General features: G+C 43.4%; 3 protein-coding genes across 4 annotated transcripts; 2 read left to right on the top strand and 1 right to left on the bottom strand.

Moving 5' to 3' along the window:
* Positions 1 to 18,452: 18,452 nt before the first annotated feature.
* Positions 18,453 to 45,676, top strand: wrap73 (WD repeat containing, antisense to TP73). Its single transcript, XM_056274823.1, has 13 exons — positions 18,453 to 18,506; positions 22,184 to 22,281; positions 22,503 to 22,655; positions 26,030 to 26,146; positions 39,263 to 39,335; positions 40,078 to 40,181; positions 40,899 to 40,985; positions 41,205 to 41,339; positions 42,513 to 42,590; positions 42,792 to 42,894; positions 43,305 to 43,430; positions 44,394 to 44,585; positions 45,058 to 45,676. The coding sequence occupies exons 2-13, from the start codon at positions 22,213 to 22,215 to the stop codon at positions 45,168 to 45,170; spliced, it is 1,350 nt and encodes a 449-aa protein (XP_056130798.1). The 5' UTR covers positions 18,453 to 18,506; positions 22,184 to 22,212; the 3' UTR covers positions 45,171 to 45,676.
* Positions 45,677 to 49,069: 3,393 nt separating this feature from the next.
* On the bottom strand, positions 49,070 to 55,899 carry tprg1l (tumor protein p63 regulated 1-like). Its single transcript, XM_056274183.1, has 6 exons — positions 55,566 to 55,899; positions 55,132 to 55,223; positions 54,017 to 54,067; positions 53,810 to 53,935; positions 53,092 to 53,245; positions 49,070 to 51,301 (listed from the first exon to the last, which is right to left on the bottom strand). Exons 1-6 carry the CDS (start codon positions 55,791 to 55,793, stop codon positions 51,107 to 51,109), a joined length of 846 nt encoding a protein of 281 aa, XP_056130158.1. The 5' UTR covers positions 55,794 to 55,899; the 3' UTR covers positions 49,070 to 51,106.
* A 7,060-nt stretch (positions 55,900 to 62,959) lies between these two features.
* LOC130108401 (uncharacterized) lies at positions 62,960 to 65,945 on the top strand. Of its 2 annotated transcripts, none has more exons than XM_056275312.1 (5): positions 62,960 to 63,225; positions 63,385 to 63,456; positions 64,184 to 64,267; positions 64,654 to 64,785; positions 65,400 to 65,945. In XM_056275312.1, the coding sequence occupies exons 1-5, from the start codon at positions 62,961 to 62,963 to the stop codon at positions 65,681 to 65,683; spliced, it is 837 nt and encodes a 278-aa protein (XP_056131287.1). In that variant the 5' UTR covers position 62,960; the 3' UTR covers positions 65,684 to 65,945. The 2 variants fall into 2 exon arrangements, with proteins under 2 accessions (XP_056131287.1, XP_056131288.1); XM_056275313.1 differs by having other exon boundaries at positions 65,582 to 65,651.
* The last annotated feature ends 6,144 nt before the right edge of the window (positions 65,946 to 72,089 follow it).

The following is a 72,089-nucleotide window of genomic DNA, read 5'->3' as shown; positions in this document are numbered from 1 at the left end:
GAATCAATAGAGCATTAAATCAGGAGCCTGGCTTCTGAAGAGAGGTGCACTTCACTCACACTGTCAATATTCCTTTGGGTCAGAGTGAAACAGATTATAGTCATCTGATTACATCCCCTCCAGTAATTTCTTATCAAATGGACCTTCAAAAAAAATTGTAACATGGTCAGTATCCTTACATGCAATCTACTACTACTACTCCAATATCCATCCATTATCCAAACTGCTTATGCCACTCAGGGTCCGGGGATGCTGGAGCCTACCCCAGCAGTCATTGAGTGGCAGGCGGGGAGACATGGCCGATACACCTGACCTACACTACCGTTCAAAAGTTTGGGATCACCCAAACAATTTTGTGTTTTCCATGAAAAGTCACACTTATTCACCACCATATGTTGTGAAATGAATAGAAAATAGAGTCAAGACATTGACAAGGTTAGAAATAATGATTTGTATTTGAAATAAGATTTTTTTTACATCAAACTTTGCTTTCGTCAAAGAATCCTCCATTTGCAGCAATTACAGCATTGCAGACCTTTGGCATTCTAGCTGTTAATTTGTTGAGGTAATCTGGAGAAATTGCACCCCACGCTTCCAGAAGCAGCTCCCACAAGTTGGATTGGTTGGATGGGCACTTCTTTGAGCAGATTGAGTTTCCGGAGCATCACATTTGTGGGGTCAATTAAACGCTCAAAATGGCCAGAAAAAGAGAACTTTCATCTGAAACTCGACAGTCTATTCTTGTTCTTAGAAATGAAGGCTATTCCATGCGAGAAATTGCTAAGAAATTGAAGATTTCCTACACCGGTGTGTACTACTCCCTTCAGAGGACAGCACAAACAGGCTCTAACCAGAGTAGAAAAAGAAGTGGGAGGCCGCGTTGCACAACTGAGCAAGAAAATAAGTACATTAGAGTCTCTGGTTTGAGAAACAGACGCCTCACAGGTCCCCAACTGGCATCTTCATTAAATAGTACCGGTTAGAGTCAATTTCTTAGCAATTTCTCGCATGGAATAGCCTTCATTTCTAAGAACAAGAATAGACTGTCGAGTTTCAGATGAAAGTTCTCTTTTTCTGGCCATTTTGAGCGTTTAATTGACCCCACAAATGTGATGCTCCAGAAACTCAATCTGCTCAAAGAAGTGCCCATCCAACCAATCCAACTTGTGGGAGCTGCTTCTGGAAGCGTGGGGTGCAATTTCTCCAGATTACCTCAACAAATTAACAGCTAGAATGCCAAAGGTCTGCAATGCTGTAATTGCTGCAAATGGAGGATTCTTTGACAAAAGCAAAGTTTGATGTAAAAAAAATCTTATTTCAAATACAAATCATTATTTCTAACCTTGTCAATGTCTTGACTCTATTTTCTATTCATTTCACAACATATGGTGGTGAATAAGTGTGACTTTTCATGGAAAACACAAAATTGTTTGGGTGATCCCAAACTTTTGAACGGTAGTGTACATAAAACCGACTTGACTTGACTTGACTTGACTTGGCTTGACTTGGCTTGACTTGACTACATGTCTTTGGACTGTGGGAGGAAACCGGTGCACCCAGAGGAAACCCATGCAGACACAAGGAGAACATGCAAACTCCACACAGAGGATGACACGGGATGACCCTCAAGGTTGGACTACCCCACAATACGGTAACCATTTAAAATTTGCTGATGCTCAATTCAGTTCTCTATCACCTCCACAATGAACGACTCATTTATGAACCTTGACAGGATATTTCCAAAAAAAAAACAATTTTTTTTGAGCAAGATAATAAAAACACGTTCTAAGATGTCCTTTTAGGTATTTAAAGTAGTTTACCTTCCCCAGGAATTCCAAAACAAATGAAAGCAGGATTCTTCATCGGTTTGGACGTTACAACAATTTCCCATATGGTAGAACGAAGACACTTGTGCATCCACATTTTTGCAGTCTTTTTTTTCATGAATAAATCCCTGCGCTTCATAATCTGAACATGCTGCTGACTGAAAGTTCCATTGGAAATAGATTTCCTAACCAGCAGACGCATGCTTTTGTATTCCCATTTATATCGTACAACCTGCAAATAATCGGCGAATTCAATTAATTGTATGCTAGGCCTACATGGTCTACATGGTCAGTCCAGTCAGTCATCTCTCACCAACAATGAGATCCTCCTTTTTTTTTTTTAATCCCGTTTTTCCACTGTGACAGCTATGCTGTGACAGCTATACTCGTTCAGTACATTTCCTTCGGAGATGGATTGGTTTGGGAGCTGTTCAAATATTTCATTCGTGAGTTACTGACACTGTATGTTCACAGGACTACAAGGCCTTTAACACAGTGTTCTGTATGAAAGTCCTGGCATGAATTCAATTATTCATTACTCCACTGCACCCCTAATTAACTTATCAAAGCCTGGAACCATAGTGCACTCTGTTCTATTCTATTTTTTTGTTCTCACACGCTATATAAATTAATCACACAAATGTGTTTCCCACCCCTCAGTGTACTCTCAATTCAGTATTTACAACTTCTAATTCTAGGCGCTAATATTTTTTTAAAAACTACAATTACCTTGAGCTGCGCCATACAGCTTAATACAAATCAGCACTATGGTTGTAGTTTTTCCAGTTTGCAAACTAGGGTCGTAAATAGTTGTAAAGGTTCGTAAAAAGATATATCTACAGAATATATCAAATATCTCCTGCAGCCAAAACATGAATCACACTTCATTTAGGTGGTTTATTTGGGGGGGGGGAAAAAGTATAAAATCGTTGACTTATTTAGGATATTTTAGCGAGTATTGTAGAAACGCGTTTTGGGGTTGTGTTCAATGTAACTCCCGCCAACATGTAATGCCTTCGAAGCGTAATTAAGGAGCTTTAGGCCTATATGTATTTTTATTATTATTGTAGCGAATTCGGGGGGAAATTTCAGGAACTACCGCGGCCGGGACGCGAACCCGTATCGCCCGCACCGCGGGAGACATCGCTAACCGCTCGACTAAAGGGTCAGACCCGCCAGTCAGTGGCGAGTGTGTGAGTGTGGATTATTCATGTGTGTTTATTCCTGTGGTGTCTAGGCTATGGTAAGTGACATGTTGAGACAACCTTAAAGGGCTAGTCCACCATTTTAATATAAGTTACTCGGTGACACATTGAGGTGTCTAGACCATGTTAGATTGCCTTAAAGGGGTCATATGCCATATTTGAGCGCCTTAAAGGGGTAGTCAACCTTTTTAGTTGGAGTTACCAGATGACACTGTAAGACATTTAGAGCCTTTAGAACACACTTTAAACACATAAAAAGCGAAGTTAACATACTTCAATAGTTTATTGGATACCGAGTTGTGTAGAGAACTCAGGAGCGCTGTCCTTGACAGTTAAAAAGGATAGATAGCGCTACATAAATGGAGGCGCCGCTGGGATAAACACACATGAATAATCCACACTCACACAGGTACATAGAATTATATATACAAATGTATTATGAGTACTAATTATTAGAATGAATGAAAGTGATAAGCCTCAATGGCTAACAAGCATCTGCATTCAGATATACACAACTTAATCAGACTAACACATTAGCATACAGCTCAATAACCCTATAACTAAGCCGGCAATAAAATAAAAGAAAGTCAACCCCCAGTTGCAGGCCTGTTTCTTTATCGGGTACGTTGGGACCCTAAACAGCCCTCTTCGCTCCCCTGGGAAGCCTGCACATCCAACTTGTACTCACAAAGAATGCTCCTCTTCGTCTCGCGCTTCCCGCCGCAGCGCAGCAGCGAACGTCAGGCAGGCAGCCATCCTAGCTAACTGGCTAGTTAGCCGTTAGCACCATCTCACGGTCGAACCGGGCGGTCGCCTCGGCAGCCCAACACGGCAACAGACGACTCCTTCTGCGTTCCTCGATGGTCGCATGAACCCACCACTACACTGTACTGATAACGTTACTTCGCTAAACTAGAAGACGGCCCGACTCACTGTGGGGAGAGCCCCTCACCGCATCCAGTCATTCGCGCGTCTTGCTGTGCTAACAACGGACACCGACTGGCTAGCTCGCTCCGTAACGTCGCTGGGTCCACATATGGGACTGACGAGTAGTCAGTTTGGCTCCCCAGTTCACACAAACCGTTCCTGGGATGGGTCTCGGTCAGACACCCGCACACATCACTGTTCACTAAACTTCAATTACATTTCTCTCACCGCAAAATAGCATATAACAACTCGACATCACACTGCTCCGTTTGGCTCACACAAGGGAAGAGAGACCTCCTTCTCCCCGTCCAGTCTGCTCGTGCTGACGTTTTCCGCTGCCCTCTCAACCAATCACATTCAAGGTAAGGTATTCTCTCCACAGCCAACCAATCACAACAATGGTAAGTTTCAACACGAAAGTAAATGCATTTCACATTGGTAAACAACTGTTTTGCAGAACAATATCAACAATATAATATATTGTGGTGACCCACATCTATATAACTAGAGACATTCACCTAAGAGGTCAGATAATGCACTTCCGCTTCCGGTACACAGTTCAGTGTCGTTGTCGAACGTATGACATGCAAAGTTGGAGCTAGTAAACTACCTCGACTACGTCTTCTCTCACGTCTCCTGACTCGTTGTTTTCTAACTCCACATTGGTGACCCCGACGTGATCGAACTACTAATACGAGTATGTCTGACAACGACGACGCCGGTGCTAACAACATGGCTATTGCTAACGCTAGCATTTACACCGCTACTGTGAAGCTACCCGACTTTTGGCAGCATAATCCACGGCCGTGGTTTCAACATGTGGAAGCCCAGTTCCAGCTGAGAGGGATAACGCAGGATGCAACGCAGTACTTCCACGTAGTGGCGGCGTTAGACGCATCGACAACGGCGCGAGCAATGACACTGTTGGAAGCTCCGCCAGCTGCTGGCAAGTACGATGCTATAAAGACATTCCTCCTGAAACTATTTGAACTGTCGGAGCTGGAGAAGGCAGACCGTTTACTGTCCCCGAATGGCCTCGGCGACGGCAAACCGTCTGAGTTAATGGAAAAAATGCTGTCTGTGCTGGGATCGGCTGATCCGGCCTTTCTTTTCACACACATTTTTCTGAGGCAGCTCCCCGCACCTGTACGCACAGCACTGGCCAGTTCTCCTCTCGCCGCCTCCAAGGACTACCGTTCTCTGGCTGCTGAAGCAGACAGGGTTTTCCTGGCCAACTGGCAACAGTTTGTGCATGCCCTGCTACCCCACCAGACCGCCCCACCACCACCTGTGTACGACTATATGGACACCGCGGCTGCGGTGACAGCCCGCCGCCAACCGGACGACGGGCTCTGTTATTACCATGCCAGGTTTGGGGCAAAAGCAAAACGGTGTCGCAAACCCTGCAGTTACAGGGCTCAGGGAAACGCCAAGGCCGGCGCTCGTTAACGGCTATGGGCGCCGGCCGTGACTGCAAGCTGTTGTTCATCAGAGACTCCTTGTCGGGCCGGCGGCTGCTGGTTGACTCTGGCGCTCAACGCAGCATACTACCAGCACAAGCTGTGGACACGATGACCGACAGTCACGGCCCCCAGATGGACGCCGCCAACGGCACGTCCATTCGGACGTACGGTATCAGACATGTGGACGTGTGTTTTGGCGGCCGACGTTTCGGCTGGGACTTTGTAATGGCTGCTGTATCCACCCCGCTCCTAGGTGCGGATTTCCTCTGTGCTTTCAACCTGCTGGTGGATGTTAAAAACTGTCGCGTTATTGATGCCGTCTCTTTTGCGTCATACCCCTGCACGCTTGGGGGCGCTGGAGCGCTGTGCCTCGCTAACACACTCTCCACCGGGGATCCATTCCAACACCACCCTCCTCTGTGACATCTCCACCGGTCCCCCGCGCCCCCTGGTGCCTACTTCCTGGCGGCGCCGAGTTTTCGACACCGTCCACGGCCTTTCCCACCCGGGAGTGAAGGCCTCGACCAAGCTGTTGAGCGTCAAGTTTGTTTGGCCTGGGCTCCGTAAGGATGTTAGAGCCTGGGCCGGCTCGTGTGTGGCGTGCCAACGCGCCAAGGTGCACCGCCTACCAAGGCCCCTTTGGCGCCGTTTGTGGTTCCAGAGAGGCGGTTTGACCACGTCAATGTTGACCTGGTGGGTCCCCTGCCCCCCTCCCGTGGTTATACGTTCCTCCTCACTATTGTGGACAGGGCCACCAGGTGGCCAGAGGCTATTCCCTTGTCCTCCACGACGGCAGCAGAGGTAGCACGGGCGTTCATCGGCTGCTGGGTGGCCCGTTTCGGCACGCCGGGTGACATCACGAGCGACCGGGGCTCCCAGTTTACCTCGGAGCTCTGGACGGCGGTCGCTGAGCACCTGGGGATGAAGATCCACCGCACTACGGCGTACAACCCGCAGAGCAACGGACTTTGTGAGCGGTTCCATCGGGACATGAAAGCCGCTCTGCGGGCAAGCCTCACTGGCTGCGACTGGATGGACCGGCTCCCGTGGGTCATGCTCGGCCTGCGTTCGGCCCCGAAGGAAGACCTCCAGACCTCCTCCGCTGAGCTGGTGTATGGCCAGCCCCTGCGAGTTCCGGGGGAGTTTCTTCCGGATGCTACGGCTCCCTGGTCGGCCGCCTCTCACCTCAGTGCGTCCCGGAGCGCTGCCGGTGCCTTCGCTCCCGTTCCGATGTCTCAACACTGCCTCCCCCGGTCCTACGTCCCCAAGGATCTGCCATCGGCGAGGTACGTCTTCATTAGGCACGACAGCCATCGGTCCCCGCTGCAGCCCCCATACGACGGGCCCTTCCGCGTCCTGGAGGCGGGGGATAAGAACTTTGTGGTGGACATGGGGGGCAGGCCGGAGCGGGTCGCTATAGACCGTCTCAAGCCCGCTCACTTGGACATTGGGGAGCCAATGCAATTGGCCCTAGCCCCGCGGCGGGGACGCCCTCCTAGGTCGGCCCCGGCACCTGCCTCTGTTCCTGCTTCGGCCCCGCCTATGGCCCGGGTTTCGGCCCCATCTGTTTCCCCTCCTGTGAAGCGCAGACGTTATGGCCGCAGGGTCCGCCCCCCGACTCGTCACTTGTTTTCCCCGTGACTTTGCACTATGTCACTGACTGTTCTGTTGTAGAGTCTATTTTTATGTTCATGACTTGCGCTTTTGCTGTTTTGCATTGTTTTGTGTAGGTGAATTCTGGGGGGGCCTGTGTGGTGACCCACATCTATATAACTAGAGACATTCACCTAAGAGGTCAGATAATGCACTTCCGCTTCCGGTACACAGTTCAGTGTCGTTGTCGAACGTATGACATGCAAAGTTGGAGTTAGTAAACTACCTCGACTACGTCTACTCTCACGTCTCCTGTCTCGTTGTTTTCTAACTCCACAATATTCATATTCAAAAGGTATACAAAATAACAAACATAGGCCAAACTCTTATCTAATAGTGCAATGTAATATATCTAAGGCCTATAATTTAACCACAGGGTTACATATCGGTCATTGTGCATGCCAATGGTTACTGATTGGTTGTGTTGTTTTTCGTTTCGGGGGTTGAGAATGAGTTTTGTCAAAAGACGACATTCGGTTGTGAGTTCTGCAAGTGTGATCCCTATAGCGGTGAACGCTACAGTATGTGTTATTTTAATTAAATACAGGCACATATACTTTACGTTGCCTTTTTAGTTATTACCAATTACACTTTGCGCCTCCATGTGTGCTGCCATTGTTGTATGACGTCAGACAAATGTTTCTCCATGAAGTCGGGGTGGATGGATTTGCATCAAGTTCACAAGTAGGAGCAACGATTTTGAGGGGCGTTCCATTGCACTTTTTCTAGTCTCCACTTTCGACTTGTCTGGAATGTAGCAATAGGCCAAAAAATAAAATAAAAAAATACTGTAACGTGCATGGATAAGAAGACACGTTGGCCGCTAGCTGGCGGGTCTGACCCTTTAATCGAGCGGTTAACGATGTCTCCTGCGGTGCGGGCGATACGGGTTCGCCTCCCGGCCGCGGCAGTTCCTGTGGTTGCGTTGTCCCCCGAATTTCCTACATTGGTGTCAGAAGTGGGATGGAGCGATCGGAAGCGTATGCGCCCTGAGGCGTGAAGGAGCTGATATGCTTAAGCGCGGGGACGCGCTTCTCGAAGGAGGGGGGTAGTGTAACGTGCATGGATAAGGAGACACGTTGGCCGCTGGCTGGCGGGTCTAACCCATTAGTCGAGCGGTTAGCGGTGTCTCTTGCGGTGCGGGCGACACGGGTTCGCCTCCCGGCCGCGACAGTTCCTGTGGTTGCGTTGTCCCCCGAATTCGCTACAATACTGCGCCTGCGGGTGCGCTCCATTGAATAGGCTTGTTTTGCAACCTCTACAAACTGGGTTAGGGGATTGCATAACTTACTCCATAAGAATGTACAATTTTTATGCAATTTCTTTACATTGAATGGAAGCTTCACAGTAGATCGGGTGCACTACAAATTTCCACAAAGGCGGGCCTAAATACGTGTAAACTACTAATAAGACACATCAGTCCCTAGCTAACGAGTCTGACCCTTTAGCCGAGCGGTTAGTGATGTCGCCTTGTGGTGCAGTACACCCCGTATCGAATCCCGCACCGGGCAAGAAAATAATCGGTTACATACGTTTCTTGAATATTAAACCATTTACACTGGAGTTGAATTAAGTTATGGGTTGCTGAAGCGTCATGTGATGTAGTTTGAAAGGTACAGGCTACCGATTCCTGCATGCGTGACAAACCCCGGATAGGCCCCTCCTCGCGGTATTGACCGGACTTCACTTGTGGAGTTGGCGTAACCTGGGCAGCGCTCAGCTCGCTAAAGCCTAACGGGACCGCGGACTGGCGGTTATAAAAATCCCACACATCCCTGGCTCGTAAGTGCTTAACAAGTGGGCAGTCCGGACTCCCAATCCGACCATCCCTTGGGTGCAACCTGTGGCGGATCCCATCGTCTTCACTCTTGTGTTGCCATGGAACTAGATCCTACCAGGCCAAGCAGTGTGGACCAGCGTCGCGACCTGATCACCACTTTAATCAAAGCACACACCTTAATCTCTTGGAATGGATCCTCAGACACGAGAGACGACGACGAATTAAGTTATACAACGTTACAGTTGCGCAGTGTTTAGCGCGGTCGCCTCACAGCAAGAAGGTCCTGGGTTCGAACCCCTGGGTTGCCCAACCTTGGGGATTATCCCGGGTCGTCATTTGTGTGGAATTTGCATGTTCGCTCCGTGTTTGCGTGGGTTCCCTCCGGGTGCTCCGGTTTCCTTCCATAGTCCAAAGACATGTAGGTCAGGTCAATTGGCCATACTAAATTGATACCTAGGTGTCGGCCATGTGATGGACTGGCGGCCTGTCCAGGGTGTCTCCACGCCTGCCGCCCAATGACTGCTGGGGTAGGCTCCAGTATCCCGCTACCCGAATTCGGATAGGCGGCTTGGACAATGGACGGATGGATGTTACAAGTGGTTGGTCGATTAATCGAACACATTCGTAGCCCATTTTAGATATTTGTCAGCGTCAACCAGCCTCCAGCATGCACCGCTTCATCCGTCTGCCCAAAAAAGAATATTGCGTGAGTAGAATATTTTAATCTGCTGTAATTGTGCCTCACTGTAGCCAAGTCCTAAAGCATATAATTTATTGCAACCTATTTCATTGTCGCTATAATGCGGTCTCGCCCCATATCAGTCAGCACAAAAGGGACTGTGCTCTGCTTGGCTCATGCGCAGCAGAGAACATTTGGCTATGGTCTTGTGACGTCTATTTCAGACATTGTGGGAGTTCTATAAAGGCAATTGGACTACCCTGCATGTTGAAAAATTACGGTAAAAGGGTATCCAGTGCGTTAAAAGGTAACGCTAAGGGAAGGGGATCCTTGAACAATCGTCAGTATGTTGACGAGTTGAGAGTGAGAACGTGTTGTGATTGTTTTTCAAGTATACCAAAAGAGTGGGAACAATCTCCCCTAAATAATGTATAAGTTAACTGCCACAAAAGTATTATAGCCAATTCCACGGCCGACTGCGCTAACCAGTCAACTAAAGGGTCTGACCCGTTAGCCAAGGGCTAGCGAGTCTACACATCCGTGCTCGTTACACTACCCCTCTCCTTCGGGAAGGGCGGGCGTAAAAAAAAAACCGTCCCGAGGACATTACAGGGACGTTAGGGAAAGTCCTCTAGACGTTACGGGGACGTTATTGTTGGAACGTCTCTAGGACAATAGGTACAGGGACGCTAGGGGAAAGGTCTTCTAGACGTCCCCGAGACGTTATTGCAACGTTAAAAAAACGTCCCGAGGACATTACAGGGACGGGAAGTCCCCTAGACGTCACGGGGACGTTATTGTCGGACGTTCATGGAATGTCTAGAGGACATTACAGGGACACAGACGCTAGGGGAAAGTCTGCTAGACGTCCCCGTGACGTAATGAAAACCCTACACATGACATTTACCGGAGGTTTGGAGAGGACCTTTAGGGGACGTGCTGGGGACGTTTATCGCTTGCTGGGTTACTTCTAGACCGAAAATCTCTGACATGGCAAACCTCGGGATGTGTTAAAGTACTAAGTAATATGTCCAATTATCATGACTATGACACATGGAACAATAAACACAACTTGTCATCCAACAAAATGTATCGCTTGAGTGAATGTCCTTCGCATGATTGAAAACAGCTTTTGGGGTGTAACTCCGCGAGCGTGTGACGTATCCATGCGGGTTTTTGTCACGGTTCTGGCGAGTGTTGCGTGCTGTATGTGATGACGCAGCTAGGCATATCACACTTGTATGGGTTCGAAGAAAATCCGTGTAACTTTAATCCCTTGTTACTTTTGACCCGGTTCTCCCTACCTAATAACATTCTGCCGTATACTTTGATTATGTGAGACACGACCTCTTGTTGCTGCAGTACCTGCGGTTTGCCCTGGTGTAAAATATGAAAATCAATATTTGGTGCAAAATGTTTTGATGTCCTTATCTTCTTGATTAGTGCCATCTCTAACAAGCATTGTTAAAGGGGGTTTCCGGGTAATTCCAGGTGCTCGTCTCTCTCTCTCTCTCTCTCTCTCTCTCTCTCTCTCTCTCTCTCTCTCTCTCTCTCTCTCTCTCTCTCTCTCTCTCTCACACACACACACACACACACACACACACAAGCTCACAGGTGTGCTGGGTCTTAATACCTTGACTTACTCCGCAACAAGTCAAAACACAGCAAAAACCTCCACTGCCCCTGTATGAGTACTCACATGTTTGCGGGTGCAAATGCTTTTTTTTCTTTTTTTGTGTCTGCGTAAAATGTTTAAGCATCCCATTCCGACAACATCTAACGTCCCCTATGGGCAGCCATCCTGGTAGCTGTCACTCAGAGCCTATCTTTAAGGGCTCAAAATATTTACCGACCCAGATAAGCCAGCCACAACAACCCTCACTTGTCAAGATGATTGAAACACAATAGGGATAATGACGGGGCTTAATGACCTATGTTCACTGTTAATTCACTGCCGTTCCTTTGAAACGCCAAGGTCAATTCTAACTCATGTAGCAGCCCTTGCTTGCTGTTTGTCAAGTAGTTTTGTTGGGTAAGTACACCAGGACCGAAAAAAAACAAGGGTTTACCTTATTTACCTTTCAAAAAATTTGCCCAGCATGGTATCAAATATGAATTGGCGCATTCCTAGGCCAAGCCAAACATGTTACCCAGAGGTGATGATGAGCTGAGAGAGGGAAAACCAGAATGGGACAAGTTGTGGCGTGATCTGTGCTGACGCTGCCCCCTGCTGGAAAATGTACACTATCTGTTGCAGCGTTTTGTGCCATTCGTTGTGTTGATGCAAAAGATCAAGATTAAAGTAACATTTTATGAAACTCATATGTAAATGCCGAATGCACGCGTTAACATGTTGTTGAATATTCATAAGAATTTATTCTCACCGTCAGAGAGAAAATATAATCAAAATACCGGTGGCCATTGGGTCATAAGGTCTACGTACTTACCATTGGAAAGTGCAACAAATAATGTTAGTATTTCAGTTATTGTCTCTCCGATATCATTAACAGTCTCGTTCAGAATCCCATTCACACCTATTTTACACAATAGCCGCTCACAATACAGGACGAGGCACCTGTATGTGTTAAACATTATTTAATGTCATCGTGAAGTAGTTGCTTTTTTATATTTGAGAATCCAGCGCTTCTACTTCAAGTTGTGATTTTCCTTCTCATTCATTCTCATTCCACTGTCAAATCATGATGACTTGCTGCTCTTTCCGAAAGTTTACCTTTGTATGCAAACAGAGGATCAGTCAACCAAAAGCCAAGGCCAAGTTCATTAACATATGGTAAGACTTGTAGGTCTACATTGACTAACGCAAGCTGTCTTAGCTCCAATGTTAACTGTTACCCAATCTGACACCAACTTTAAACCAGAAATACAATGGTAAATGGTAATAAGTACAAAAAAAAGAAAGACATCATGTCAACTTACTGTGCCACAACAACGTGTAGGTTCACTCATGCACAGCATCTTAGTGCTCCGGCAAAATGGAATGGGGTATTCTTGGATGCCTCCTTGAACTGGCTGTCTTGCAGGACTTTAACAGTTGGAGTGGTCGGGAAAACTCAAAACTGGCATCTGTCAGGGGTCACCACTCTAAACTGGGACTGAGAGAGTGCACAGCTAGCTAACCGTTCTTTATAGAAGCACATGATGGAAGGATGTGGTAAAAGTCTTGCCTCTGTTCTCCTCCACCTGCCTTGCCTGACTCACTGGGCCTCCTCAACTAGCCCTGCTGCATCTAACAACAAATCTCAGCCCCGCCCATTCTCCCTTTCAACACTATTTATTAACCAGCCAGGCAGGCTCAGACTTGCCAACCAATAGATTAGATCTTACCGATATTCCAGATCAAAAGGAGAGGGCAGTGCCTTAATGTGTGTTTGTGGATATGTGTGTGTGTGTGTGTGGGGGGGGGGGTCATGTTTTTTTCCAAATATAGTACTTGGAATTCAAAGATGGGTAAGGCAAGCAACCACAGAAGACAAGACACACACACACACACACACACACACACACACACACATGCTTACTTATACAGGTGCGTACACCTGGAAACTTGGATACATCTCAATTGTTTACACCCACTTTCACATTCACGAATACACACACCCCCCCCACACACACACATATATATGTGTGTGTGTGTGTGTGTGTGTGTGTGTGTGTGTGTGTGTGTGTGTGTGTGTGTGTGTGTGTGTGTGTGTGTGTGTGTATTTAAACACATATATCAACACGGATACAGGAAAAAAGATTGGGTCGGACCCTCGCTCCTCATTAGTTGAGCACTCACAACACCATTAACGGTTTTGAAAAAAAACACTATAAATATATATATGTATATATGTATATATATGTATATATGTGTATATGTGTATATATTTATATATGTATATATTTATATATATATATATATTTATATTTATATGTACACACACACACACACTTTGCCCTACAGATGGCTCTGCATTGGAGCAGTGCAGGGCCCCTGGCTTGGTGTTTAATTAGGGTTTGTATGACCCCAACCTCAGTCCCCACAGGCCAGTCAGCAGGGGACAGACCGGGAGGAGGGAAAAAGCTGTTGAGGAGAGGGAAACTACATGGGGAGGGAAGCTCTTCGACACTGGAGGGAAAAAAGGTGACCAGCTTCCTCATGCAGACAGAATGGGAATTGAATGTGAGCGAGATATGTGTTTGTTATGAAAGGTTATTCATCACACCAGAGATTCTAACAAAGACCAAAAAGAGTGTAGTAGCATCCTTAGAGTAGCCAAAATAAGTTAAAGATCTTTGGCAAAAACGTGACTGAAATTAATCAAATGTAACTTAACTGAACGGGAGTGGAATGATTTAGATGTTGTGCCTGACATTGAGTTTTAAAGTCCACAGCATCTGAGACCATGTATTGTTTTTGCTCCCTACTGGCCAAAGATTGAGTCACGTCATTGCTTTGTCTCATGAGTCTTATTCTGTCTATCTCCCTAGATGCAATACCGTCTCAATGAAACAAAATATATAGATCAATAAAATAAATCATCTTAATGCCTCCTATTGTTCCTACCATAACGTTATCGTTTATGTCCCTCATGTGGTAGACATCCATGCAGACCTCTGTGGCACTGCGGTGGCTCCCTGGGGTGCTGGTGGAGGCCACCGGCCGCTCTCCAGGCTGGCTGCCCGGGGGGAGCTCAAAGTAGGTGCTGTCCGGCTCCCTATGTAGAGATGACACCACAGGTTATGACGCTGACTTGCTTGGCTTAGGAACAAGGATAGGCTCTTCCAAGTCGTTTATAGGCCAATTAATTGTTTGTATCACACGAGGAATTTCACCGCACCGAAGGATGAAGGCAGCTAGAAAATTTTCATTTTGGAGGACAATTTGATGGAGGGAAGCAATGATTTAATAACTTTTCGGGAAAAAAATTGTCAGATTTCAGTTTTTGGGAATTATCGTTTTTCTGAGAACATTCTGCAAACATCCGCAATGGTGCTGCAAAGTGTCACTTATTCTTACCCCCCCCCAAAAAAAACAAAAAAAATGATGTGCATTAGTTAAAATAAAACTGCAAATACATTTGGTGAATACATGAGCACTGTACATCAAATGGAGACACAAAGCATAATGTAGTGTTGGAAAGGTGCTGTAGACTCACAAGGAACTCCACAGGTGCTCCAGAGTGCCTCCTTCATCAATGGTAGTGGACTGGGACATCTTAGTGGATGGGTACTCTGGTGAAGGGTAGATCACTCTGTATAACACACACACACACACACACACACACACACACACACACACACACACACACACACACACACACACACACACACACACACACACACACACACACATACTCATCACAATTGACATTAACCGACGAAACTGTTGTATGCCTATACTTGTTGGCTTTACTGTTGATTAGGTTGTGAATAGGGACGATTAATTGAGGATCTTTTAAAAAAATCAATACGCAATGGAGGATATGCAATTCAAACACACACATTTACATGTACACAGGCACACATCCATCCAGGTGTGATCACACCAGTTTTGACCCATGGGCTGGCACAGAGGAGTCTGGAGGCCTGGGCGTGCAGGAACATGTCTAGCTCATCATCCTGACACCCCAAGAGGGACACTTGGCATGTGGCACCAAACGCCCACTTCCTCCCACCCAGCCTCTCACACAGCCTCTCTGTCTCTTTTCCACAACAGCACACACAGCCTACAGCAGCGAGACTCTATAGCCTACTGTACCAACGTAATTATAGATAAGTACTAAAACAATATGGCTTACATGCCTGCAGATTTCAAGCATGAGTCAGTCCCACGTCACAACTAATTTGTTTACTCTGCTTTTCTAAAGCAAGAGAAATCTATTTTTCTTAACCCGTATTGATTAAAAACTCCCCCTTATGACAGAAAGTTGATTGGGATACAAGAGTAGATTATTGATTTTGAGTCATCTTGCCTTTTTTTTGTTACTTTGCCAAAGTTGGCAACTAGAGCAGATAATGTAAGAGGAAGGATATTGCAGATATTTAGACAAAATTAATCTGTCGACTGCCATGCAAAATAATCCTGGTGGGGGTTCAACATTTTTACTAATTTAATTCACCAAATTTGACTTCTGTGGTTGAATATGCCTGTCGTAAATGTAGACCCACAGGGCTTACATTGATGTGTCAGACCATTATAGTCGTGTCTTGTCAAAACATTTCAAATAAGTTCAGTTTGAGCAAATCAAACAGAAAATCAAATAGACTACAGGCCTACCGCGTAAAGCTGATTAAAGGATCTGCCAAGTGTCCTCAGAGTATCCACATTGTTAGGCTATAAAAATAACATAAGCATTCACAATGAAGCGCAGGCTTGGACCTTGTCGTGCTAATTCACACTTTGTTCATGGTTGCGCACCACAGCAGCGTCATATCTCCTTAGTAACCCCATTGTAGGGCTGCAAAACCAAAACTGTGGCAAAGGTGCATGGGTTTAAAAAGGCACGGGGCACACAGCAAATCATAACGGCCTAGAGGACAAGCAGCATGTGGAAAGAAATCCCAAGTCTAATTAAAAAACAAATGATCTTTTTTTATGAAATGGCGATGACACTATGACCTAAAATGGCTTTGTCCGTTTAAGCGCGTCTATGGCCAACCGTACCATTATTACCTCTAAATAACGCTGAGTGGATCGTTTCGTTTTCGTCTGCTATGAATCGATTGAAGATAGAAGCAAAGTAAATATCTGAGGTGGCGTCATGAGAGCTCGGGGGTGGGGGTTGTTTGTTGTTCTACTCTTTATGCGGGAGTGCTGCTGATATTTCTAATAACAATAATAATACAAGCCGGTGACCTACAGTTATGTACAGTCTTTGTGTGATCCAAATATCAGGTGAATCAGAGTATAACACGTTCCACTCGCTGGGCCGCTGCAGCCGCTCGTGCTGTAGTCGTGTGGTGTGCATGAAGAAATCAGGTTCCCGCTATTCCCGGGGCGGCTCCCGCCCCCCGAGCCGCCTCGACTGTACCGCAACTGGGAGGAGATTCACCTGTACACAACCAACGTTTTCACTTAGCCTGCTCACTGTTCACCTGGGGAGGGACCACTAGGTTATATGTCGAGATGCTGTGTGGCAAACTAACTCCACTAACACGTTTTTAAGAAGACAGGTGAACCATCATCTTCAACAAGGGTGAAACGTGAGAACATAGCCCGTCAGGGACGATAAAACAGTAAAGCATAATAATAATAAAAAAAACAACCCCCCCCCAGATTAGAATCGAAATGTCGTGGAAATGATGCTTTGATGATTTCAATTCACCTGTCTTTGTTGTAGTCCCCAGTCACAGCGCCCATGACAACGCCGACACACAGCCCTCCCACGGGCCGCTTCCTCTACTACTAACAAATCCCATTAAGAAGATTAAATTAACGATTTTAATTTTTTCTTAATATTATTTTACTTGGACTCCATGCCCCGTAGGACTCCTGACACGTCGGCGAATTCTTAGGTTTACAGATCGCAGAATTTTGTCGTATATCTAGACTTTGTATCACACGGCAGCGTATTTTCTAAACCAGCATTTGTTGATTAGTTCGCAGGCTGCGAAGAATCAAACGTCAGAACCATCTCCATTATGAGAAATTTATTTGTAAGCAAACAAATAATCATGTCCAATCGTAGGGTACTCTTTGATAAAAAAAGGATCTAAATGTATTTTAAGCCCTTTATTTTCATTTGCATATTAAAACGCAGACCTATAGAACAATGCCGTTACCGTGATTAAGTAGCAGCAAAGTTGGTTTTGCTAGATAATTCCCGGAAACATGTTTTATACGTATGAGCTATAATTGATATATGTGCAAGGCAACAGGCCTACAAATACCTTGATTTCTTTTTGTAAGGGGAGACAACCGACTAACGCCAAGACACTTCTTTTTCTATGTGTCTAAGTAATCGTTGTTTTTATTTTAAATGTTGGGTTTTGACAGCCTCATTGGCAACATTTACAGAACAATGACTGTCGATGTAAATGGTGAAGAAAAACAAAAACCATGACATCATCTAAAAACCTAGACCATAAATCGTTTAGCATCACAACGCGTTTTCACATAAAGGGGAAAAAACTTACCAGAGGATTGCTGTTATCCCAGGGAAAATGTCCAAGAGTTAAATTAGGCACAGCACTTGTCCTTTTATAATCTGTCATGCCATAAGAATGACCCTCCATACAATAAATAAATAAATAATAATCGACCGAATTCAGAAGTTTTGATAGCAGCTTTTGGGAATTATTGACTTTTCGAAGAAAAGTGTTTGAACTGGAAATGAGAGGGGTTGGGGTTCTGGGTTGGGGATAAGAGTTGCTTGCTACTCGGAAGTGTGAGCCTTGCAGAGAGATGAGGCGGCGCGCGGGACAGCAGAGAGAGAGATGAGGTGGCGCGCGGGAGATGCAGGAGGCGGTAGCCGCGGTTTGGGCGCACATGAGCGGGAAATGCCAAAGGTCTGATACAAGTGGGCAAGAAAACACGTATACTGATCCTTACTTTTCGAAATAAAGATGATAAAACACAACCTATAAGTTATCCAATGGGAAAAGAATATTTCACATAATACTATATATAGGCTAAACATAGGCATTTACTATAGAAACGTAAAAGGAACAGATTTAAAATTACCAAACGTAGACATTCAAATGTAGGTCAATTCTAAACGACCAGAATAGCCTTTTAAAAACAAAACAAAACAAATAAACCAGAAACAACCGTTACCTCTTTATCAATGGGTTAAAAAAAAGAAGTCACAATACACGCCGCAGAAAGAAGACATATTAAACTACATTTCCCAGCATCCCCAGCATCCCAATCTTATACTGATGCCCATTGGACAGTGTTTTCTGACGCCATCCCTTCATACAAACAACCACAACAACCTAATCGCTGCATAAGAAAAATATGTGAGCAGGGTAAGTTTCGAGTCACCTTTCTCCTTTAATATATGAAAAAACAATTTTTGGTTTTAAGATTAAACATCAGCTTTGTAATGAAGTTCGTTGAAGCTAACCAGACAGCTTAGCGTACCTGTTTACTTGCAAAGGTTCGATTATCTGCTAGCAGCTGCTAGCTGATTGACCACTAACGTTAGGGTAACAGCTAAAGCAAATGTAAAATTGGCCTCTTTTTTGACAAATAACACTCCTTATCTGAAAAAGCAGAGACAGTAATCGAGCGGGGATGTGGACGATTCTTTGGCAATGATACGAGCTAATTTGTCTTGTACTTAAGTTGCGCCTGAAAGTGGTCTAGTACTTCTAGCATCGTCTCAGTTGATATTGTCCATCAAGTAGTGTGTGTGTGTGTGTGTGTGTGTGTGTGTGTGTGTGTGTGTGTGTGTGTGTGTGTGTGTGTGTGTGTGCAGAATATTCTTCAACCCAAGGTGTTTTTTTTTTCTTCTACGAGTGTTTTTTTCCCCTTTATTGCATGAAGGCTTCTTGGATGTCGGTGATAGAAGGTTACTTGTTGGATAGATCTAAGGTTGCTATATAAGTTTGTATTTTCTCTACCCTTTGGATCTGTTAAGCGTACACTACCATTCCCGTGAGTACATTTTATTTTCCCAAGTGTACTCGGCTCAATAAACCTTTCCAATTTCTTTTCTAACATGGTCCTTGCGTTGTTGGTGTAATATAAAGTAGATGGTAGCATTTATTGAGAGAAACGTTTGATCACTCATCTAAGTGACTTCTTCAGTCTAAACTGACTGCAGGTATCCCCACCCTTATAAACAATACAGTGGCATAATAACCAAAAACAACAATCGGTTTCATATGCAAATTGCCGTGACCATTAACTAGAGTTTCAATGGCAATGTGTACTATTCACAGAGGATTTGGAAATGGTTGCATACACATACAGGGGACAGTACTATAGTCAGAAGCATGGGTATGCTATGGGTTCCCCAGTTTCACCTATAATGGCCAACTTGTATGTGGAGGAAGTGGAAAACAGGACTCTGATGTCCTATCCAGAGACACCACCGAGCCATTGGTTCAGATCTGTGGACGACACCTGGGTTAAAATGAAATCTAAGGACGTACCACATTTCACCGACCACATTAACTCTGTGGACAACATTACATTACGTTACAGTCATTTAGCCGAAACTTTTATCCAAAGCGACTTACAATAATTGCATTTAACGTTGGAAATCAGGAGAACTAATAGTCATCAGAGGTTGTAAGTGCATCTTCTCTCTAAACAAGCATCTAAGAGCAAAACCAGTGCTAAAGTAAAAGCGCAAGAAAGAGATTTTTTTTTAAATGGGTGAATACAATAAGTGCTAAGAGTAAGTAACAAGGTAGTAGTTCTTGAAGAAGTGAGTTTTCAACCTGCGCCAAAAGATGGACAGTGACTCCGCTGTCCTGAAATCAGTTCATTCCACCACTGGGGCCAGGACAGAAAAGAGCCGCGACTGGGTCGATTGGTAGCAGGGGCCTCTGAGCGACGGGGCAACCAGGCGTCCGGAGGTAGCAGATCGAAGTGGTCGGGCAGGGGTGTAGGGCTTGACCATGGCCTGGAGATAGGAAGGAGCTGTTCCTTTCACTGCCCTGTAGGCTAGCACCAGAGTCTTAAACTGGATGCGAGCAACTACTGGGAGCCAGTGTAGGGACATGAGAAGGGGAGTTGTGTGGGAGAACTTAGGGTGGTTGAACACCAGATGAGCTGCAGCTTTCTGAACAAGCTCCAGAGATCTGATGGCCGATGCCGGGGCACCAGTAAGGAGGGAGTTGCCGTAGTCCAGCCGGGAAATGACCAGAGCCTGGATAAGCACCTGTGCCTTCTCGTCGGTGAGGAATGGGCGAATCCTCCTGACAACCACATCAAATTCAACAGGGAGGATGTGAAAAATAACAGGTTAGCCTTCTTAGACTGTGAAATTGCAGTTGGTGATGGGGAACATTTGATTGTTGATGTTTACCACCAGAAATTGGTCCACCCCAAGGATCAGGTCCAGCAGAAGTAGTGCAATATAGCATACGCTGTGAAGTGCTGGGAAGATTGCCATAGCGTGTGCATCGGGTAAACCAAACAGACGCTGGCCAAGAGGATGACACAACACAGAAGAGCCAACGCGTCAGTCTAGGATTCAGCAGTCTACACCCATCTACAGGCCAGTGGCCACTCTTTCAAGGATGAGAATGTGCACATCCTTGATAGGGAGGAACGCTGGTTTGAACAGGGAGTCAAAGAGGCTATCTATGTGAAGAGTGAACGACCATCCCTGAACCGGGATGGGGTGGGGGGTGGGGGGCTAAGAGTACACGTGTCACAATTTAACAATGATGTGATTGCAATCATTCCCCAACCCTCTGTGAATAGTACACATTGCCATTGTAACTAGTTAATGCTCACGACTATTTGCTAGGAAACCAAATTTTTTTCAGTCGTTATGCCACTGTATAGTTTACCTGCAGTCAATTGAGACAGAAGAGGTCACTTAGATTGAGTGATGAAACGTTTCTCTCAATAGGTCTGTGAATGTTCTCATTCATCCAGGTCATGGTTATCCAAAGAAATTGAATCGAGTGCAACTGGACTTGGTATATATCCGTTTCTCTCAATAAACCTTGTGTCCCGATGAACTGATTCAACCTTCTGTGATTTTCTTACCTGGATTATTGAGCATACATAAAGACAATATAAAGTAGAAGAAATCTTCAGAGTTTTAATGCCAACAATACATATTGGCAAACGCATTCCAAAGTGAGGAGTTGGATAATTGTTATTTAGCCAAATTGGTAGTGTACAAGACAACTTGATGATTTTTGATTGACATTGTCATAAATAACTTACTCAAGTGCTTTCCTGTTAGGCAGATACTTGAATGATATTTTATACAGGAAACTTTTGCTGTGGTTTAAGAATTTTTTTAAATGAAATCATGGTACTTGATCAAAATATTTCATTAACTTTTTTTATCTTCTGCGATCAAACAAGCCCCCAATGCAAACTCATAATAGACCTGACAAGTACATAATTGGTTATGGGCGCCATCTTGTGTTCATATTTTCTAAGTACACCATACAGGTTAACGTTAATCCCTCTGCACTCCTTTTGGTACATCTACATATGCATGTCTTATGTATTTTGCATTTTGTATATATATTATATCACAGCATTGTATATCTTCTATATGTTTAACACACTGTATAGTATGTATCAGCATACTCTATGTATAGTATGTATATCTTTTGTATCAGTATAGTACATGACAGTGGTACTTACGTACTCTATTTCGTCTTAAATTTCTTATTATACTTATAGTTCTTGCTTTATATTTTCTTGTATTTTTAAAATTCCTCACAAATTGTTTTATATTTCATTCATTGTGTGTGCATGCTGTAGCAGCGCTATTTCCCTCCTGTAAGGATTGATATTTCGAGATAATAGTGAACTATCATTTGAATCTAAAATAGCAGCCTTGCAGCAGTTCCTTGTAGTACATAGGGTTTGCTGCTAATGACTGATTTCTCTACACACACTATTGTCTTGATTATTCTAGACAAAGCTTCTGAGAGACTGCTAGTTGTTTTATCTTATACATTTTCATTATTACTCTTCAACATGTTTCCCTGTCTCTTAGAGAGGAGCAACTGATATACACATAAAGAGATGAATTTCTCTGAGGTCTTTAAGCAATCCAACCAACTTTGCAACATTTCCCCAGATGGGAAATATTTGGTAAGCAGTTTATTTTTTCTTTGTAGAACTAGTTTTACCCATGCTACCACATAAAGAATTGAACTCACTAATGCATTGTCTTTGTAAATAAGTTTATGCATTTTATGCTATTGTAATGATGAAATGTACTTTGTAGATTTTCTTAACTTGTAGTTTACATTTATGGGTAGTAGTCAAGTTGTCTTGGTTATCAGGTTTCTCTTACTGTCTGCACCCCTCAGGCTACTTGTGTGCAGTATAGGCTGGTGGTGCGAGATGTTAACACCCTACAGATATTGCATCTCTACACCTGCCTGGACCAGATAGTCCACATGGAGTGGTCCTCAGACTCCCTTTTCATTCTCTGTGCTATGTACAAGAGAGGACTTGTGCAGGTAAGATATTGAGAACAGGAACTGAAAACTAGGAATGGGGATGTTTAAAAATACCTAATCAAGAGGAGTTTAAGTGTCTTGGGGTCTTATTCACAAGTGAGGTTAAGCGGGATCGTAGACTGACCTGCGGTTAGCGGCAGTGTCTGCAGTGATGCAGCCTTTGCATCATGGTGAATAGGGAGAGGAGCTGCAAAGCAATCCCAGCTCTCCCTTATGGTCATGCGCTATGGATGGTGATCAAAAGAATAAGACCGTAGATAGAAGTGGCTGAAATGGGTTTCCTCCACAGGGTTGCAGAGCTCACTGTACGTGACAGGGTGAGGGGCTCTGTGATCCAGGAGGATCTTGGAGCAGAACCACTGCTCCTCCACATCAAAAGTAACCAGTTGATGTGGTTCAGGCATCTAGTAAGGATGCCCCTTAGGCACGTCACTGTCAAGGTTTACTGGGCACAATCAACTGTGAATAGACCCTGGGGCAGACCCAGGATGTGCTGGAGGGATTATATCACCCAGCTGGCCTGGGAGCACCCGGGGATTTCCCAGGAGCAGCTGTAGGAAGTTTCTGGGGAAAGGGGTGTCCAGGTCTATTCGCTCACACTATTGCCATTGTGACCCTAAAGGAGCAGCGGTTAGAACGTGGGTGGATGGATGGATGGATGGATGGATGGATGGGTGGGGAAAATGCCACATCAGTACGTCGCTTGACTGTGTTTAATTTGGCCATAGAAAGTGTATCAGAGTTAAAATAAATCTTTGCCAGGCTGGGAGAAATACACACAGTGTCATGAGTGCAAAACACTAAATTTCCCGGGCCAATTGAATTTACTGAAATTAGGCAATAAACCATTTTATGATTCTTACCACTGAAGATCCTCATCACTGGAGTTGCACGGAGGCTGTACAGCTATAGTTTGGTAAACTTGGAAATAGAACCATCAGTCACACCAGTTTAAAACATCTTCCTATGTTCAGGCATGCTGGTTGGTTGATGAACAAATGTTTGGGTTAATGAACAGTGTAATATGAATTCCAATCTCTTCTAAAGATAGTCAGATAATCTGGGTCTACAAAAGGTGCAGACGCAAAGGTGGACGCAACTGATTTAATAGGATGGTTCCATGTGGAATGACTGTTTGCATCAACCAACTTACATATTTGTAATGATGCAGTGTGATATCCAAAGATGTTACATATTAAGGTGTTATACAGTACAAGATGGGAGTGTCCCCTAACGGGAGCAGCCGAAAGAAGAAGTAGTAGTAGTAGTAGTAGTAGTAGTAGTAGACAGGAAAAGATGGGAGCATATAACTAGAAGTATGGAGACTTTTTTTATTTAATGTAATTTTTCCCCCCTTAATTGGCCCCATTTTTTGGTCCAAGTTGGGCATTGATTGTAAAAAGATATGGGACATGTAAGACAGAGTGTTGCATGATTTATTTTAACCCATTTCCTCTATATTTTATGTGTTTTGAGTCTTTATAGATTGTGTAAGTTTACAGTTTGTGAACTCTTGGTTTAGAACAGTGCCATACATATATAGTTTCTACTGGCAAGCGTACAGTCCTGGGTAAGATGCTAAACTGCAGCCGTAGGCTGTAGAAGGGTAGCACCTTACCTCAGCAATGGCCCTTTGGCTAAGGATGACATCCCTACTGATAGATCTGGTCTTCCTGAAAGCCTGTATGGTACTTCCCATGGTGCCCAGTCCAGCCAACACATTGGGATAGGAGAAGGGAACTCTGATTTCAAATTCACCTGCTGCCTTGTGGGTTGATGCCTCTTTAGGCAAAGGCTAGGAGAAGGTAACTCTGAATTCTAATCCCCGAGCATAGTCTACCCAGCTGTCAGTACCCGGAAAGGGTAAACCATGGCGGCTCCGCTCAGTCAACTTGACAGCGGTTCTGGCAACCGGCAGCTCTGTTTGTCAACTCAGCAGCATTTCTGGCAAAAGCAACAGGATTCTTCTGCGGCCGTCTCATCTACACTGTGCCACCAAACAACAGAATATCTTGCCAAGGGACACTATAGAGCACCAAATAGTGTCGTCATCTAGGGTGCAGCCTCACATTTGAATATGGAGATAATGAATCATAGATTTATACTGTCTTTGTATTAACTTGTGTTTTACTCGTTTCGGGTGAAGGCGTGTATGCGTGTGTGTGTGTGTGTGTGTGTGTGTGGCAAGCGTAGTGATCATGAGCATTGAGGCTATAGTATATAAAACACAGTCAAGAATATTCTCTTTTCAGATATTGAGCATTTTGTACTCTGTTTTAATCAGGCAATAGACCTGAAAAGTAAGAACATTTTTATTTGCAACAAAACTGATGGCAAACCTTAAATTTTTTTGTGTCAGGTTGTGTTTCTTAAATGTAGATGCTTTAGAGATGGTCCATCAAACTACTTTCATCATGCAGTAACTTGTTAGCTTACAGCATGATGAAAGTAGTTTTGAAATTATAGTTTCAGTGCATATTTAAGATGATAGGAGATGTATTATATTTGTCAGGTAAGTGAATAGTAAAATTCAAAGGCAGTGATTTATGATGAGGAGGAGGGGAGGGCCCCTTTAAATACCATCACACACATAAACCCACAGTTGAAAAGCCAATCGTATTCAGAGGTTACCACTGGTTTTTGACACTGTATCTCAAGAGGAATTTGCCCAGCAAAAAAACAAAGAACTTTAGCTTCAATTGGCTGTCAAGTCACTTTCACAACCATACGTGTATTTCGATTTAAACTCATTGCACATTAGTACAGAATATTTTTTTTCTCCAATCACTTGTCACTGTATAGACCATACTTCAGCTGATCTGATCAAATAATATAGCTCATTAATATCAACATGCATGAATCAACGTCATCAACATAATCAAGTATCAGCCATGCTGTTTCTTTCTCACTTCCTCATCAGCTTATCCTCTCCATGTGCACCAGTCGTTTTGGACTATATGTTTTGTTACAAAGGAAAGGTAAATTTCTCTTGAAGGGATATCTGCAAAGTGTACTAAACTAGTAGCCAAATTGATTGACATTTTTAATGACAAATTCAGCCTGCAGTTTTTGTTTGATGATTGAGATTTGGCAGCTGTGAAAATGGCAAAGTCATACCATTTGTAAAGTCACAGTGTCACAAATATTCTGCACATTGCCGGTTCAGCACTCTGGGTGTCCATGCAACTTACTTCTGAAGGGGTAACCAGCGCCAGTCCTTCATGATCACTGATGCTGCTGAGGTGTTGCTTACAGTTTACTTGTGTGCAGGTTGAAGAGGACAGAAGAAGGGGATGGTGGGGGAGGAGGAAGTCAGACTTGTCTTCTGTTTGTCTGCCTGTCAACTGATTCTCTGTCTTTGTGTCTGTCTTCAGGTGTGGTCTCTTGAACAGCCCGACTGGCACTGTAAGATTGACGAGGGCTCAATAGGACTAGTTTCCTCACGCTGGAGCCCGGATGGACGTCACATTCTCAACACCACCGAGTTCCACGTAAGTGTGAAGTCACCATGTGTGTCTGTGCTTCTGTGTGTTTATATGTGTGCCCACCCGGTGTCAACTGTTGCTGCCCCACAAGGAAGGGAGACCTGAAAATAGCCAGACACCAGAGCTTTCCTTGAACACCCCCCATTGCCCCCACCACACATAACACATACACATACACATGCACATACACACACCTGCCACATGTATTCAGTACAGTTTCATAGTTCCGCCTGTTAGCGTCCTGTCATACATGGGTCTCAAGTACCTCTGGGGCATGAGTGCAATGTGTGTATGTGCCCTTGTGATGTAGGACTGGTATTTCCTTAACCAGTGATACCTATTGGTGATGTTCTATATGGCAGTGATTAATGTTCACTTTCATTTTTTTCTTTTTGTCCTGTTTTCTTTTCAATACTGGTCTTGCCCACTAGACTGAGAAATCACTTGATTTTAGTAGACAAAACCAACTGACACATTTTTGTCCCATGAACTTGGTCTTCCAACTTGAGTTGAGGCGCCTCACAAAAATCTTAGGAAAAATTTTTATCGTCATATTTAAAAAGAAGAATATAAATTAATTTAAATATCTACATTATCTGTCATGCATCAGTTTAGTAAGATATAAAAGATTTAGTAAGATATAAAAATAAGAATGGCCAACCCTCCTGAAAAGGCCCCTGAACATTGGAAAAAAAGAGAGTCTAGAGATGCCTGCCACAGTTGATTATACCCAGAAATGTCTGCAGAAGGAAATTTTGACTAAAAAAGACACAACAAACTCCAGCCTCTGGCTCTCAGTTCTGTTGTCTAATATTCACCCTTTAATAAGCGCATGTCCAAAGGGTTGATGGGACATTGCTAGCTACATGTGGGGCCATTTGGATTATGACTAGGGCACCATGCCTCAGTGGGCCGAGTCTGTCATGCTGAACCTGACTCCAGGAATCGTTTGACAGGTGTTGTGACCCAGCGCACAACTGTGTCTGGACTGGAGAAGGGTGCAGGGAGTGCAAACGTCTCTGGCATGTCTGCTTTGTGTCTGTCTGCATCTTCTGTTAAAAAAAAAAAGACAGCAGGAATAGAATTGAGGTTCCTTCCCCAGGGAGGAATCTGTCTGCATAGTACAGCAAAGCTTATGATGACAAGGTCTTAGAAAGCAGTATAACTAGGTTGCATTCCGTTATCTTATCATAAAAGTATATTTAAAAGTAAGCAGGAATTAAAAGTAGCCCCTATGGAATTTTTTACAGAATAAACCATCGTCACATAACTTCTTATGACACTTGCCACCATCACAGTATTGGACACCTGTACAGTATAGGACACCAGGTGAGCTCATAAGTTAACCTTCCTGCTGTTTTTGATATGTAGGTTATGAGGAAGTGGAGCCCAAGAGCTAACAAATGGAACTAAATAAAGGCATAACATACTTTACATCAGCTAGGTTTATATTTGTTCACTGGTGCTACTGGTTTAAGAACCAATGGGGGACAGTACATTTTTGATTACCTGACTGTACTGGTGCCATTCAGAATGGGGCAGCGTCCGAGGGATGTCACAGCATTGCTGTCGCTATGGACACGTCACAGGAAGGCAGACATGCGGAGCACGTTAGACAGTGTTATGTAGACCATTTTATGTACACCATGACACACTAGAAAAAAATAGGTGAAAACGGCAAAAAATTACGCAAAAAACGAAGAAAATTACAACAAACTGCTTACCTCTAATGTAGTCTAGTGCATCCGATGTCTGACTTCCGTTTGCTGCGAAGCTTCCGCTTCCGCTCGGGAAGGGCTAAAAATAGCTCATAGACGCTGCCGCATTGCCAATTAACCTGGTATCCAAAATGGCCAAAGGTAGCCTCTGTACTCATTTAACATGAAGCGATACACCCTCTTACTTCCCCACTCCAGCAGTTGTGGCCTGAAGGCCTTGAAAACACAAGTGATAAGGTGGTTGCTAGTTCAAGTCTCCAGATTGGTTAGAAAATCTGTGGATTTTACCCTCCTTTACCAACTACAACTACACTCCGTTGGGAAACGCACTTCACCCTCAAAAGCTCCTGAGGAGCTTGGCAGTAATGGCCGGTGGTAAAACATGTTGATTAGTTAAAGTTTAAGTTGTCTTATTTGTCAATTGCACAACAATACAATGTGGCCGGTATTGTTGGCAATGAAATGCTTAAGCATCAGTCCAACCTCAAAAAAAGCTAAAGCATGTGAGAAAACTTATTAAGTTGAAACTAAAAAAATCTAAAAATGAACAAAAATATAAAATTAAAATTTTTTAGTATTTACAGTTACAGATTGTGGGGCAACTCCCAAGATGTAAACGATGTTAATCGTGGAAATATGTAACAGCAAAGAAAAAGAGCATGTGTGTGGCTTGCTTGGTCAGCCTATAGTACCTTGCCTAACCTCATATTCTATTCAAAATATGTCCAGATTTTGTTTCCTAATTAACTGAGTCTTGTGGGAGCTCATGTGGGTGCATTTTGCAGTCAACACAGTTTCACCTGTGCTGTAGTGCCAGACCAAAGATGATCCCTGACTGTACTTGATATGAATACACTGAACGAAAGAGAAGTTTGGATACTTTGCAAAGCTTAATGTTAGCAAGCATCTTTTCCTGATTGAGGTAACAAAGCTAATTTACCAGAAGCGTCAGAGGCATTGGCTGCCACCTTGCCAAGGGGCCCACTGACCTTACCTTCACCTCAGCCCAAGATTTCATTAAGGCTGTGCCAGACAGGTGTCCGTGTCGAGCTTGAATTTCAGCCTCACTCATAAACAGCCTGCTATATTAACTTGTTTGGGGACAGCTGCCTGTGGTGTGGACTGTGTATGCTTTTGTGCGTGTATGTGTGAGTCCTTGTCAGTTAGACTGCTGTTGCTTTTTTTCCCTCCCTCACCCAAGAACAAATTCCATCTTGGGTATATTGTCATTTTTCAGCTCACAGCAGGTATTGCTACATCAAGAGATGGGTTATATTTGTCTTGTGTGCCACCAGGGGCTGTAGTCGCAGTTATTGACAGACATCAGGTAGACATGGCCTAGTCACCATTCCAACAAGCTACAAAGGCTCCCAAGCTGTTCCTTTAAAAAAGGCCATGCACGTGTCAACATGAATTGTATCTGGCCTTGTGAGAAGACATGAAAAAATACAATTGTTTTCCAGTGTGGGATGGCGCCATGTCAAAGTTTTAATAGTAAGCCACATGGCTGGAAAAAAAAGCCCCCCTATTGAGAGACTTCGCCGAAGTCATCTCCTATTTGAATTCCTATCATTTATCCGAGGACCTCACACAATGTCCACATGCATCCACACTAATCCACTGTTACCAGCTGAGTAGTCATAAAGTAAGGGCGGAAAAACTCGTGCCAAGGACAGTGTCGATCCTTATACCTCTCTAATGGTTTTTACATTGTTGGGATCATATTAGTGATAGCATACTTGGTCAGTGCCTACTTGCAGCCCTGCTAGCACATAGCATTGTTGGCAATGGTGCTATCAGGCTAAACTGCAGTTGTAGGCAGCTGCAACGCAGGACAATAGCTCACCGTCCATACCTTGCAAGTTATGTCTGGAGCCGTGGAAGGCTCCAGATCCTTGGTAGCATCATGAGGCTGTAACAAGAGAAATGGGCTATATCTGTTTTAGATGGCTTCCTATGTGGAATGCCCACAGGCTAATCCTTTGCTGACAGATAGGCCTATACAGCATCACCGACAGTCACCCACTCTCTTGCACCCATCCCAAGGAGTGCTACAAAAATGGCTGACGGATAGCTTTTCTTTTGCATCGCTGTCAGTTGGTATAGAGGTGCGACATGTGGTCTTATTTATCATGTGTTACCCACAGCCTCTCCTTTGGGGAATGTTCCCTAATTGTGTGGTTTTTCTTGACAGGAATCCAAATAATGGCACTGAAAGTTGAGTATTGGCTGTCTGAGTGAGACAATGGATGACTTTTCATTGACCGTGCGTTTATGTTCTGATGGACTTTTAGTAAGCTTGTGTGTGCCAATGTCAGCCCCTAGATCAGGTGTGCTACCTGGACCCAACCATCCCATTTTGTCAAGTCCAAGGAAAGCCTTATTTCGATATGCATCTCCCCTTGGATGCCAAAAGGAAGAGTAAGATACTATTAAGTGACTCTGGAGAAGTAGTGAATAAGCCAAATAAAGTTTTATTGTTTGCTAGTTTGAATACTTAAAAATACAAGGGACATAAGCAAAACAATGCAACACAAGACTAAGAGTCTGAAAATATATTTAAAAGAGTATCTCAGAAACTATGTGTATCTTTGCATCTCAGAACATCGCGTGAGCAAGGGTGTAAATGTATTTTGGAGATAATGAGCATCTTTGTATGTGATGAAAAATGAAAAAACGTTTGCAATAGAAAATCTGCAGATATAGGGTCTCTACATAATTCACACATATATGGCACTGTTAAAAATCATTGCGTTGATGAGTGAGGATGTCAGAATATCTATAGAACTGGAAAATAACCGTGGCTAGTTATGCCAGGTCTGGCATAGACATAAAGTTTTCCTTTGTTGATGGATAAACAGCAGCTGTTCAGAGCACTGCCTTTTTCACACCATACTCCAAGTCACAAGGTCCCATCCCTAGAGCTACTGCCCACCTTTGCAGCGGATACTTCACCCAAAGTGTAGTTTTACCAACTTCAGATCTCACAGCATACCCCACCGCATACGAAAGCATTTCCCACCTTTTTGCCCGATGCGCTACCCCCTTCTCTCAGTTTAGAGTTACACTGCCTTTCGAGCCCCTTACCCCATGTGGTACGTCCAAGGCATTCAAGAAGTGTGCGCGTGTTTGTGTTTGACTTGTGTTGATGCTGGTTGCCATGGTGCTGTGTCCAGAGGGGATGTCCGGGAAACGTGCAGTGAGGTGTAATTGCAGGGTTTACACCGCTGGATGTCTTGACCTGACTTCAAGCCAGCAAGGCGACAGCCAGACAGTGGCTGAATATCTGTCTAGTTCAAATGTCTGTCTGGGCACTCTATGATGAAAGCTTTGTGGGTTCATCAGTCTTAGTTCTTCACATTCATAAAGCTAAAGTTTTAGAAATATGATAGGTATAAGGTTTTATGACCAGTAATATACATTTTTTAAAGCCTTGTTTGTTGATTTATTTATCTGAGTTAAATTTTGTAAATCTCTGTTTGTATGAGTATGTGCTTGTGTGTTTTTATAGATGTTGAATACAGTCCTATAGCTTAACAAAGCCACACTATGAGCCACAGATCTTACATTAATTTATTCATATGTTGAATTTTTCAACCTATGGGTTTATCACATATGCCAAGGAGACCTAATGTGTTCTTATTGCGTGAAACAGAGGCCATGTTGAGCTTTTGACAGGAACATTGGACCACTCAAGTATTTTCACAGCTTTAGCCATCACAGCACGATATGACAGGGTTGGCGAGGCCGCCTTATGCACACATTAAATGTGTTCTGTGCTGTAAAAGGCGATATGTGTGCCACATTATTAGCACCCTTAACATTGCAGTGGTGGGCTTGCGTGTCCAATGCCTTTTGGATTGCTTGTAATGCCTACCATCTGACCGACTACTGAGATGAGTTTAACCGGGGGAGGGACCACGCTACTGTTGCAGAAATCTGTATCGTGGACAGAGCTGGCATTCCACATGACTTGATCTGGGGGCTGTTTTTTGCTAATGCTGCACGGTAGTGTGACCTGTTAAATGTGGCTGTTACTTCTGGAAACTCCATGTAAAAGGCATTTAGTTAGCTTACTTTTTTTCCCGGTAAGACATTTCAAGCAGTATTCCATTTTTTTCCCCAAGTTATTTAGAAAATAGGACAATAGTTGACCATTATGACTGTGTTACATGATAATTGCTATGAGTGTTCAGCTTAGGTGGCACTATTAAGAGGCTCGGGGACGCTTAGCTTACCCAAAATTATCATTGAAAAAAATGTAACGTTCAACAAAATCATTATTTTGTTTTTTTTTTTTTAGGCAGTAACTACTACTTCTGGGGTAGACGGCGGTCCAGAAGCAGGGAAATTATTATCATTATTATTATTGTTAATCCCATTCATCCATCCATTATCCAAACCGCTCATCCTGCTCTCAGGGTTGCGGGGATGCTGGCGCCTATCCCAGCAGTCATTGGGTGGCAGGCGGGGAGACATCCTGGACAGGCCGTCAGGCCATCACAGGGCCTATTTATTATTATTATTATTTCAAATCTGTTTTTGAATGTTATTGTCATGAATTTTATTTCTGCTCATTCTACTTCAATACCATCCAATGTAGACTATCCCACTGTGCAATAATATGCACTTACACTGTCATACTTGTTTTGTTTCATATCTGGTGTACTGTTAGATACTTCTAATACCCTAGTCATTTAAAGACATCCCTTATCTGGTTTAAAGGTGTGCTAATTAGGACTGGGTAATAATTAATTGTTGTTCAATAGTTGTTCATCATTTTTCAATGGTATTGTATTGTATTGGGATGAAATTTGGTTATTGTTATATACACGTACGTGATACACAATTTTGTTGTTTAAATTAGCAATAAGAGTTTATCATCTAAAATTTCTCACAAAATGAGGTCTGATATTTGAAAAAGTATTACTTGAAAACTGGTTTTGGTTTGATATCATACTTTACATTATCAAACAGTTCAATGTGATGAACGCCAGTCAGATTCTTAAACGTGGCATTTTTGCTTATATATATAATCTTTATTGTCCCGCAGCAAACTTGTTTTCACAGCCAGCACATGCACAGAAACATACAGATAACCACACCACAACATGCAGATATACATACAGATACATAAACACATAACCGTCACATAACACCTATCATTCATTCCCCACCTGTATCCCAGCACATATACATGTATCACACCCGTGGATAAATCTGGCTCTATGCTAGGTCAGCGAAGGAGTTTGTTTAATACTACTATGACAGAAGGGACAAAACTTCTGCCAAAGTGAGCTCTTCACCATTTCAGAGTCCTGTATCTACAGCCTGATGGCAGTAGTGTGAAATATGGATTGAGGGGGTGATCGGTGTCATTCACTATTGTGAGTGCAGGCACATAATGGCTCTGTCGTTCATGTCTGGGAGGTTGGGTGTTGGGGGAGTGAATGATCTTGGAGGCAGCATGTGTGATCCTGGTAAGATTGGTTTTGTTAGATGGTCAGCATGGTATAGAAACAGGGGGAGCAGTGCAACAGAATGGGTTGGATTATGCTTTTGTAAGGTAACAACAGGAGGTGGGGGGCAACAGAAAGTGCTCTGAGCTTGTGGATGATGTGGAGTCTCTGATGGGATCGTTTATGGATATCAGTGATGTGTTGATCAAAGCTGAGTTTGCTGTCTAAAGTGAGTCCAAGATATTTGAGGTTGTTAACCTGTTCTACTGTCTTGCCGTGGATGGAGATGGGGTTTAGTCCAGTGAGGGGTGTGCTTGGTGTGTTAATGACCAGTTCTTTTGTTTTGTCCTCGTTCATTTGGAGGTAGTTGTCCATGTACCATTCTGTGAAATGAGAAATGGAGTGTTGATAGGCTGTGATAGCGTTATTGTCATTAAGTAGTCCCAGTATTGCAGTGTCATCAGAGTATTTGTAGTAAGTGGTGATGGGTGAAGGGCTGATCCAGTCGTTTGTGTAGAGCGTGTAGAAAAAAGGACTGAGGACACAACCCTGAGGGGCTCTGGTGTTGGTGATGATGGTTGATGATGTTACTTCGCGTATTCTTATAGCCTGTGGTCTGTTTTTAAGGAAGTTGTGGACCCAGTGGATGAGGAGTAGAGGGACGTTGAGGTGGTGGAGTTTCTTGATCATCTGGTGGCATTGAATTGTATTGAAGGCAGAGCTGAAGTCAATGAAGAGAATTGAAGCGAAGCTGCCAGGTGATTCCAGATGTTGGGGGAGGTAGTGGAGGAGACATGCCACCACATCCTTTGTCTCCCGTTTGACCCTATAGGCAAACTGATATGGGTCTAGCTGTGGACTGACAGCTGTTAGGATGGTAAATGACCTGCATTTATATAGTGCTTTTCTAGCTGCAACAGCCACTCACAGTGCTTCACAATCAGTGAATGCCCCCCCCCACACACACACACACACAAGCACGCACGCACGCACGCACGCACACACACACACACACACACACACACACACACACACACACACACACACTGATGGCGGTGTCAGCCATGCAAGGCGCCAACCTGCTGATTGGTAGCAGTTAGGGGTTCGGTGTCTTGCTCAAGGACACCTTGGCATTTTTGCATGGAGGAGCCGAGGATCAAACCAGCAACCCTCCAGTTACTAGATGACCTGCTCTACCTCCTGAGCCACTGTTGCCCCATAACAGATGGTGCGCAGGATTAGTTTTTTCAGGCATTTCATGGCTGTTGGGGTGAGTGCGACCAGTTTGTAGTGATTGGGTTCAGAGGGGCGGGGTTTCTTGAGTACCGGTGTAATGGTGGATGTTTTCCAGAGGGTGGGAATGGATGCCGTTCTATAGGATTCCCAGAAGATGGAGTAGAGGAAGTGGGAGAGCTCCATGGCCAGAGCTTGAGCAGCCTAGCTTGGATGCCGTCCGACCCTAGTGCCTTGCCAAGTTTGCACCTGCTCAGCTGCTGTCAGACACCCTCCATTGTGAAGGATGCATGTGTGGGCTCATGAGAGGGGAGGGCACTAAGTAGCTCCTCACAGGCAGCACAGTGGTTGTGGATGTCAAACCGTGTATAGAAGGTGTTCAGCGTGTTGGCAAAGGTGGTGGGGTCTGTGATTGTGGTATGATCTTGAATTGATTTATAACCAGTTAGTGTTCTTACTTTATGGAAGCCATGTGTTATGTTCACGTTGCTAAACTCCTGCTCCAATATGTCCTTATATTTGAGTTTGGCCTTGATAGTGTCATTGCTGATCTTTTTGTTAATTGTTTTAAGGGAAGCCCAGTCCCTGCACTGAAATGCCTTCTGCTTTTCTTTCAGGCTGCGCTTAATATGGGAGGTGATCCAATGTTTGGAGTTAGGATCTTTTTGCAAAGTTTCTGTGGGTATGGTTGTGGTGATGCAGAATTTGATGTAGTCAGTGATAAGTACTCTGTTATCCAAATTGCCTTGAAATATGTCCCAGTCTGTGCATGCAAGTGAGCCTTGTAATTGTGTGATGTGTTCCTCTGACCATTGGGTGGCGCAGTGGATTTGAGCTGTGACGCATTTCAGTTTCAATTTGTAGTGTGGAAGCAGGAGGGCAACATTATGGTCAGAAAAGTCGAGGGGAGGATGTGCCTGAGCACTGAATGCATTGGTACTGTTGCCATAACACAAGTCCAGAATGTCATCTTTCCTTTTGGGAACGTCAACATACTGGTGGAAAGATGGCAGAACACCATCAAGTCTGCAGTTGTTGAAATCACCCACAGTTAACACCAGGGCTTCAGGATATTTAGCCAACGTGGAACTAGTGCTCTCGGCTACCAGCTCCGCTGCCACTTTGGTGTTAGCACTGGCTGGAATGTAAACATAATCGATGAGTACAGTGGGGAATTCCCTCATGAGATAGAAGGAGCGTAATGAGGGTGTCACCATCTCAACTTCAGATGTACACACTATGCTGTGGGTTTTGATGTTATTACACCACCTCTTGTTGATACAGATGCTGACCCCATCACCCCTCTCTTTGCCCGACTGACTAGTCCTGTCAGCCTTTACGGTGGAGGTTTCAGTCAGGGCAATGATATCAGATGTTTGTATGTATGATATGTTATCAGCTATTGCAATATCAAGTAGAATTCCTATGATTAGCATGATAATAGTTTGCATATTGCTTGGCACTATTGCTAATTAGTGAAATCAACTGGTGAAATCAGAATAACATTCGCTTCATTTTTAAAATAGTCCGTCCCAAGATTACCTTTTACTTCCGCCAGGCGATGTGCGTGTGTGTGCGCACGTGTGCGTGTGTGTGTGCGTGTGCGTGTGCATGTTTATGTGCCTGTGTGTCTGTCCCTGGCTAATCATGCCAAACTACTGGACCTATCAACCTAAACATTTTTGTGCACAGCTATGACTGTATGATGAAGAACCTCTTTTGGTTGCGGTGATTCAAAAGCTTCAAAAAACGTTTGTTCTCACTATTGCCGCTCCCTCTCTCCATTCACGCTTTAGCTCGCTCGACCACCACTGCTTTCCATCGCTGCCAGATCATGTACATGTGCAACTCACATCTACGGTTGAGTCAGATTGGGCAGCAACAGTGTCAATCCAAAACGTCATGTATTCGGGTATGAGTCTTGAAAGTAAACGAGAAGTAAATCATATTTTGCAAGCCAGCAAATCATTTCAGCAAATCAGCATATCTTTTGCTTATCTCAGCACAGGAGAACTGGAGGAACACTGGAGGAACCAAAAATGATTCACTTTATTCACCTTGCAGCCACACATAAGTTTCATAGTCTCCACTGTTCTGGGGGTAGGAAAAGGCACACTCACACTTATAGCCAAGACCACACAGTCCTCCCCGTTTATTGTAAAGCGACTTTGAGTGTTAGAAAAGCGCTATATAATATTTATTTATTTATTTATTATTATTATTAAACATTAAAGCCTATCAATTCATAACAGACATGTTTTCCTACCTTCAAATAAGAATGCTTTGACAAATTTCCACTATAAAAATACAATTTCAAGAGTAATATTAATAACAGTCACAGCTGGAGATCATCTCAGTTGCTACAATAGAATGTTTCCCATGGCTGAGCTGTTTTCTTACCATTGTTTTATGAATGAAGGTCAATCAGCGTAGCGGCAATTTGCCTTGATTCATTTTATATCATGAAAACCATGACAGTTAAACACATTTGAAGTCTTTTAATTAAGGCTTTGAAATTATGAATGCCTAATCGCTGTCATTTCAGGTAAAATTTAGTTGCTTTCATGCGAGGGTCCTCCTCGGAGGCTGCGCATCCACAGACTGACAGGCAAAATATTTTTATTAGGTAGATTTTTTAGCTTGAGTGCTGCATATTAACAACTTTTTGTTCCCATATTTCCTGTTCAATCGACTTGGATGCTGCGCAAGATTCTTATAATGGTAGGAAAGACACTGGTTTTTCTGTCCGTGTATATATGTATCTGTCTGCTGCTAATCTCACATACTTCTGGGCCTGTCAGCCGAATAATTTCTGTGAACAGTTATGACTGTAGGATCAACGAACTCTCATGGTTGTGGTGATTCAAAACCTTTGAAAAACCTGTCTTGTACCACAATTGAGTGCTAACTCCTCAGCTGTTTTTTTGCCCAAGTCTGAGCACCGGAGAAGGGGAGATATGTCTGCACTCTACTGAGTGCACTGCTCAAGTTTTCACTATTTTCCCCAGCATAGTCCAAATATTCCATTGTTCGTGGTACTGGATATAACCAAGTACTAACACTTTCTGCACTGATACTTGACAACTGTCAACTTGACAAGTGTTTATAAGCAGTGAGGAAAAAGGTTTTTTTCTGTCCACAATGATACACCCCACAAATGTTGTATCAGTGTCTTTAAGGACTGACTGTAGCGCTCCTTGTTTCTTGAAGGGCAAGATGCCATGCATTATTTCGGACGCTGGATGGGATGTCAAGCTGTTGGCTTGGTGCCACACACCGTTGTCGGTATCAATCTTGTTCAAGTGAACCCAGCGGGCACTAGACTGACTTCTGGTGAAACTGAACATTAACACCTGTGGTCTCTTTGTTCTGCCGCTTTGTGGGCGGACAGTTAATCCTTGGCCCTGCCTCTCATTTGTGAAACAGAGTTTGGCATGATAGCATTACTTGTTGTTAATGTGTTACACGTGTGGCAAATGTGTCTGGGTGGCTGAGGGCTACTGAAACATCTCATCTTGGCTACTCTATGCTAGTACCTCCTCTTTGATAATGTGTTTCAGGAGCTGTCAATTTCATATTGTACTTATATATACACTGATATGTAGTCATTTAATAATGTTTACTGTCACACTTCCCCTGAATAACCCGCAAATGTTGCACCCATGTTGAAGGACAAAAGTACATGCCAGAAACAAGTACATGCCAGAAACAAGTACAGTGCCAGAAACACTTGGTGCACCCAACGAGTTAGATTGATAGACCTTTTCCTTATGATTGAGCTTCACAACAGCTTGAGTCTAGTTAGTTTCTCATATCCCTGTCAGAGCTTCCTGCTCAACAGAAATCTGCACGTTTGTCATAATTCTTCTTACAGACATAGATTTAATTCTTTGTGATTTTGCAAACTTGTCACACCAGCTCTTATCTATCTATTGTAATATATTAATTGATTTACCTATTGACCTTTGTGGCTACAAACCCACTGTACTACCTCTTGTATTCATAAACTTCATTGACATTGTCAAATACTTGCACTAATTTTATATGCATAGAAATCCAATTTTCTGTGATTAAAAACGTAAACATTTATATTTGCGAGCAATGCATTAATTAAAAGACTTGATATTCAAAAACTTATTTGACATATCAATCTGATTCTGATCCTTATGTTAGAACCACTCATTTCAGTTACTCTCTGGGTGTTGTTCTGAGTTGAGTGCATAGCATCTTGCTCTTATGTTTGGATTGACCCATTGCTGATGGATCAATCATTATGCTCTGAAGAGCACTTAGGTCTCATTAGGCTCCCTCCCTGACTGATTGAGCTCTTATTAATAGGCCAGTGTTGACGCCCCATCCCCATACCCTCACACTCATCATACCACAACCAGACAGGCTCCTTTTACAGAAGACAAGTGGTGGAATCTTTCTCACAGAGAGGTTAATGTCTATAATATCTAATGGCTATTAGAGGGGACATCAGGTCTAAATGGCTACACAGTTGTTCCATGGCTATATTAGTGCTATTTGAACTAAGTGCAGGCATCAAAAGCCGATCCCAGATCAAAGTTATATTTTTTTGTTTTTACATGTAGGTCCTTTGATGTATTTATGCACTCTGCTGATTGGCACCACTGCTTGCCTGTCATACTTTCACTGGAAGTTGAGCTACGTTTTATCTATTTTTTTTCCCCACTCTGATCCCATGACAGCTGAGAGTCACCGTCTGGTCCCTGTGCACCAAAGCTGTGTCTTACATTAAGTATCCCAAGGCTTGTCAGAAGGGTGAGTATGGGGATCATTTTATTTTTATTTATTTGAATATGGCTTTGGCGTGCGTGCGTGCGTGTGTGCGTGTGTGCGCGCGCGTGCGTGCGTGCGTGTGTGCGCGCGCGTGCGTGTGTGTGTGTGTGCGCGCGTGCGTGCGTGCACATCACCAGGAGTACCTGGGGACACGGACACTGGGCTGTACGCCCCAGCATGCCCCATGAATCACAGGCTGTCCTTTGACCTTATGGTGCAACCCTGGGTCTGGGGCCAAACTATGGTCCTCTCTGCTGACAGCTGTGTCCCTCTTCAGTAAACGGGGCATGCTCTCCATAACAGACCTGTCAGCAACTTGGGGAAATAATTGTCTGTGGTTCTCCCTCTGTTTCACATGCCCCTGTCATGCCTCTACGTGACCCGTGCATCCTCAGTCCCGTTGTATAAAAGATATGGTCATGCTAGCTAGTCACATACCAGAGAGTTGATAATGACTGTGTGTCTTTGGACATCAGTATTTTTTATCAATTCATATTGCTATGAAGTGCCAATTTTGTGTTGATGCTATGATCAGTTTGACAAGGGGCATATGTCTTTTTTACATAAATATTTATTTTTTATTTGAAATTCTAATTTTATCCCTTTCTCTTTTCATTAGCTGCTTTTAAAATGTCTAGCCTGAACTACATATGAATGTCTGTATTACCCTAAGTTGGTTGTTGCCTATAACGTGCGCCCCCCACCCATCTTTTCTTTACCACAGGTATAGATTTCAGCAGGGATGGTTGCTACATGGCCTTGGCTGAACGCCGTGACTGCAAAGACTATGTTAGTGTATTTGTGTGTGACAGCTGGCATCTCCTCAGGGTGAGTAGGAGATCAGAATGTTTTCTCGGAACTCAAAACCACTGTCAAGCAAATAGTTTTTAGTTTAGGAAACCGTGACCTTTCAATAAAGAACACAAGGGTCAGAAAATGTCCAGGCCCTGTTCTGTAACAAGGAGATCCTAGGATCCATTCTGATTTCTCCCTACGTATCAGCTCTGCCGAAGTGTCTTTGTGCAAGATGGTGAGTTCATACCAGCTCTTGTGGCACCAAAATGTGGACGATGCTGTGCGCTGTCCTCCCTGTAGGTGGGGGCATGTGAAAACCATACCATACCATACCATACCATTGGGAATCCATACCACAAAAAGCTTGCAGAGACACTCTGAACAGCCTGTTTTGCCTGAGCTTTTAAAACGTTCATATATGGCCCTATCCGGAAACAATATGATTTCTTTGAAAAGACAAGCATGGGGACATATTTTGTACATTACCATTACCATTGAGACCATTATGAGGGAAAAATCCTAAGATACAGAAACAACTTAAAAAGAGCATTTTGTTGAGACAATAATCTGTGATGGAGGTGTACAGTATCCCTCTATGGAGAATGCCTGCAAAGGTATTAATGTAAATGAAAGTACCCAGGAAGATCAGATCTCAAGATCAGAAACGCGGTACAGTACATGACCCATTTACTGTAGGCTTTAGGAATAATGTATAAAATAAGCTATAGTTAAATGTATGTATTGTCCCAGCATTTTGAGACAGAAACACAGGATCTGGCGGGATTGGAGTGGTCTCCCAATGGCTGCGTATTGGCTGTATGGGACAGCTGTCTCGAGGTGAGTCAACCTAAAACAGATTCTCAGGTGTAGGAGAGATAGGAACAACCTTGTTTTGTCTTTGCTTGTTTTTTTCGTTTGCTTTCACATGAAGGGTGGTGCATTTTTATGTCCAAAATGCACTTCATAGATAAAGTTTACTGATATATTGCAAGAGTAGATAGGACTAGGATTCGTGAATAAAACCTTTAATTGGTGCATTATGTGTCCTCTCCACAGTACAAGGTGTTACTGTACTCTCTGGATGGTCGTCTGTTGTCAGACTACAGTGCCTATGAGTGGTCGCTGGGAGTCAAGTCTCTGACGTGGAGCCCCAGCAGCCAGTTTCTGGCCATTGGCAGCTATGACGAAAAAGTAGGCACAAATCTATGTGAAATCGTGACCGATGATACTGACAAACACACCAGACAGGCAGGGAACATTACTTTACACACTGACACACTGAAGGCACTTTTACAAACAGATTTTTCCCCAGTGAATTCCCAGTTCTTAACTGTGGAGTTGGGGGAGGGGGAGAATTTGGCTTTAGCCCACTAGATTGGAAACAGTGCTTACTTATAAAATATTGTCTTATATTACAGCTTTAGGTTTAGCCCAAAAGGTACTCAAAAGTGAAAGACTCTATTATCTCAGCAAATGACAAGAAGATATAGTTACATTTTGCTCCTGTAGCCGAGGAATATGCATCCAAAGCTTTTTTTTATCATTAATTTTGGGAATGTGCCCAGTGTCATACAGCTTTTTCAAAGGGGATTCACTTTTATGTTGTCCGTCTGCCTCACTCTCTTCAAAGATTCTATCACACATCCACAGGCTCACGATTATTTATTTAAGATATGTTTTCAGCCAGTTTGTGACTTAGGGTTGGGCTGTCTTATCTTCAAGGACAAATAGATCTGTCTATTTTAGTTTATTGAAATCACAGCCTACATTTTAACTAAACATCTGCTCTTATTGTGGACATGATTTACTAACAAATCCAATACTCCTCTGAGCAGTGATATATATCATTGCTTTCAAAATATATTTTGAAAGCAGATCCAGTTTCATCATCCCACAGTGATGACTCTTGGCACCTTTAAAAATTTCTATCTTTGCACATGTGAGCATGACATCAGCAGTAAAGACATCAGTGCGTTGATCATCAGAATGATATGATTCTTTGATGGTATCTTGCAAATATAACCGTCATGGAAACTCACTATGCCTCGGAACAGAGCTCTGCGACTGTTATGCTCTCTCCAGTCCATTGACACGGATACCAAAGAGCATTCGCTACGCATCCGATTTATTCCAAGCCTAACGGCAACAGCTTAATCTGAACGGCAAATATGATAGCCATTTTGCTATTCACATATGACAAATAATCTCTATATAGTGGTGTGCCTTAAGAAATAGATTCCCATTTCTACAGTCAAGTCACATTACATATTGAATTTGGATGTGGTTTATGAATGCTCATATGGACAATTTCAGTCACTATCATTGCGAGGTTACTAACACCACATTAAAATGTCCTATCGTTAGGTGCGTATCCTAAATCATATTACGTGGAAGAAGATTGCACAATTCGAACACCCAGCCAACATCAACAAACCAAAAGCTGTGAGTATTGGTGTTAGCTATGAGATGTGTTTTTGTTGATGACTGCTCAAACCTTCATGATGAGCCCTAAAGCTCATTTCAGTTAAAAAGCTCATATTCACTAACTAAGCAATGCTCACAAAGAATTAGGGCTCTTAACCTGCATGTGTCTTTTTTTCTTTGAGTCGATAGAAAAAAAGAAAGAATTAACAGTTTTTACAGGTTGTGTATAAAGAGGTGGAGAGGAGGCCTGCGGTTGCTAGTGATGACCATTGCATCCACAGCATCACCATGGGCAGTACTCTCTTCAGCACCCAGAGCAAATGTAAGTGTACTGTAGTTGAGCAGAGACTCGGGCACAGTAACTGCACGTGTCTGTGGTGCGGGGGGAGGATACATAGCAGGGCTCTTCCTGGATAAAACTGGGGCCTGCACATTCATGTGACACCTGTGTATAACTGAAATTATTTACCAGCCACATAATAAAGGTTAATTGAAACTTACTTACCCATATGCACTTTGTTCTGTCTTTACCGATGCTATCCATTCAAAATGTGCACCTCTGTATAGGAATTGCCTTAAATTGGATTTCACATTCATTGCATTATATCCATCCTTGCTTGTGTCTGTGACCTCTAGTTAAAATTATGTTTTGCAAATGTAACTTGAACTTCTGAGGTTAAAGAAACTGCTTCTTTGACAAATTATATCCTTTGGTTTCGTGTCTCACTCTAGACGAGATTTGCCCACTGCCTGTCCAGTTTCCCGTGGTCAAACCAGACCAAGACCGAGCCAACCCTAAGATTGGCATTTCTACCTTGGCCTTCAGCTCGGACAGTTGCTATTTGGCCACCAAGAATGGTATGACTTGCAGGCTTGTTTGCTCCGACTACATAAAGAACACTAGAAAAACAGGCATTTAGCTGCTTTCCACATCTTCTGCCATTTTGGCTGACTTGTGCAGTGGAGTGGCTGGTAGCAGAGGAACATGTTATGTTTGCTGTGAAAATACCAAATCAAGAATCAAAACAAATCAATACACAAAAAAATACTATGCTGATGAAAAGTTAATTACCAGTTTGACTTCATCATTACATAGCATAATAAGCGTACTGTATTGTCAAAATATTTTAGTAATACTGAATGGTAGATTCAGTGGCGGCACGGTGGTGCAGTGGTTAGCGTGGTCGCATCACAGCAAGAAGGTCCTTGGTAGTCCACCCTTGGGGGTCGTCCCAGGTTGTCCTTTGTGTGGAGTTTGCATGTTCTCCCCGTGTCTGCATGGGTTTCCTCTGGGTACGCCAGTTTCCTCCCACAGTCCAAAGACATGTAGGTTAGATGAATCAGCCGTACTAAATTATCCCCAGGTGTAAATGTGTGTGTGTGTGTGTGTGTGTGTGTGTGTGTGTGTGTGTGTGTGTGTGTTTGAGTGTGTGTGTGTTTGAGTGTGTGTGTGTTTGAGTGTGTGTGTGTGTGTGTATCGGCCATGTGATGGCCTAGTGGCCTGTCCAGGGTGTCTCCCCACCTGCCGATAAGATCCTCTTGATGTGTCTTGGTAATTTTAAAGCAAGGTGCCGCTTGACCATTCTTTGATTCTACAGATGTGAAATAAAAGTAGATGCCTTCTTCTCCACATCAAAATGAACACAAGCACATACACACACAAACAAACAAACAAACAAACTCAAAGTGGGGTGTAAGACTACCTTTGAATAGTTATATTAAATGATGCTATGGTAATGCCTCACACTTAGGCTGCAATAATATTACCTACTGGTGCTAAAGGTGGCTTTGACCTGTTATCTGTGTCTCCTCCCACTAAAGACAGCATGGCCAGTGTGGTATGGGTGTGGGACATGCAGAAGATGAATCTGGAGGCAGTGCTGGAACAGACATCAGCTGTGCGCTGCTTCCAGTGGGACCCCCGGCGCCCCCGACTGGCACTGTGCACAGGCAATGCCAAGCTCTACCTCTGGTCCCCCGCAGGCTGCGTTTCAGTCCAAGTCCCTACAGAAGGTAATTGGCTTGGTTTCAAGAAATGTTGTCATCAAAGAATAGAGTTAGCCTCCTTTTGGGATAGGTTTATTTACGATGAAAGTTACTTATTAGTTAATAAATGCCAAGTATGAATACTTGTGAAAACATTTCCTGTGGCACAATAAAGACCATACCCATTATTTTCCCCACGAGGTAGCACATATAGGGTTTAGTGAAATAAGTATTTGAACTATCACCGTATGACATCATCATCAAGACAACTAGATTGTATTGAGAGAATGATAACTGAGAGCTGAGTTGAACTTAGATTCAGAAGCTACAGTGATGAGCAAGATGGTGGCTAAATTAAATAGAAAAAATAAATCAACTCTGTTTTGCACAGCTGCATGTTTGTTTGTGTATGTGCGTGCATATTTCTGTGTATGTATGTGCGTATGTATGTGCATGTGCATGCCATCGATGTTACCACTGATCCCTTTTCTCCTTCCAGGTGGTTTCCAGGTCCAGTCTCTTAGCTGGCACTCCAGTGGAAACTCGCTGATCCTCCTTGGGAAGGAGCAGCTGTGTCTGTGCTTCATGGATGCCGAGCAGGAGGACAAGTGACTCTCACAAACACATAACTCACTGCCAGAATAAATAACTGTGCTACCAACCACCAGACCACATTCCCTCATCGTTTTGGCTAGGATTGTGTTAATTTAGCTGATGAGCCAAAAGACTTGGGGGAGGATTCCTTTTGACAAGTGGCTGTGTCACAGTCAAAAGGTTGCACTCAATGAGTATTGTGTTATGATAGCATCCAGCAGCTGCTTGAGGTTATTAGGATCCACAAAGGCAGGGGAAATACTTGCCTCCATAGGGCTCCATTTCCACATGTGAATCCTGGGGCACTGCAATAAGATTTTACAAAGACCTGAAAGATGAAGGGCTGTATTTCCAGGGGTATTGTTGGTAGGAGACTCATTTGGAGAATTAGAACTGATGTATGTTCAGTATTTTTTTTTAATGACTCCTTATTGAAGCACGATTAAAAACAAAAACTAAAGACATGTTCAAAAGTTTGACCATTTTTAATTTAACCGTTCATAGATTGAAGTATTTTGTATGTGTATTTCTATGTGAGTAAAACTATTTTGAATAAACTTTTTCATAGATAATGTAGTGTGAGGTTAGTTATTTAAAAAGTATTTTAATTAGCAAGATGATTAGATTGAGAATGAGTGCATGTTCATGTTTTGGCCAAAACTACAGTCTTGAATGGTGCAGAGTGAGAACTGGGAGTGGAAGCATTTTGCAGAGTGAGAATTGGGAGTGGAAGCATTTAAGACATTTGCAGATTTGCAGTAACAGACTAAACAACTAGCAAGTCTCTGGCTTAGAGCTCTATATGCCTCTGGCATGACAAAAAGGCAAGCATTTTTTAAAATACACATCCCTCCCTTTGTGAGTTTATGAACAGTAAGCTACTATATTGTATATCCTGCTTTGCCTGTGGTGATGGCGTTTGTTTTTTTAAGGGCAATAAGAAGACTCCACCTGCCTTTGTTTTATATGATGAAAGTGGGAAAGTCACTGGATGGCTTGAAAGGCAAAGGACTTACTTAAAAGCTACATCACACAAATTTTGTATTTTCAAAAACAGTATTACACAGTTCTTGAAAAACTCAACTGCTGGGCATGAATTAATGCAAGGCTACAACTGGACAAAGCACTCAGGTTGCAAAGAGCAGGTCAGCTTTTTTTTTTTTTTTGGTCTTCCATCCACATTTAGGATTGGGAGATTATTTAATTCAATTCAATTCTTTATTCCAGACATTCAGCACTTTTAAGCAGAGTTCAACATGGGTGGGGAGTTTCAGAGTGAGGGCATGCAGACTCACTAGTTGCTGTCTGACGCCACATTTCCTGTAGCCACTGATCATATATGTATGTCTTAACAGTCTCTTGAAATGTGGTCTATCTAGCTGCATTTTTGCCAAAATTATCCACCAATCATATGTGAAGCCCTTATACCCATTGAGCTGATATCTCATCTCATCTCGTCATCAGCCGCTTCTCCGGGGTCGGGTCGCGGTGGCAGCAAGCTAAGTAGGGCACTCCAGATGTCCCTCTCCCCAGCAATGCCCTCCAGCTCCTCCTGGGGGATCCCAAGGTGTTCCCTGGCCAGATTGGACATGTAGTCCCTCCAGCGAGTTCTGGGTCTACCCCAGGGTCTCCTCCCAGTTAGACGTGCCCGGAAAACCTCCAAAGGAAGGCACCCAGGAGGCATCCTAATCAGATGCCTGAACCACCTCAACTGGCTCCTTTTGACGCAAAGGAGCAGCGGCTCTACTTCGAGCTCCCTCCGGATGTCCGAGCTCCTCACCCTATCTCTAAGGCTAAGTCCAGACACCCTATGAAGGAAACTCATTTCAGCCGCTTGTATCCGCGATCTTACCCTTGCAGTCACTACCCAAAGCTCATGACCATAGGTGAGGGTTGGAACGAAGATTGACTGGTAAATTGAGAGCGTTGCCTTCCGGCTCAGCTCCCTCTTCACCACAATGGTCCGGTACAACGGCCGCATTACTGCTGATGCTGCACCAATCTGCCTGTCAAGCTCTCACTCCATCCTACTCTCACTCGTGAACAAGACCCTGAGATACTTGAACTCCTTCATTTGAGGCAACAACTCATCCCCAACCCGGAGGAAGCAATGTCCCATTTTTCGGTAGAGAACCATCACCTCAGACTTAGAGGTGCTGACTCTCATCCCGGCCATTTCACACTCAGCTGCAAATCACCTCAGTGTGTGCTGGAGGTTACGTTCTGATGAAGCCAACAAAACCACATCATCTGCGAAGATGATGGGGTAGAAAACATTACAACCAAGCCCCGGTTGTTTTCTACCCCTCCATTGGTTGCTGTGCATCATAAGTACCTACCCCATTGGTTGTTATAATTTGAATGTTTCCCCATCTGATTAGTTGCTGTCGAACCGAAATTAGGGGTGTGATGCTGGGCAATGTAAACTGTATGATTCTTTGTTTAACCACATTAGCAGCTGATGAGTGCGAAATGCACGAAACAGGCCTGTACTGCAATGCATTAAAACTTTTTTTCCTGTATCTGTGTTGATATTCCACTCCTCAATAGTTGAGCACTTACAGGACCATTGACGGTTTCGGAAAAAAACGCTATATATATAGTATATACATACAAAATTCACTGGGTCAATGGTGGCTTCAAAAGTGCTCAACAGGGTAAGGAGCAGAAATAGTAACAAATATCAGTTATATGTATATCAGTTGAGCTGATCTGGATGGGTTCAATTAAAGGGGGAAAATTGTGTGCTTTTGCACATTTTTTAAATGTGATTGGGGCATATATGATGTTTACAAGCCCAGCACCACAGCAGATGAAATGACCTCGCCATTGGTTCATTCTGCAGGTTCGAGAATTGGCCCCATGGCTGTGTACCTTCGTCATCCGAAAATTTACTTGTCTGCCTATAAAAACACTTAGTTGTATTTATTCTTTAATTCATCCAGTCATTTTGGCTGAAGAAGCAATGGGTGCGCCATAAACAGGGAGTTGGTACTAATTAGCCTGACGGTGACATAAAGGTGCTGTGCAAAATATCTACATGATTGCGACTTCTGTTTCCAATAATGGAAAAGAAGCAAATAGTCAGTGTTTGCTGGAGTTTTTTGCATGTTGCTAGCATTTCACAATTTTCTATGACAGTGAACCATAAAGCAAAGCTCATCTGTGACCTGCAGATGCTACGTTATTTTAGGTATTTAATATCAGCCATGGATAGCGTTTACTACTGTTATTATTGTGAAACAAGTGTGAATCAAAACAAACTGTTGACTGATAAATCTATTGAAAACTCTTGGCCTCTTTTTTTTTGGGGGGGGGGGGTTTCCCCCCCTTTTCTCCCCAATTGTATCCGGCCAATTACCCCACTCTTCCGAGCCGTCCTGGTTGCTGCTCCACCCGCTCTGCCGATCTGGGGAGGGCTGCAGACTACCACATGCCTCCTCCGATACATGTGGAGTCACCAGCTGCTTCTTTTCACCTGACAGTGAGGAGTTTCGCCAGGGAGACGTAGCGCATAGGAGGATCACGCTATTCCCCCCAGTTTCCCCTCCCCCCCAAACAGGTGCCCCGACCAACCAGAGGAGGCACTAAGAACACTGTTCACCTTAAAACAGGGGTAGGTAGTTTTTTTTTATGGCATCATTGGGCAAAAATTCCATAATAATCTTTCAGCATATTGTAATTCAAGTGGTCTGAGAGAAAACTAGACTTCTGCACTTCGTCTTGACTCTGTATTCAAGCTTTAAAATATCTAGCCTGAGACAGAAGATTTTAGCCAATCACAGGTCATTTCAGAAAGCGGGTGTTCCGATTTGCTGTTCTACATGTGTACGCAATCAATTCGCGTCCACCCGTGCCCCGCCGGTCACTCGTGGTTGAAACCCTAAAAATCAACAAGACCAACTCAAAACGGCTGCTTCACATGAGCAATATATTTTGCATTGGAATGTTGAATGTTAGCTACTGCAGCTGTAAGGTATCATCTAGCCTCACACTGCACCTTCTCAGAGGTCACACTGTTCATAGTCAAGCTTGATTAATTACAATTCTTGACAGTACCAAGACAAAATGACACAGTTGTTAACAAATACTAGACTTATGCGCAAGATAGACCAGATCAAATAGGCATTTGTTAATTTGTGTGGTTGCTTTGCTACAAGAGGCAAAAATAGAGCATTGACATAAGAAATGGCGATGGAAAACACACATTCTAAAAACATTCAGAAGTTCACCGAATCACATTTACAGCAGATAAATAAAAAGTCTCGTATTTACAAATCCAAAATAGAACACTCCTTTCAAAGAAAAACAAAACTCTCATGCAAACTCAACGTGCAAGATACATGCATAACAAGTTGAGACCAGGAAAGGCATTTTTGTGACAAGTATTCATTGGCACTGGTGAGCCTGATACATAGCCTTTCACCTTTGGTAGCACAACACTGTAAAAGTAGAAGTTTGCAGTCTATGAAGAAAGTCTTAAATCTTTTTTTAGATCAGACACAAATCTGATGACTGGACTAATACAATGAGTTTCTGTAGTCATGCCTAGTCTGCAGGTGTTTTGCTATCAAACCCAATCATCAAGCACATATTGACATGTTTCTCAACTTTATGAACCAAAAACTCAGCATCATGCTGAATTATTTTCCATCCCCCACCTTTGTAGTCAATATAACTGACCTGTACTGAGTAAATCAATTTGGAACAGAGGTATTTTACCTTTGTCTTGATGTAATTTTTCCCCACAAATGTATACCTAAATTTGATAAAGCTTGCTGAATCATTAAGGCAACTTAAAGAGCAAGCAGAGGACATTATATGCATGGCAAAGTTGCATAACATGCCAATGTAACGAACATTTATAGTCAAGAACATTTTAGATATTGTTAGCTAATTCAGCCTTTAAGTGGTGGCTCTCTTAACTCTTAGCGGTGACATGATTTAAGCATGTGGCACAAAAAGGCAAGCATGGAAAGCACAACATCACAACTTATAAAGAATCTTATAAAGAATCTGGTAACATGTCACAGGGCTTATTTTCCACTTCTGCCTACATCTTCATCTATATGCCATCTGTTGTTGGCTTCATGCCACAAATCTCAGCCAACGGCGACACGACTTCTAAGAACAGCAGTCCCGCTCGGGGCAAATTCATTATGATGATCCTGTGAGCTGATTGGTGAACATAGATCAGCTGCCATTCCATTCAGAGATGCTGTTATATGAGCTCTGGGTAATGTAGTCTTTACTAAACCACAAACACGCTGTGCAATTCATGTGGCTTTGATGGAAAAGTGCATGTGGACGGTACTGTACACCTATTCTGTGACTGACTTGGCATCCTCTGCCCCTGCAGTTGTTTGACTGTTTCCCTGTGCAGAGAAGCCTGAATAAAGCACACTCTAAAACCTGAAGCAACGACTCTGATGTTAGTCTTCTTCAAACAAAATCTAAAGGTCACATTAGTTTTAACAGTTGGTTGCTCACTCAGCAGGCAACCCAGCAGCATCAAACGACAAAAAGTTCAGCCTGCATTTGGTCATATGAGGAGGGTATGAATCCATGCATGTACTGTGCACATGAAATTAAATTATATTCCTTAGCACACATACTGTCTCTTATTGCCAGGTGTAATTTATACTGGCAGATGTTCCTGGGAGCCCAGGCAGTTGTGGCTGATATGTGGGTGATCCTTTGTGGGATACAAAGGGGGTAACAGTAATTGTAAGTGGACAGTCCAAGCAGCACTGTGGAAAACACACCTAGACTGGCCAAAAGAGTATGACACAATTGGGAGGTGTAGACATCCGATGCTTGTAAATTAACACTAACCACAGCTGAGCGACAGCTTCCCTTACATGCAGTGTAACAAACACAAATTGGGGGTACACTCAGGTGTAATATGCAGGTTGAGGGGAACCGTTTCTTTTTTTTGTTTTTTGTTTTTGTTTTTAAAAGCCAATCTTGCCACGGGTCATGGAGTAGCCCAGTTTGGCTTCATTGTTGATGAAGGACATGATGCCCAGGTAGGTCTCGATGAGCAGGGGCCTCTCCAGGATGAGGACGCCGTTAGCCCGCCCGGGGATGGGGTGCTCCTTATGGGCCTTTTTCACTGCCTGCACCAGCTGGGTGCGGAAGTTATCCAACTTGATGTAAGAAAAAAAAAACAATAACAAAAAATGAACCATTAAAATGGCACACCCAGAACACTGCTGTTCCACCTCCAACCAGAGCTAAAGAATTTATGACTTGTACAGTATATGAGAATACCAACATATTTCCTGCAAAAAAGTTAAAAATTTCAAGGAAATTTGAAGGTTACAGAAGAGGATACGGGCCATATGCAAAAATTTAGATTCCAAAATGTAGAGGTAAAAAATTCTGAGATGAAAGTAAGAATTCTGATTTAAATCTCAGAACTCCCAATACATTTTTCACGTGGCCCTAATAATCTTCAGGAAAAGGCTGTGGCGACACAACTTCAACGTCTACTTCTTTCGGGACCCCCCCCCTTCTCCCCATTTGTATCCAGTCAATAACTCCACTCTTCCAAGCCGTCCCGGTCGCTGCTCTACTCCCTCTGCCAAGCCAGGGAGGGCTGCAGACTGCAACATGTCTCCTCCAATACATGTGGCATCATCAGCTGCTTCTTTTCACCTAACAGTGAGGAGTTTCGCCAGGGGGACATAGTGCATGGGAGGATCACGCTATTCCCCCCAGTTCCCCTTCGCCCCCCGAACAGGCTCGCCGACCGACTAGAGGAGGCGCTAGTGCAGCAACCAGGACACATACCCACATCCGGCTTCCTACCCGCAGACACGGCCAATTCTGTCTGTAGGGATGCCCAACCAAGCCGGAGGTAACATGGGGATTCGAACCGGCGATCCCCGTGTTGGTAGGCAACGGGATAGACCGCCACGCCACCCGGACGCCCTCAACTTCTACTTCCTGCCAGTGGGAATAGGCCACCTCATTTAGTGCTGATTAGATGATGCATGACATGCTTTATGTCCCTTATCAGAAACTCCTATGACACATCTAATGTGCTCTCATACTGGGTCTTTATGATGGCAGCTTCTAGGAATTAGCTAGCCACTATATGCTTTTTTCTACTAGTCATCTACCATATTCATTCCGGTAGTTGTTTTTAACTGCCACTGCCCACCATGAAACCAGTTTTACTGGTTGAGTCACAAAACGAAGTCTTCACGTGCGCTTCCCTTCAAGGTTGATTTGTCTTAACTTCACCCACTGCTCCCATCTGTCACAAAACTAAAACCAAAACAGCCAGTTGCAATGCTTTTTCTACCTGGCCACTTCCTGTCTGCCCTGCACTTGCTCCTCTTGAACTATTATGCCAAAATAAAGGCTCTGACAGTTTGAAACTGGAATAATGTGAACCCTCTTAAAATTGAATGCACAAATCTTACTCCAAAAATTTGGGGCAGCATAATTTACATTTCTGAACAAGAACAAACGGCAAAATGCTAGGAACCTGAAAACCAGAACTGCAATGCCAAATTGCATTGCATTCCTTACAGCTGAAGACCGACTTCGATGGAGATTTAAAACACAAATGAGCTTCTTTCACTGCTCATTGCTCTGAACCAGAAAGGTAGAGCAAGTGCCAGGATGAAACATCAAATTTGAAAAAAATTGTTTTTGTCCACTTTTTAACTAAACTTTTGCAAAAAAGCTTCAATTTTCTTTTAGGGGAGAATTGATTGTGTTGCCTTGTCAGTCAGTTAACTGGACTATGATCACGAGCCTCGATTTACAGCAGGATATAGTTTTGCATGTGAACGAATACACAGGTATTCTACAGCTTGTACAATTTGTGCAATAACCAGAAAGCTAATAAAAAAATGTCCCTCACCTGAAATAGATTCAAACTATGAACATATCTAACTCCATTGCATTGAATCAAGGGTCCTACCTGGCAGAGAGAAGCCACCTTCTCATCAGCGTGGGCCATAGGGTGCTCTGTGAAGGTGGCGTAGGGCATATCTGTGGACCAGGGGTTCCAGCGGTTGAGGAATGAAGCCCGTGGTCGTTTGTCCCACTGGACACGAATCCCGTAGCCTTCCCTCCTGTTAACAAAAAAAAAGTCAGCTGTGGGCCATTGGACATGTTTAGTAAGCAAATGGTGAATATCATAATGCAACATAGTGCTTTGACATTCAAATAAAAACAACGAACAATGATAAAACAATTTTAAACTCTAGCTGGTGGAGTCACAATGCATTTGAAACAGTAATGGCCATTCGCCTTTCCAAATTACAACGAGTATTGTAAGAAATCACCATAAACAAGGCACAGCAACAATGTTTTGGCCAATTCTGGTGACCTACTCAAGTCATCTTCGTTCATGTTAATAGTAACCTACTACTACTACTACTGCTACTACTACTACTACTACTACTTTCGGCTGTTCCCATTAGGGGTCACCACAGTGGATCAGCCGTTTCCATTTCTTCCTGTCTTCTGCATCTTCCTCTGTCACACCAGCCACCTGCATGTCTTCCCTCACCACACCCATAAACCTCCTCTTTGGCCTTTCCTCTTTTCCTCTACCCTTTTCTAATGTTAATAGTAACCACTACTTTTAAATTGTCAGACTTACAACAGATAACGTTTGCAGTTTATTGGCTTACTTGTTCAGGGATTTGGGTGGGAACTCAAACTCGCCAATTGAGATAGTGTCTACTGCATTGAGAGAAATCCTGATGACCTGCTGACACAACAGGTTGATGAAGTCATATTTGCACACAAGCAGGGACCTGCACACACAACCAGAGAAGAATGATCAAACTATCCATGACACAAACAGCATTAGAAGTCAACGAATAACTTCAACTTACCTATCAGTTATGAGCACAAGTCTCTCCCTCTCGTTGTTCCAGTGGTCAACTCTGTGAACGTTACCCACAAAATATTAGTTACTTTAAATTTACATGTTATTGAAATATAACACATACCAACATAGATATTGTTTGTTTTAAAATACGATTTTAAGCTTTTAACTGAAAAACTAAAGAGGAAAGAAGCAGTGTGTATGATAACTTATTCCCAGTGTCTCCGTGGGTTTCCTCCGGGTGCTCCGGTTTCCTCCCACAGTCCAAAGACATGTAGGTCAGGTGACTCGGCTGTCCTAAATTGTCCCTAGGTGTGAATGTGTGTGTGTGTGTGTGGGCCCTGTGATGGACTGGCGACCTGTCAAGGGTGTTTTCCCTGCCTTTCGCCCAATGACTGCTGGGATAGGCTCCAGCACCCTGCAGCCCTGATTAGGATAAGTGGCTTAGAAAGTCGGTACTTTTATAAAATTTGTCTGTACTTTTTTTTGGGGGGGGGGGGTTATTATTTCATTGTGTGAAGCACTTTGTGTTACATTTGTTTGTAAGAAATAAAGTCTGATTGATTGATGGATGGATGGATGTATGGTGGCTGTCTGATTGTGTCAAGTACTGGATATCCTAAATTTGTTAAAGCGTATCAGTGTGCTTGGCGCCCCCACCTGATCTTAATGTGTAAAACATAAACATTGGCCAGGTCACACACAATATGGACCAAATGTAACCAGAAGAGTGACCAAAGGGGTATAAGAGCTTTGTTTACATTGGTGATGTTTCAATCATTGGAGTAAAACAGGAATACATTTTCCAAGTGTGACTGGCTGAGAAATGCACAAAATGCTTAGTTTCAATCTATAAATCAAACTCACCATTTATGCATGACTGTACCTCACATTTATATGCTAAAAATACAAATTTGGGCTTTAAACACATGTAAAAGCCAACTATTGACTAATTTAAGCTGTTTAATGTGCTGCCTCATTAACAAATAAACATGGTGCTGGACTGGCAGGCAGCTTGAGAAGATGTGACTATGTAGGCTACGTACCCCCCCAGTTTCTTCACTCTTTAATGCGCAGCTCCTAATCGTAAAATCTCAATAATAAGACATCAGGAATACTCACTCAGCCAGTAACCAAACGCTGAGCACCTCTCCATCCTCGGAGGGCAGTGCAACTGTCCTGATGTCGCTCACAGCCTGTTCAATGGTACCTGGCTAAAGATCAGCATCAACAACATGACCCCGTCAACCATCAAACTTCAGCACCAGCCACCCAATCCCCCCACCCACCACCGTATTGTGCAGCTACATTATCTGCCATGCAAACTTAAACCTTACCATGAGACGTTAACACCGCCAAATATAGGGATTTTTATTCCATTATTCACAGTTTACAATACCTATCAATGCTGAACTCTGGATACTGGACTGACGTTAATGCTGAAGAGAAAGACTATGTGATTAAAAAGACACAGCCATTATGGGGTAAAGCATACCTTTAAAGAATAAATAGTTTAAACAGAAGGCATTCCCGATCAGTATCTGGGAGACACGTACCCTAAAGACGAAATAATCTTTCACTTTCGCCTGCATCGTGGGGTTATGTACGTGAAAAGGAGTCAGTGTTTGTAACGGGGAGCAGCAGGCCACGGATGCACCATATCCGAGGCTCCCTCCGGCCTCCGGCGGCGTGAACGCCACCTCGACTCCCTCCTCAGTTTCAGCAGGGTGGAGCACCGCTATTCCCGGACTTTCCGGCTCCACCGAGTCGTTCAGCTGAAGCATAGTGCAAAACAAAATGCTCTTCTATGATCTTCCCTGGACTATATGCACCAATTATTAAATTCAAAGGGATCCTTTCACGGTTGCGGATTCAGCCATTGCGCATGATGTTTCGCTTACGAGGAAGTAACACGTTGCGTTCGACACGACTCGGGAAAAAGGACATCCGGTTTGTGGAAAACGAATTGAACGGTCGTCTAAATCAGAATTCCGGGTTGGAAGATGAGCGCTCCGTTTTTTCTGACCCGAGCACCGGTCACGCCTATGCAAGAAAAAGCGGAATGTCGGTTAAAAATGTGTAATTATGTGACATGTGATCATCGTAGCAATATATGAAATTCTAAATATCCATGTCTCTCTCTTTTTTTTTTTTTTTTTGTTTGCCAGCCAGCTTGGTCGAAAATTTTGCAGATGAAATAATCCTCTGGAGTCTGGACGTTTCCATGTATTTCACGATTAAACAGTGATAAGGCATTACGTCGGAAGTCGAAAATCCCCAACTAGAAATGACCGATTCCCAGTTGTTTTGAACTCGGCATACGAGTCCGTTCCCTTAAAAGAACATCACATTTTAATTTATCACGCAGATGAAGTTGCTCAATGGCATTGATTTATACCATTTAGGACACTCAAACTGCTCAAGTATGGAGTATGGTTTTTACAAAATAACTTAAGTTTATATAGCCTAGTTGTGCGATCAAGTGGAGGAGACAATAACTAGTAAACCAAAACAAAAGACTCTTTGGCTATAATAGAATAATGATCATGTTTAAAGTAATCGATAATCTTAATCTAAATCTATGAATCTGTGTAAACACGGTGTAACACCTTGAAAGGGATGGGGCAAGCACATCAGCCCGCAGAAAAAGGTTTATTCCGTTGTTCAAACATCAAGTTTCAGTATCATCACACAGAAGGAATCCATCTGTCGCTTTCTCTTAACAGTCTAAGTGATACAAGCACAGACCGGAAATATGTAAAATGTGGCCATGCCCCCATATATTTTTACAACATACTGATGGGTACACCTACCTTTTATGTTCACATTTACTACGTATTGTCTTGTTTGCTCTGCACCAGCAACTGTTTTTTCTTTTTGCCAAGCCTATTTATTGGAGCTCTTCAGTTGTTTGAGGATTTACTTTTGATAGTTGAGTCAGGCATAAATTGATATCCCCTTCACATAAGTGAATCAACAATTCATTAAATGATGATAGTTATATGATAACCCAAGGTGTAGAAAGAAGACGCTGAAGGCCAGCCTGACCCCACAATAAGTTTGCAGTAAGTTTTGCAGTAAGTTTTGCATTATGACTTTTCTTGTTGCTGTTTACATTTTAGGTGTGCTCCAAAATGCTGTACTGTAGGTTCTGTTGGTAAGGTGAAACAGTCAATATACAATAGGTTTTAGTACATATTCAATCTCATCTACACTACACAGAGCTATCAATCTGTCAATGCTTTCTGTGTCCGGGCCAGGGGAGATTTCCCGTATGGAGTGAAATTAAGCCGCAGGCTCCAGTTCGAAGTTGTTGGGGTTTTAAAAAAAAATGGATGGATCATACTGTAAGTTAAAATCCCTCTCTTCAAGATAGTTTTTTTTCCATTGTGTGTTTAATAACAGGCATGTGTGAAAACTGTAAAATTCTTATTCCCAAACCACCTCCTCCCTCTCACAGTAAAAGATAGCAGCACAACATAGCAGTAACACATAGCACACACACAAACACACACAAACTATGAGTTCCAACAGTAGCACATGTAAGGTACAGATGTGCAGAAGTGGTCTGCACATCTGTATCTTACAGCATTATCTTAACCCAGAGCAGACTGTGTATGCTGTGTGAGGGGGCTCTGACATCTGAGGGCTTTGCTGTTGCAATGGCCGGCAAAGATGTCCCTGATGCTGGGGGAGATTTGAACCTGTGAGTTTTCAAGCACTCCAGACAATCCAGTTTCCATCTGACTAGAGTTTGGTGTCAGAATTGGAATCTATTGTTTGACCTTTGGATGTTTGTATCAGTCATGTTATCTTCAAAGACAACGAAGAACAATTTCTCAATCTTTACTTCCTCAGTAGCTCAAGGACGGTGATTGTGGCAAACTTCACAGCAACAGCAACAACAACACAGGGATGGCCAACCACCCTAAAAATAATATGCATTCATGGTATGACCAAAAACGCTGTACCAAAAAGTACATTAAAGAGACAGTCACTTGCAAAAAAGAATTTACATAGATTGTGCAACCCATATGACAATGGTGGACAGTTCAGAGTGGACCGTCTTGATCCATCTCATCTCATCTCATCTCATCTCATCTCATCTCATCTCATCTCATCCCATCTCATCATCAGTCACTTCTCCGGGGTCGGGTCATGGTGGCAGCAATCTAAGAAGGGCACTCCAGACGTCCCTCTCCCAGCAACACCCTCCAGCTCCTCCTGGGGGATCCCAAGGCATTCCCAGGCCAGATTGGACATGTAGTCCCTCCAGCAGGTTCTGGGTCTACCCCAGGATCTCCTCTCAGTTAGACATGCACAGAAAACCTCCAAAGGAAGGCGCCCAGGAGGCATCCTAATCAGATGCCCAAACCACCTCAACTGGCTCCTTTTGATGCGAAGGAGCAGTGGCTCTACTCCGAGCTCCCTCCGGATGGCCGAGCTCCTCACCTGAGACCAGACACCCTACGGAGGAAGCTCATTTCAGCTGCTTGTATCCGCAATCTCACCCTTTTGGTCACTAACCAAAGCTCATGACCATAGATGAGGGTTGGAACGAAGATTGACTGGTACATTGAGAGCTTTGCCTTCCGGCTCAGCTCCCTCTTCACCACAACAATCCGGTACAACGGCCGCATTACTGCTGATGCGGCACCAATCTGCCTGTCAATCTCCTGCTCCATCCTACCCTCACTTGTGAACAAGACCCCGATTGACCATCTCACTAATGGTCAATAGGATATTCACTTGGTTGATATAGTAAAAGGCAGCTGAAGGCAATTTTAGTGAGATATACATTTTCTGAGACATACTTCATGGGACAAGATGAACTTTGAAATAAAATAATGGACACTTGAATACAAAAAGAAACATTGGATGAGTTCTAAGGCCTGAACCACTCCTCCAAGTCCCTCAAGTCATCTCCAGTGAAGTGGCGGCAGATTTTTTCGCATGTAGACATCATCAAGAGTCTTGATGTCCTTTGTAAATGTGCTCACTCTTCCCTCCATGTCTTTAGCACCTAAATAATCTCACACATTTAAGGGTATAAGTGCCATTCAAAATTCAAAATGTTTAGTTTTTTTAGGCTCGTAGGCCTATACGCAGACTTCTGATGCAGACTTCTGATACCACTTGTAATTTTTGTGGTATCTAACATTATTATGCAGAAAAACAATCTGTATACAAATCAATTACTGAATGTTTGGAAACTCTTAGATTGGAGATGAGTGATGATGATGTTTAGTGCTCTCTCTTGGAGTCTCACAGACTAGGCATGGTGGCCTAATGGTTAGCACTGTTGCCTCACAGCAAGAAGGTCCTGGATTCGATCCCCATGCCATCCCAGGCCCTTTCTGTGTGGAGTTTACCTGTTCTCCCCGTGTCTGCGTGGGTTTCCTCTGGGTGCTCCGGTTTCCTCCCACCATCAAAAAGACATGCATGTTAGGGTTAATACTCCTGTCTGTGCCCCTGAGCAAGGCAATGGAAAGAAGAACTGGAGTTGGTCCCCGGGTGCTGCAGCTGCCCACTGCTCCTATACAATAGGATGGCTTAAATGCAGAGAACAAATTCATTGTAAGAATACACTGTCAAAATAAAGTGGCTTTCATGGCTTACACTGAATTTACACTTCAGCTGAAGCAAGTAAACAAACCTTTGGAAAACTGAGCCTGTTCTACTTTCTACAGAGTGGTTTTTGGTTGACACTTGTTTTCAATAAACCAGGGAAATATGAACTGTTGCAAGTAATCCAGAAAATGGGTGAATTCTGCTCAGTGGATTTTTCACTAAATGTCACTCTTGTTGCAGTTACAATGTCTGTTCTGGTCATCATACACGTAGGCATCGCTAGCTAAGTGGGACAATTAGCAAGCCCCACTTAGCAAGCCACCATATATTGTAAAGGGATTGTTTAAAATGACCAGAAATGCTTGCAGTTAATGTCATATATATGATATATTTATTTATAATGCACATATCAAGTTTTTACTTTCAGTGCTTGATGTGTAGGAATATTTTAGCAAAAATTTGAAAAGTGTGGAAAAGGTGATTGTAAATTGTATATTGCAGATTGGAATGTGTGTGTACCTGTTGTACTTTGTTGTTTGCACATCTCAGAGCGCGTACCTTTTTTCATTTCACTACACTCGGGACTTGTGTGTACGTGACAAATATGAATCTTGAGGTGTGTACAACTGTAATACATTTAAAAAGCATTTTGTGCAGAATATTCTTCTGATTTTCATGTACTTACTACATAACATCCAATGACAAGAATCAGAGATACAAACTACTAAAAGTCTAAAATACTAATACTTGTATGTAAATATCCAAACTGCGTACTCTTGTTCAGGTTCACGGGGATGCTGGAGCCTATCCCAGCAGTCATTGGGCGGCAGGCGGGGAGACACCCTGGACAGGCCACCAGGCCATCACAGGACCCACACGTTCACACCCAGGGACAATTTAGTATGGCCAATTCACCTGACCTGCATGTCTTTAGACTGTGGGAGGAAACAGGCGTATGTATGTATGTAAATGAGTATGTGTGTACTATTTCGGTAAATAGCAGCACTAAAGTGCTATCAGCAGTATCAGCTGCACGTGTTTGAGAAGATAACGTTTGAAAAATTGGTAATAACAAGCTCAGTCCATATATCATCTGGTAATGACCCATGTAAAGGGATAGACTAAAATGGCCTGAAATGCTTGCTATATATATATGTATATGTGTGTGTGTGTGTGTGTGTGTGTGTGTGTGTGTGTGTGTGTGTGTGTGTGTGTGTGTGTGTATATATGTGTATGTATGTATGTATGTATACACACAATATTAATATATATATATACACACAATATTGAAAATATAGAAAATATAGAAAATTATATATATATATAGTATTAAAAATGATGAAAAATTATAAAAATCATATATGTATAATTTTTGCTTGAATGGTTGGTGTGCATTTTATATACACTACCGTTCAAAAGTTTGGGATCACATTGAAATGTCCATATTTTTGAAGGAAAAGCACTGTACTGTTCAATGAAGATAACTTTAAACTAGTCTTAACTTTAAAGAAATACACTCTATACATTGCTAATGTGGTAAATGACTATTCTAGCTGCAAATGTCTGGTTTTTGGTGCAATATCTACATAGGTGTATAGAGGCCCATTTCAAGCAACTATCACTCCAGTGTTCTAATGTTACAATGTGTTTGCTCATTGGCTCAGAAGGCTAATTGATGATTAGAAAACCCTTGTGCAATCATGTTCACACATCCGAAAACAGTTTAGCTCGTTACAGAAGCTACAAAACTGACATTCCTTTGAGCAGATTGAGTTTCTGGAGCATCACATTTGTGGGGTCAATTAAACGCTCAAAATGGCCAGAAAAAGAGAACTTTCATCTGAAACTCGACAGTCTATTCTTGTTCTTAGAAATGAAGGCTATTCCATGCGAGAAATTGCTAAGAAATTGAAGATTTCCTACACCGGTGTGTACTACTCCCTTCAGAGGACAGCACAAACGGGCTCTAACCAGAGTAGAAAAAGAAGTGGGAGGCCGCGTTGCACAACTGAGCAAGAAGATAAGTACATTAGAGTCTCTAGTTTGAGAAACAGACGCCTCACAGGTCCCCAACTGGCATCTTCATTAAATAGTACCCGCAAAACACCAGTGTCAACATCTACAGTGAAGAGGCGGCTGCGGGATTCTGGGCTTCAGGGCAGAGTGGCAAAGAAAAAGCCATATCTGAGACTGACCAATAAAAGAAAAAGATTAAGATGGGCAAAAGAACACAGACATTGGACAGAGGAAGACTGGAAAAAAGTGTTGTGGACAGATGAATCCAAGTTTGAGGTGTTTGGATCACAAAGAAGAACGTTTGTGAGACGCAGAACAAATGAAAAGATGCTGGAAGAATGCCTGACGCCATCTGTTAAGCATGGTGGAGGTAATGTGATGGTCTGGGGTTGCTTTGGTGCTGGTAAGGTGGGAGATTTGTACAGGGTAAAAGGGATTCTGAATAAGGAAGGCTATCACTCCATTTTGCAACGCCATGCCATACCCAGTGGACAGCGCTTGATTGGAGCCAATTTCATCCTACAACAGGACAATGACCCTAAACACACCTCCAAATTGTGCAAGAACTATTTAGAGCAGAAGCAGGCAGCTGGTATTCTATCGGTAATGGAGTGGCCAGTGCAGTCACCAGATCTGAACCCCATTGAGCTGTTGTGGGAGCAGCTTGACCGTATGGTACGCAAGAAGTGCCCATCCAACCAATCCAACTTGTGGGAGCTGCTTCTGGAAGCATGGGGTGCAATTTCTCCAGATTACCTCAACAAATTAACAGCTAGAATGCCAAAGGGTCTGCAATGCTGTAATTGCTGCAAATGGAGGATTCTTTGACGAAAGCAAAGTTTGATGTAAAAAAAATCTTATTTCAAATACAAATCATTATTTCTAACCTTGTCAATGTCTTGACTCTATTTTCTATTCATTTCACAACATATGGTGGTGAATAAGTGTGACTTTTCATGGAAAACACAAAATTGTTTGGGTGATCCCAAACTTTTGAACGGTAGTGTATATAACATTTTTTGTTTCAATGGTTGGTGTGCAGCAACATTTTTATCAATAATATTGATTTCAGACAACAAACAGGTGTGTACAATTATAGCATATTTCAAAAGCATTTTGTGAAGACACATTACTCTGATTTTTATGAACAGACAATGTAACATCCACCGACTACAGTCTGACCTACAACACCACTAACAATCTAACATACTCGTGTGTTTGGTTTTGTGAAAAGGTGCGCTGTCAGCAGTTCAGCTGCACGTGTTTCATAGGATGACAATATTTGGTAATGATTGAACAGGTTGACAAGCTATATAAAGCTACGCCCGAGACTGGAACTCGTCACTTGAAGAAAGCGCAAAAAGATGAGCCGTATGAGAATGGTGATATCTGTGGTTGTTTTGCTGTTGTTTCTGGTGTCGCGTCTGTCTGGTGAACAGACTGTTCCAGAACTTGGGAATGACATCATTCAACATGGCGTCGAGGCCAAAACCCAGAGGCGTGAGGCAGCAAATGCCTCTCATCAGCAGCAGGCCTGCGTACCTGACATCCACACCGTGCTGAGAGAAATGAGCGCCCTATTGGCTGAACAGAGGACTGAGCTGAGGCATCTAAAAACAGAAAACCAAGGTACAGTGGTAAGCCCGGATCCCACAATCCACACTCTTGTTTTTTTATTATGTTGCAGCAGCAGCAGCACATGGGAGAAAACACCTGGTAATAACTTTTCAGCGTCTTTGCAAGCAGGTACAATGAAATCCAAGTGTTTTTTTTTGTTTTTCTTTATAGCTCAGTCAGTCAAGCTGGGAGAACTGGAGGAGCAGAAGAAACAGGTGGAAGAACTCAAGAGACAGCTCACAGGTATTGTGTACACGGCGTTGTTCCTCTGATAACATCAGTGTATAGTAATGACAGTATGTCATAATCACAAGTTAAAACATAAAACCGGGGGCGTCCTGGTTAGCGTGGCGGTCTATTCCGTTGCCTACCAACATGAGGATCTCCAGTTCCGGCTTAGTCAGGCGTCCCTATAGACACAACACGCCGTGTCTGCGTGTGGGAAGCCGGATGTGGGTGTGTGTCCTGGTCCAGCACTGTTCTGGTTGCTGCACTAGCGCCTCCTCTGGTCGGTCGAGGCGCCTGTTCGGGGGAGAGGGGGAACTGGGGGGACTAGCGTGATCCTCCCACGTGCTATGTCCCCCTGGTGAAACTCCTCACTGTCAGGTGAAAAGAAGTGGCGGGTGACTCCATATGTATGGGAGGAGGCACATGTTAGTCTGCAGCCCTCCCCGAGCGGCAGAGGGGGTGGAGCAGCAACCAGGACGGCTCGGAAGAGTGGGGTAATTGGCTGGATACAATTGTGGGAGAAAAAGGAGGCGGGGGAGCCCAATAAATAAGTAAATAAACAAATAAATAAACTAAACAATAATGACCAGATTCCTTGTCAGGGTAGCTTGATATATTTGCTGTGTCATACTTGGCTTCTCAGTTATCAGTGGCAAAACAGCCACAGTTGATGATTTTCTGCATTACTGCTATTGGTACACTACTTTTCTATTTTCTATTTCCCTCCTCACACAAACTTCAGCTCAAGCTGCAGAACTCACCTCTGTGAAAGCAAAATCAAATAATATAGAAAATCAAGTGGAGGATCTAAAAAGAGACAGGCAAGGTAAGACTGAAAACAAAATGACAAGCTGTTTTAAGGCGTTTCTTTACAAAATGAAAATGAGATTCTTTTGATGCAACTTACTCAGGTCCTTACTTGACAACGTTTACCCGTTTCTCAGGCTGATTAATTTAATTGCAATGATGTTTAGTTGAAGTGTTAACCATACTGGAATACATCTGTTTTGCAGCATTTAGTGTATGAGTCCTAAAAGTGAAGCACTTCGTCACTATGTGTGTGAAAAGTGCTACATAAATAAACTTTACTTACTTACTTTCTCACTATGGCCCATGTTTGATGTCTTTGGCTCTGCACCTGAAGAAGTTTTTTGTTGTGTGTGAGTCTCTGGGACATTGCTTTAAAACCTTATATTTTGCTCCTTTGCCCAGTCAAAAAGGTGGCCTTCTCAGCCTCTCTTCTGGCCTCAGGCTCAGGGACTATTGGGCCTGTCAACACACATATGAATCTGGTCTTCAGAAACGTCATCACAAACATTGGAAATGCCTACAACCCAAACACAGGTATGATTACAAAGAGTCACTGATGATCAGTTACCTGACAGAAAATGTTGATGTCAAAATGTTTTGAGTAAGGGGGCGTCCGGGTGGCGTGGCAGTCTATTTCGTTGCCTACCAGCATGGGGATCGCCGGTTCGATTCCCCGTGTTACCTCCGGCGTGGTCGGGCGTCCCTACAGACACAATTGGCCGTGTCTGCGGGTGGGAAGCCGGATGTGGGTATGTGTCCTGGTTGCTGCACTAGCGACTCCTCTGGTAGGGCGGAGTGCCTGTCTGGGGTGGGGGTACTGGGGGGAATAGCGTGATCCTCCCACGCGCTACGTCCCCCTGGCGAAATGCCTCACTGTCAGGTGAAAAGAAGCTGCAGGCGACTCCATATGTATCGGAGGAGGCATGTGGTAGTCTGCAGCCCTCCCTGGATTGGCAGAGGGGCTGGAGCAGCGACCGGGATGGCTCAGAAGAGTGAGGTAATTGACCGGGTACAATTGGGGGGGGGGGGGGTTTAAAAAAAGAAAGAAAAAGAAAATGCTGATGTCAAAATGTTTTTGGTAAGCGGTTACATCAACACGGCCTCTATTCAAAAAAGGTTTTTTGTTGTTTTTTTTTGTTTTAATATAGGTTTCTTCATTGCACCAGTGAGAGGTGCCTACCATTTTGAGTACCATGTGGGTGCAAGTGCACATGCTTCATATGCTTCAGGCGCGGTCTTAGTCAGGAATGGTCAACATGTATTTATTGCCTATGGACACCAAAATTTCGGCTATGGGACCTCCTCTAATAGTGCTTCACTGCTCCTACAGCAAGGAGAGGTCGTGTTTCTCCGTCTCTGGACAAACACCAGGATACATGACAATGATAATAACCACAGCACCTTCAGCGGCCACCTGCTATTCGCCATGTGACGACTAGACAGCAGTGTGTCAACAGCATTGTGTTTACTAACATAATGATGATGGGGTCTGTTTTGTGGGATTTTAGGATGTTTATAATAGGAAAAAACTGCTGGTATTTCACCGATGGGAAAGACAAGGAGTAAATACTGTAAATCATTGCTTTTGTGAAGCTGTATGAAAGAACTGAGTATTATTGGTTTATCTAGCTTGTGGGATAGTAGTCTTTTTGTACTGGATTTCTGTCTTTGACATAAATAAAGAGTATTGATGATTCTCAATCAACAAAACTGTGTGACAAGATGTGGCAGAGTAACAGTATGCTTGTAGGCTTACCACTATTTTGTAATTTTCTTTGCTTCTTTGATGGAAGTTGTTTTCTTGAATTAGAAGAGTCACAACACCAAACTGTAATGATTAATCAAATTTGACTGATAAGACATTACATCCTGACATCAAATGCTTTGAAAAAAAGAAGCAAAAAACAAAACAAAACAAAAAGCAGCCATGTCTGCAGCCTGAAAAGCTGTCTGCTTCAAATATGAAATAAGGTTGTAAATGAACCCCCAAGACTTACAGCTTAAGGGTGTTTTCACATTTATCAGGAAAGGCAAACATGTTTAAAAAACATTTAATACTTTTAATACTTTTCACTACACCAGATTACATTAGAGTCTAAAATAGAAATATTAGAAACTAACGACTCATACGAATGCTTAAATCATGCTACTGCGACCGCATGAGACTGGCTACTCCTCACCTCATGTTCTGTTACATTTCCTCTATCTTTATAGTCTTCATTACCCCCTGCCTTTGTTAATGTTTAACATATTGTTAGTTTTTCTGCTGTATTCTTTCTGTTGAGTAACTCCTTTATCTGCCTATTTTTGTACCTTCACGTGTAGCTTGATGATTGCTTGTGGATTTTCTGCCACTCGCTTTTGCTATTTATAATAATATTAGCAACAACAACACTAATCATGACATTTACATAGCGCTTTTCTAGACACCCATAGCGTTTCACAGTGAAGGGGGGTAACTCACTTCAACCACCACCAATGTTAGTCCATGGGCCAGAGCCCAAAATTTCCTATTTCGGTACACTCAAGGTGGCAAAACTTACTTATAATTTTTGAAAGGATCCATGTCTGTAGATGATATTTTGGTATGATAACCATTCCTGAGTGGCAGCTGTATCACAGTTATCAGCTCATGAAGTTAACCACCCCCTAAAGTAAATTGCATTTTAGACGCTGGTGCATATCCTGGTTTAGCCTCATGGTCAGGACATTTTTCAATGTTCTATAATATTGTCTTTGGTATCATTTTAAAGGGGACCTTCTTAGCTTTCATTCAAGCCCTGTTGTGGATATTTCTCACAAATATAGAGGTCACTTGAGCTCTTCAACCCGTCAATAACACACATCTTTCTGCAATGTTCGCCTAAACTATATACTTTCTTTTAGCCCTGTGGCATCTAGGAATATCAGGGACACAAAACACAAAAACTGGAATACTCACAGGACTGTAAAAATTCAGGAAATGTATAATATACCCATACTATTTCATTGTGTGAGGTGATTGTGAACCTTAAATTAGAAGGGCATTATTACTAAGAAACTAACTAGACCAAAGCCAGTTAGTCCATGGGTCAGACCAGATATCGATATCACTCAAGGTGACACAACTTCACTGGTGCCATTTTATTTGGTACACTAACAGAAGTAAAATAATACATGATAACCTTTCCAAATGAGCAGCTATTTCATTTTTCTTTCAGGAAACCTGTTTCTGTGCCTCTCACGATTGTGTATTTGCCCAGATTTTTACAAATATAGCATTTCAACACCCCTGGTACTGATTAGCCTAGCTTAAACTCTGGGACAGTTCTTAGTTGGCCAACAACCAAGGATAACCAGTACTGTGTACTTCCATTCATTGTGCTAAGCTAGGCTAACGTGCAGCCAGATAGCTTTCTACTAAACACATATAGAGGAAACTGGTATCTATCTTCTTGTCTCACTCTGGAGAAGATTGTAAGCTAATTTCCCATAATGTTAGCATGTTCTTTTAATGTATATGTCAATATGATTAGTTAAAGTGGCTACGAGGAACTTTCATCTTGTGTTGATTTTAGCGGCCTCATGTGGACAAAATACAGCTGTTGCATAGCAACTAGGTAATGTATCTATTTGTGGCTATGTAAGATAAATAATGGTAATATGACGCTGGTGAAGCAAAGTAAACTTTGTTTTAGTAGTGTTCATACACCTAAGTTACATGTATTTGTTTGTATGTGGCAGGTGAAAACTGACTGAATATGGCCACTGGTGAACAAGCAAGTTTTTACCCAATACCAAAGCGCCCACGGGTGGAGTGCATTATCCACTGTTCTGATGATACAGATAAGCTGGTTTCACTACAAAGTGTCGACTCATGGAGAACTCTGCTCAGGGCAGCTCAGATACGAAATCATGCACCAGTTTTGAAACTGGCAAAAGACATTCCTGAGGGACAGATTCCAGCAATCTACTACCACAGAAAGTGTCGCAGTATCTTCACTATGAAGCAAATTCTTGATGGCCTCCTTGCAAAAGAAAAGAAAAGTTGTGTCTCTGCTGAAGAGAAACAATCTAAGAGAGTAGCTCGACATGCTCCAAGTACATCTAGGACTTATGATGCAGAGTGCATATTTTGTCAGAAAAACAGCAAATATTCCAAGAGACAGAATACGAGAGAAGTACTGGTGCAGTGTCGGGAACTGCGAGCTGATGCAAAGATCAGGAGTGCAGCCACAAAGAAAAGGGACAGCAGAATCCTTGCCATTGTGAGTAGAGACCTTGTAGCAGCTGAAGGGCACTACCACAGGTCATGCTATAGACTTTACACCAAAGAAGAGGTTTCCAAAGGAGAGGTTGCCAGCAATGAAGATGATGATGCTGCAGCCCAGTATGAAGCTGCTGTGAATAAGGCATACAATGAGCTGTTCCTCTTCATCAGGATGGAGCTTTTTGGCAATCCTCAAGTGATGACAATGACTGATCTCTCTTCTAGACTGGTAGCTTCAATGAACTCCCAAGGCATTGCCCAAGTCAAGGAATCAACCAAGAAGCACATAAGGCGAAACCTGGAGAGTGAGTTTGCTGGAGCCTTGCAGATATTCCCTGATGAGAAAGGAAAATTCCTCCTCTATCCCGATAACTTGTCCATGAGGGAACTTGCCAAAGAAAATCAGTCTCTCAAAAGGGAGCTGCAGACCCTGAAAAGTGTCAGTGCACAAGATGTTATAGCCAAAGCAGCCATCAAATTGAGAGCAGACATTAAAAGTCAAGATGTTCCTCAAACCTGGCCGCCTGAAGTCAAACCAGAAGCAGAATGTCCTACCATTCCAGAGTCGCTCATTATCTTTCTGTACTCTCTACTCACAGGCTCAAATGATCCTGATCATGCATCCCAGAGAGTGCAGTGCCTTCTGCAGTCATTTGGCCATGACATAGTATATGCAGTGACATGTGGAAATACCAAGCCTTCCAAGCACATTGTTCTGCCATTCAGTGTCAAATCGTTGACAGGAAATGTAGAGTTGATAAACATCCTCAACCGACTTGGTCACAGTGTGTCCTATTCACAGATGGAAGAGATCAACACTGCCCTGTGTCTCCAGAAACTCTCATCATCAGGGAGTGGCATTGCCCTTCCAGCTAACATCCATCCTGGCATATTCACAACTTTAGCCTGGGACAATATCGACCGTCTTGAAGAAACTGTCAGTGGTGAGGGAACATCTCACAGAGTCAATGGGATTGCTGTGCAAGCAAAGCCAGTCAACCCACTTCCTGTCCAACCCATGCCCACTGTTCCCAAAACAAAGAAGAGAAGCATTGATGGACCCCCACCAATGTTACCAACTTACAATGCTGGACAACGGGTAGGGCCGCCACAAAGCAAAAAGTCAGATGCCGATACTGCAGCCAATACTAAGCTTGCCAGAGAGAAAAACCTTCTTTGGGTCCTAGCACGCATGTCACAACAAGAAGAACAGTCAGTCAGCAGCTGGACAGGCTTCAACATCCTGACTCGAGGAGAGATGACGGTCATCCCCGACAATATAGGCTATCTGCCTACCATCAATGCTCCAGCGACACAAATGTCTACTGTCAACGAGGTGCTTAACCAGTCACTGAGCATCATGCAGTGCTTAGGCCTGAGGAAGATTGTCTGTGTCTTTGACCAAGCCCTGTATGCGAAGGCTGTCGAGATCACATGGAAACACCATGACACGTTCCATGATATCATCGTTAGGTTTGGGGTATTCCACACCATCTGCACACTGCTGGCAATAATAGGAAAGCGTTTCCAAGATGCTGGACTCAAAGACCTCTGCATTGAGTCTGGCATGATTGCAGAAGGCTCAATTGCTGGTGTTATGGATGGCCGCAAGTACAACAGGGCAGTGCGACTACACAAGCTCCTGTATGAGGCTCTCATGCGACTGACCTTGAATGGTTTCCTGTCCTGGTTGGAAGAAACTCACAGGAATGACATGGTTCACCTGAATGACACACTGAAGACCATTGACAGCCTTGGGAAAGAAGTCTCACAACATGCTTTGAAGGAGGTCCTCGAGAACAGCTCTTGTACACGCATCATGGATCTATTTGAAGTCTACCGTGAGTTCCTTAGAGGTGGAAACGGCAGCCTCTCGAACTTCTGGATGTCCTATTTGGACATGGTTGAAATCTTGTTGGGGCTCATCCGAGCATCCAGAGAGGGAGACTGGATGGTACACTTGGCTAGCATTCAAGCAATGATCCCATGGTGCTTTGCTTATGACAGGATGAATTATGCACGCTACCTCCCCTACTACTACGCCCAGATGTCTGAGCTGCCCATCACACACCCAGATGTGTACACAGAATTCATGGAAGGAGGCTTCTCAGTCCAACTGGGCTCCACCAATCCCTTTGGCCGAATCCCTGTTGACCAAGCTATAGAAGAAACGGTGAACAAAGACACCCAAACAGCTGGAGGGACAAAGGGATTCAGCTTGAAGCCAGGAGCTGTGACCAAATATTATCTCACAGCTGAGTATAGAAGCATGTACCTCAGACAGCTGAGAGACCTGACAGGTCAAGGCAGGTGCAAATGGTCTCATCCAGATCTACAGAGTCCAAGGATCAAGAGAGATGAAGCAGATGTCCAGTCTCTCATGGACCTTATGGAGAATAACTGGCTCAATCCTATGTCCCCTGATGAGATTGATTTGGTTAGCCTCTCCACTGGCAACATGGCTCCACCTGATGTGACCATAGATCTCTTGAGAGCTCTTGAGAAAGGAGAAGAGGCCTACCAAGCATTCCAGCAAACAAGGTTAGATGCAGACCCACCACCTGTGAAATTCCACGACAAGATGACCAAGCAAAGTCTGAAAACATTCTCCAATGTCAGCACAAAACAAGCTCATGGAAAGAAAGCACAGGATGTGGTTCTGAAGGCAGATAGAAACCTTTTCAGTCACATGATCCTGGTGGCTGAAATCAGGAAGGTGAATCTGAAGGATGTCCTTGCCTACCCATTGGGCCCACTACCATGGGCACTGGCAAATGCTGATGGGTCCTTACGAAAAACAAACAAGGCTGCACTTGCCAGAGAGCTTGAAAAGAATGTATCTCCTGCAGAAGACATCCCAATCCCATCTACTTCCATCATTGATGGGATGAGCCTGGTCCAAAAAATGAATGGCAACAACAAAACCTTTGCACAGGTGGCAGAGTCAGCCTTGACCCAGGTCCTCCATGAGGTAGCACAGAGTCGGAGGATTGATGTTGTTTTTGATGTCTATCACCAGACTTCGATCAAAGATGCTGAACGACTGAACCGGGGTGGAGACATCACTCTCCAGTACAAGAATCTTGCAGGGGGACACCACGTCCAGCAGTGGAGAAAATTTCTGTGCAGTTCCTCCAACAAGACCAGTCTCATCAAGTTTCTGGTGGAAGAGTGGAAACTCCCACGATACGGAGCTATGCTGCATGGCAAGGTGTTGTACATGACCTGTGAGGAAACCTGCTACAAGTTGACAGAAGATGGGTGTGAGGAAGCAGCAGAACTGCACTCCACATATGAAGAAGCTGACACCCGTCTGCTCCTGCATGCATTGCATGCAGCAAATGCGGGCTCAAAGTCAGTTATCATCACAGCTGAGGACACTGATGTCATGGTGCTTTGTCTTGGCTTCCAGAAGGACATCACCTGTCCCATCTACCAGAAGTGTGGGACTCAGAACCGCACACGGTTTGTCGACATCACCAAACTGGCAAGTTCACTTGGAGACAGCATCTGTGACAGCCTAATTGGCTTACATGCCTTCACAGGCTGCGACACTGTCAGTGCATTCGCTGGTCGAGGGAAGCTGAAT

Source organism: Lampris incognitus, chromosome 2 (assembly GCF_029633865.1).
Source record: "Lampris incognitus isolate fLamInc1 chromosome 2, fLamInc1.hap2, whole genome shotgun sequence".
Classification (NCBI taxonomy): Eukaryota; Metazoa; Chordata; class Actinopteri; order Lampriformes; family Lampridae; genus Lampris; species Lampris incognitus.
The sequence above is the reverse complement of the archived record's forward strand: the minus strand, read 5'-3'. Positions and strand labels throughout refer to the sequence as shown.

What these genes read in the sequence shown, in the direction of transcription:
- wrap73 (XM_056274823.1), top strand. Translation starts at nt 22,213, where the DNA reads ATGAATTTCTCTGAGGTCTTTAAGCAATCCAACCAACTTTGCAACATT. An exon ending in CTTCAGCACCCAGAGCAAAT is followed by an intron (nt 42,895 to 43,304) that starts GTAAGTGTACTG and finishes GTCTCACTCTAG; the next exon opens with ACGAGATTTGCCCACTGCCT. An exon ending in AGTCCAAGTCCCTACAGAAG is followed by an intron (nt 44,586 to 45,057) that starts GTAATTGGCTTG and finishes TTCTCCTTCCAG; the next exon opens with GTGGTTTCCAGGTCCAGTCT.
- LOC130108401 (XM_056275312.1), top strand. Translation starts at nt 62,961, where the DNA reads ATGAGCCGTATGAGAATGGTGATATCTGTGGTTGTTTTGCTGTTGTTT. An exon ending in TCTAAAAACAGAAAACCAAG is followed by an intron (nt 63,226 to 63,384) that starts GTACAGTGGTAA and finishes TTTTCTTTATAG; the next exon opens with CTCAGTCAGTCAAGCTGGGA. An exon ending in ACTCAAGAGACAGCTCACAG is followed by an intron (nt 63,457 to 64,183) that starts GTATTGTGTACA and finishes CACAAACTTCAG; the next exon opens with CTCAAGCTGCAGAACTCACC.
- tprg1l (XM_056274183.1), bottom strand. Translation starts at nt 55,793, where the DNA reads ATGCTTCAGCTGAACGACTCGGTGGAGCCGGAAAGTCCGGGAATAGCG. An exon ending in CCACCCAAATCCCTGAACAA is followed by an intron (nt 53,246 to 53,809) that starts GTAAGCCAATAA and finishes TTTTGTTAACAG; the next exon opens with GAGGGAAGGCTACGGGATTC. An exon ending in AGGTGGCTTCTCTCTGCCAG is followed by an intron (nt 51,302 to 53,091) that starts GTAGGACCCTTG and finishes TCTTACATCAAG; the next exon opens with TTGGATAACTTCCGCACCCA.